This window comes from Urocitellus parryii, chromosome 5 (assembly GCF_045843805.1).
Source record: "Urocitellus parryii isolate mUroPar1 chromosome 5, mUroPar1.hap1, whole genome shotgun sequence".
Lineage (NCBI taxonomy): Eukaryota > Metazoa > Chordata > Mammalia > Rodentia > Sciuridae > Urocitellus > Urocitellus parryii.
The window spans coordinates 157,341,171-157,411,566 of record NC_135535.1 but is presented as its reverse complement, the minus strand read 5'-3'; the positions used below and the strand labels follow the sequence as shown (position 1 = coordinate 157,411,566).

At 54.2% G+C, this 70,396-nt stretch overlaps 1 protein-coding gene across 1 annotated transcript; it reads right to left on the bottom strand.

The window, feature by feature from the left end:
- Nucleotides 1-25,567: 25,567 nt before the first annotated feature.
- Tspan15 (tetraspanin 15) lies at nt 25,568-65,335 on the bottom strand. Its single transcript, XM_026394659.2, has 8 exons — nt 65,166-65,335; nt 41,035-41,220; nt 39,800-39,874; nt 31,796-31,891; nt 29,493-29,609; nt 27,811-27,858; nt 26,765-26,881; nt 25,568-26,262 (listed from the first exon to the last, which is right to left on the bottom strand). The coding sequence occupies exons 1-8, from the start codon at nt 65,259-65,261 to the stop codon at nt 26,113-26,115; spliced, it is 885 nt and encodes a 294-aa protein (XP_026250444.1). The 5' UTR covers nt 65,262-65,335; the 3' UTR covers nt 25,568-26,112.
- Nucleotides 65,336-70,396: the final 5,061 nt, after the last annotated feature.

The following is a 70,396-nucleotide window of genomic DNA, read 5'->3' as shown; positions in this document are numbered from 1 at the left end:
GAAGTGATCCTGTGAGGTGTCTAGTCAATAGTCAGGCCCGAGTGGGTGGAGACTGGTGGAGTGAGGTGCTGATACAAGAGATTCTGAGACAGAACAGCCTTGGTGACTTCGGGGTAGTCTGACCATGGGGTGGAGGAGGTTTGGGTCTGACATGGGGTGAGAGGTGGCAGGACACAGGTGAATCAGGAGGATGCAAAAGTTTCCACTTTGAGAGTCTGAGAAAGAAAATTTCACAGTGAGAAGGTTTGAAGGAAGCAGTGTTCAGTTGTGGCCTCTGTGGTTTTGAGCTGACATCCATGCGGATTTGTCCCACGGGCCATGGGAGTTGTCAGAGATGGACATAGACATTTGGGAGTCATCAAGGAAGGGGTGAGGTTAAAACAATAAGACTGGGTAGCAATGGAAAAGCCACGGTATGAACTCCAGACACCTTCAAGGGGTGGGAGCAGTGTGGGCAAAGAATCCCACTCTAGAAGAAACCTGTGTCTAGAGACGACACGGGCTCTTTCTGCACACACAGCCCTGAGAGCAGGCACCTGGCTGCAAACATAGGAAGGAGCTCATTGCAGACCCAGTAGCACTGGCCTGTAATCCCAGCTATTCTGGAGACTCGGGCAGGAGGATCACAAGTTCAAGACCAGCCTGGGCCACCTAGCAAGTCCCTTCCTCAAAGTAAAATACAAAGGGCTGGGGATTTACCGCAATGGTAGAGTGCCCCTCAGTTCAGGAAGGAGCATATAAAATGTAAAAGGAGAAGCCACGCAGAGTGATGTCAAGAAATCCAAGAAATCTGAGTCTCATCATGGGAGAGGTTTCATCAGAGTCAAAGGTCACAGTAGGTGGTGGGAAAGAAGAGGGACTAGACGTGGATAGCTAGGAAATGCAGGGTGAGCTCAGCAGCGACCTGCTGGCATTCCTGAACCCTGCCTCCTTGGCCTCCTGAAGCAGGAGGTGGGCCAAGGGAGTTAAGCCACAAGGGTTCCAGATGCCGACCCCTGCTTTTAGTACTTAGAGCTATTCTCTTCACCTTCTCCAAGATACCCGGACTGTTCCAGTGTAGATCACCCGCTTCTCCACATCCCCTTCCACCTCCCTCCCCAAGCCTCCTACCGTTGGCCCCCTAAGGGTTCCAGGGCACTTCCTTCCTCTCCTTTGCAGGGGTGCACAGGGCTGAGTGGGTGGGGCCTAACTGAGCCACGCCTCTAACACTCTGCCCCTCCCTCAGCCTTCCTGCTTTGTCTCAGTTTCCCAGGAGGTGGGAGCCAGGGCTGTCCCAACCGCGGAGCCTAAATGCCTTTGGGGCCCAAACTCCCTGAAAAGCCTCCATAGGACAGGAGAAGCGGACATCCCAATTTAAAGAAGACAGGACTGGGGCGTCCTACCAGCGCCCCCACTGCAAAGCCTCCAGGTCCCTGTGCCTGCGGAGACTGCCACTGACTTTCCTCTGGGCAAGAACGTGCAATTAGTCAGAGGAGGGGGCAGGGGACCGAGAGGGAGCTACAAAGGGGCGCGCTGTGTGGCCTCCAGGAGGCCGCCTTTTGAAGGCCGATTCGCTCTGGCTGGCGGAGGAAGCGCATGCTAATTTCCCCCTGGAGGGGGTCTGCAGCCCTTCCTCCGAGGCTCAAGGGGAGGGAGAGGGGGAGGCGACTTGTTAGTGGCCCTGAGAGTGCCTTCTTCACCCCCTTTCACACACACACCCGGGAGCCCCGTGACCACCCCATAAAGCCCAGAGTAGGTCTTGTAAGAGCACAGTAGGTCCTCCTTTCACCCTTATTTTCCTGGAGAGGAAAGGGGGTGCCAAGCGGTTGGGCAACCAAGGTTAAGGCCCAGCCTTGCTGGTGCCGCTGTTGGAACCGCTGGGGAGAGACGTGTTCCCTTTCCAACCCTCTTTGCCCTGGAGTCTGAAGCCAGGAGAAACCCGGACAGACACTTGCTAAGGCTCCCCGGACTGCCGGGGCCCAGGCTCCCAGCTCACCAGCCAGGCTGAACAATGTTGGGTTATTTGAATTCGACTTCTTTTTAGAATTAGCTTCTGAGATATAAACTTTTTGTTTGTTAGTTTGTTTTTAAAGAGCTGGAGAATGCGGCTGGGGATATAGCTGCTGGGGATATAGGGCTGGCCTCACATGCACAAGGCCCTGGGTTCAATCCCCAGCACCACAAAAATAAATAAAGAAAGAAAATAAAGAGCTGGGATTGAACCCAGCACCTCTTGCATGCTAGGCAAGTGCCCTACCACTGAGCTACTTCCTCAGCCCTAATATTTTTAAACACAAAACTTAAATAATACACTTTATTTGAATGTAAAGAGAAAGGATCGATCATTGAGGCGGATATGGCAGAGGCAAAAAGTGCAGAGCTGATACCTGATGGCCCAGCTGGGAAGCCCTGGTCTGATGGGGCCGAGACAGGGGACCTCACTCCAGCATCCCAGGCTCTCCTGACTGCGCAGGTGGCTTTGTAGGAAGGGGCCCTCCAGGACCTGCAACTCCCAGGCACACCTATCACCCCCTGTGATTAATTAAAAGCAACCCCCCACGCTTTTCCCCCTCTGCCTGCATGCAGACCCCCTGTCCACAGATCTCCATGTCCCAGAAGGCTGAAGGCTTTGTTGCCCTCCAGCCCCTGCCACACACACACACACACACACACACACACACACACACTGTGGTTGCCTTCTTTCCCTCTCCCCCTCTGTCCCTCCCCTTCTCTCTCCAGGCTGCTAGGCCCTGTCAGGAGCCCTTTTGTGAGGTAATTGGATTTCTCCCCTTGTTAGCTTGCAATGAAAATGTCTTCTATTCCAGGCCACCGCCAGGGAGGGGCAAAGCCCCATTCAGTGAGCAAGGACCAGAGCTGTGAAGCTATTCAGGCGTCCCTGGTCTCCACTTGGGCAGCTGGGGCCCATCCTCCTGACAATGTCCCCTCCCCTCCTGCCTGCACTGCCGGCCAGTGTGCCCAGCCTAGGAGTGGCCCTGACAGGACCCGAGATGGGTGGCTGGATTCTGAGGCTGCTGGCAGTCCATTTGGTTCATGATGTCACCACCCCCACCCTTAGCCGGTAGGCACTGGGGGAATTTGATTTTTAAAAGCATCCCCCCAAAATGTGGGCACCTGGGAGGGGAGGAGGAGCGGGGAGAAAGGGAACTTACCACCTCAGAAGCAAGTTCCCTGCAAGTTCCAAGACACTGGAGGCGCTTAAAAACTGGTTAAGAGAAACTGCAAAGGACCGATGGGTACCTGTCCCCTGTGGGAGATCAGTGTTGTATGGAGCCTACCAGATCAGCAGTCATGGAGTAGGGAAATGGGGGGAAATGGGACAGACGCCTAGGCGGTGCATCTCTGATCTTGAAAGGCCTCCCCCAAAGGAAGAGGTAAATCCCCCAGTCCCAGCCACAAAAGTTTCTAACCAAGAAAAGTTTCTAACCAAGGCCCGTCTCATTCCAAAGCTTTATATCTTCTTTTTTTTTATGGCTTTTATTGGTACATTATTATTCTACATATTAATGGGATGCATTGTGGCACATTCTTACCTGCACAGAACGTAATTTGGTCAGTCTCATTCCTCAGTACCTCCCCTTTTCCTCCCCTCCTCCCTCCCCCATTCCCTCTTCTGATCTTTCTTCTGTTATTTTTTAAATGATTGCATTATAATCACATATAAAAGTGGGACGGATTGTGCTATATTTATACATGGGCATAGCATAATTTGGTAGATTTCATTCCCTGGTACTTCCCCATGCCCTCTCTTCCTCCCTCCCTTTTGATCCTCTTCCTCCAATCTATTGGTTTCCTTCTATTTTCATGAGATCCCTTTATTATTTCTTTTATTTTCCTCTCCAGCTTCCAGGTATGAGATGAAACATGCAACCTATTATGATTTCATTGCTAGATTTACAGCTTAAAAACCAAATGCAGCCTGGCACGAGTGCTCGCCTGTAATTCCAGCTGCTTGAGATGCTGAGGCAGGAGCATGTCGAGTTCAAAGCCAGCCTCAGCAAAAGTAAGGCCCTCAGCAACTCAGTGAGACCCTGTCTCTAAATAAAACACAAAATAGGGCTGGGGATGTGGCTCAGTGGTTGAGTGCCCCTGAGTTCAATCCCTGGTACCCCCACACACAATTAAAAAAGCAAATGCAGGCCAGGTGCAGTGGTGCACACCTGTAATCCCAGCCACTTGGAAGACTGAAGCAGTAGGATCACGAGTTCAAGGTCAGTGTTAGTAACTTAGTGAGACTTTGTCTCAAAATAAAATAGAAGAAGAACTAGGCGTGTAGCACAGTGGTAAAGTGCCCCAGATTTGATTCTCAGTATTAAAAAAAAAAAAAAAGATGCAATTTTGGATACCAGTGCACAGGGGGTCTTCAGTTCCCTGAATTTCTAGGATTAGTGCAGGAAGTTACCAGGAGACAGGGGGAGACTCAGAACAAGAAAGAGGTTTCTGGGAAAGGATGGGTGTGGAGTGGGGACTGTGAGCGGAAGCTGCTCTCTATCTGCTGAGATGCAGTCATCCAAGGTGCCCTTTGGAATTTGGAAGCCAGCTATTCCCCCTCCTGGGCTTCCAGACCCTCTGGTGCCCCTAATGTACAGTCTGCCAGGGACGCTGGACCAGCCATGCCTGCGTAGCCTTTCCCAGCGAAGGTCACAGTGTGATCAACATCCTGATGACCCCTCACCAGTGAGGACAGAGGCACCTGCCATCCTGGGGAGCTTCAGCATCCTGTGGACACCTGGGGCCCCTGCTCCTCTTCCGGGGAACATTCCCCTTTGCTTCACACAGGCCCCCCACCCCCCAGAGCTAGGCACCACCATGACCACCCCGCTCTGAGGTTATAAATGCCAGAGTTGTCCTGCCAGCTCCAGTCCAGGCCTCAGGGACTCCTTTCTGAATTCAGGACACATCAGCGTCACCTTCCTTTCAACTTTACCCACGGCGGGCAGGCGTGCATCCCGGTGGAGCCCATGGTCATGGGGGAAGACGGAGGGTGGTCCAAGGTCCACCATGACCCTCTTCTCTTCCTCATTCTGAACACTATTATGGGTGAGTTAATCGGGCCCACCTGGGAGGCTGTGGAGCCCAGAGATTCAGCACGTGCACACACCTAGCCTTAAGCTCTCGACCTGTAGGAGTGTGAGGGGTTTAGGGGCTAGAGATAGAGGCCAGGGATAACGAGGGAGAGACGGGCTAGTAAAGGGAGGAAGAGCCACACCTTTTCTGGGAATAAATGACCTTCCAGGAACCTCTTTTTACCCCACCCCGTAGGTGTCTTTACCCATGAGACAGGGACAGGGAGGTCTAGGTCAAGTTTGCCTGTGTTATAGTTTGGGACGAAACACCTCTCAAGTGATCAACCCGTCCACACGCAGAGATGAGCAGAACCTGACCCGAAGGTTCAGGCCACAAAGGGGACAGTCACAATAGGAAGATGGAGATGCCAAGTCTGTTTTTCTTATCCCATGTGAAAGTCACCTGTCACCATCTTCACAAGGTCTGACATTGCCATTGGGTGCTTCATCTGTGCTGTCTGGGGCAGTCTATAGGATCCTCACCCTCCTGTGGCTTAGGTACTGTTACTTTCCTTAAGGCACAGAGAAGTTGAGGGACCTACTCAAGGTCACCACAGCCTGTAAGCAGAGGAGTCTGGCTCTGGAGCCTCAATGGACCTCAGAAAGGCCAGGTCCCCGGACTCTGAGTCCTTGGTCCTGAGGGTCAGGATCCTTGGTCCTGGGGTCAGAGTCCTTGTTCTGGGAGGGGTCAGGGTCCCTGGTCCTGGGGATCTGGGTCCCTGGTCCTGGGGGTCAGGGTCCTTGGTCTGGGTGGGGTCAGGTCCTTGGCCCGGGAAATAGGACCTTGCCTCTCTCCTCTCCCTGCAGCCTCCCTTCTGCCGCCCTCCCCCCGTGGAGCCCCTCCTCAGTACCCCCAGATCCCCTCCTATCGTGCACTGAACATTGTGTCTCTGCAGATTCCTCCGTTGAAGCTCTAGCCCTCAGTGGGGTGGTACTGGGGAGCAGGGGCTTCGGGAGGTGGCGAGGCTCAGATGGGGTCATAAAGGCCGGGCACTCGGAGGGGACGGGTGTCCTTATGAGCCTCGCTAGGCTTTCCTCCCCCAGGTGCAAGCATGCGGCCAGGAGGGGCGCCCTGGCTCCTGGCCTCGCTGATGTCCAGCCCCCAGGACTGTGAGCACAAGGCCTGCTCGTGGGGTCTTGGTGGGGCTTCCCGAGCTGACGAAGGCACCCTGTACCCTCTCTGTGTCTCGCTGTGAGATCCTCGAGGACGGGAACCATTCTTCATCCCGCTGTCTCTCGGTGTCTGGCACATAGTAGAAGGTGGCCCACAAAGATCATCTGAATGAATGGCCAATGACCACTGGTGACTCCCACGACACTGTGACGTCAGTCAGTGCTGGGCCAGAGCCTGTCGGTCCCAGGGAACCATTCATGTTCCCATGTCATTTCCTGTAGCCAAGGCCAGGAGCTTCCGGATGAGGTTGCAGATGTGTGTTGGGGTCAGGAAGAGAAGCGACCGTCAGTTCACCAAGTCCCTTGGCCCAGGGCTCAGTGATGGTGTGACAGATCCTTTTCTGTTCCAAGATGGCAGCTTCCTCAATCCTGCACTAGATTAGAAACAGGGGGTGCACTCAATGACCTCTGGCCTCCCCTCCTTCCAGGCAGGCCCGAGTTCTGAGGTGCTCTCTGGCAGCCATTTCTGAGTTCCCTCTGGTCTGGGCTTTACAGACAGGTCCTAAAGCACAAGAAGTAAATCAAGTAAATGGGAGGGTATCGAACTGAAAAGCTTCTTCACAGCAAAGGAAACAAACATGAAGAGAAGGAAGCTACAGAATGGGAGAAAATCCTTGCCACCTGCACCTCAGAGAGAGCACTAATCTCCAGGATATACAAAAGACTTAACCATTGCTGGTGGGACTGCAGATTGGTGCAACCACTCTGGAAAACAGTATGGAGATTCCTCAGAAAACTTGGAATGGAAACAACATTTGACCCAGCTATCCCACTCCTCAGTTTACACCCAAAGGACTTAAAATCAGAATTGTATAGTGATGCGGCCACATCAGTGTTTACAGCAGCTCAATTCACAATAGCCCAGCTATGAAACCAGCCTAGGTGCCCTTTGGCAGATGAATGGATAAATGAAAATGTGTTTATATACACAATGGAATATTACTCAGCCTTAAAGAAGAAGGCAATTACAGCAGTTATGTGCCACATAATGTTATAATGTTGTGTTGGTCGATGAAGGACTGATGCAATGGTGACCTCTAGATCATAATGGAATTGAGAAATTCCTACCACTAGTGATGTAGTAGTAGCTATTGTAACATTACGGTGAGATGCATTACTCACGTGTTTGCAGTGATACCGGTGTAAACAAACCTATTGTGCAGCCATCATATAAAAATATAGCACATACAATTATGGTTCATGATACTTAACTATGATAATAAATGGATATTGTTTGGCTTGAGTATTTACCAAAAAAATAAAGTTTGTTTTGCTAAATATAAAAGCCTTGGCTCCCTCTTTCCTTGTGTATCTTAAAAATGTCTTTCCATTTTCTTTTGGCATGAAGCATTACCATCTAAAAGTCTGATGATAGCTGGGCACAGTTGCACACACCTATTATCCCAGCGGCTCAGGAGGCTGAGGCAGGACGATCATGAGTTCAAAGCCAGCCCCAGCAAAAGCAAGGCGCTAAGCAACTCAGTGAGACCCTGTCTCTAAATAAAATACAAAATAGGGTTGGGATGTGGCTCAGTGGTTGAGTGCCCCAAAGTTCAATCCCTGGTAACAACAACAACAAAAAAAGTCTACATCACTTGAATTTTTTTCTTTGCTGAGATGACAAAAAATGTGCTTCTTTTTCTTCAAATCCCTTATGTTCTGGGTTGATATTCTCAGGTATGTGATATGCCCCTTCCAATTCACAGCTGCTATTCTCTTTTTTTCAAGAGAGTTTTCTCACATAATCCATGTCAGTATGGCTCTGAGTGCCCAGGGCTCCTCCTCAGGGACTCCATGGTGCACACATGGGGTCTCCTCTTTCCATCTTCAACTCCTCCTCTTCTCCTTCCCTTAGGCATGATCTATTCTGTCTGTGGGTTGTCGCCGTCTCCTGTTTTAGTCTTATGAAGAGAGGTTTTCCTTTTATTTCAAATTATTTCTGGGAGTTCTGCCATTGCATTTATGATTTTCCTAATCTTAATTTCCTAGTCTCTCATGTCTCCTTCAAACTCTTTCATGTATACTTTTTGCCACTTTGAGGTAATAGATTATGATTTTATACATTTTTTTATGTAGGTATGTTTTTCTGGCATGCTTTTAGTGTCAGTAGCAGTGTGATTCTGTGCCTCTTTTTTAATAGTAATTTTAAGGTTTAATCTCAGATCTTTCCTTTTTGGGGGCGGGGGTGCTGGGGATTGAACCCAGGGCCTTGCAAATGCTAAGCAAACTCTCTACCACTGAGTTATACACACCCATCAATGTTTCTTGACTATTTAATTTTTAATTTTTATGTTTTTTTATTTCTGGGGATCAAAACCAGAGATGCTTTACCATTGAGCTACACCCTCAGATCATTTATTTATTTATTTGTTTGTCTATTTATTTATTTTGGGGGGGGGCAGAGTCTCTCTAAATTGCTGAGGCTGTCCTCAAACTTGTGATCCTCCTGCCTTAGCCTCCTGAGTTGCTGGGATCACAGCCCTGTGCCACCACACCCAGCTGTTTATTTTTATGTGAAATTATTTTTCCTGAACTTGAAGAATGAAGCGTGATCTCAGGCATTTTTTTATTACTACATAAACCTCTCATCTGTTATTTTTTAAACTTAGTGTTAAAGGATAGGGCCTTGCTCATTTGGATTTCCCTGCTGGGCTTTCTCTTGCCCCATTTTGATTGAGGTCAGCTCTCCACCTCACCCTGTTCCTGCCCTGAGCGACCTGTATTCCCTCCCGCCTTCCTAGTGCCGGGCCCAGTCTCCAGATTCCTAGGTCAGAGTGGTTGTTGGGGCTCCCCTCGGCCCTTCCCCCACAGCATTTTTAGCACTGATTGAGAGAACTCTTGTGACCTCTACCTGCACATACGAGGACGGATTTCCCACTTTTAAACTGAATGTTACTCAGAATTTTTGCATTGGTCCATTGTGTGTTGGTTGGTTTGTTTTGTATCACATTCTTCAGGTTCTGTTCTTAGGTCGTGCTGGCTTTATGACTTGTCCTTCAATTCTTTCCAAACATCTGGAATAGTCTGAATTCAGCTCGCAGCTAGAAGTGGATACTCCTGGGTCCTCTCCAGGCCAGATCTCAGACTCCCTTGTCGTTAGGGTTCTTGCTCGTGGAATGGGGCAGAAGCAGAGCCTTCTGAGCAATAAAAACCTCTCATTTTCCACTCTCCTTGCAGTTTATTTTATTCTATTTTTTGCAAAGACCTTGGAAACTACCTGGTGAAGATGGTGGAGACCCAGGACGGAAGGAGCACAGCTTCTTGAATCCCCCATGGGGAGCATCTTCCTGCCATGGAGCACACCCGCTTTGCCCTCCATGAGCCAGAGATGAAATCCTCTTGGGTTAAGAGGTCCAAGGAGGGAAGGGTCAGCAGCTAGTGAACCGTGTCAGCTCTGTCAACTGTGACCAACTGCAAAATCATCTAATCTTCTGACAGCTTTATCGAGATAGATTTTATATTTCACATAAGCCACTCAGCAAAGTGACGCACACCGTGGTTTCTAACGTCTTCACAGGTAAGTGCAGTCATGGTCAGTCTACTGAGAACTCTCCACCTCCTCAGAAAGAAACCCCCCTCTCTCCAGCCAGCCCCTCCCTCCCTCCCTCCCTTGTCCTAAGCCACCACTAATCTATTTTCTATCCCTATGGATTTTCCTACTCTGGACACTTCATATAAATCAAATCACATAATTAGGTGGTCTCTTGAGAGACACTTACTTTATTTAGAATAATTTTTTTGATTTTTTTATATAGACATGACAGTAGAGTGCATTTTGACATATCCACACACATGGAGTGTGACTTCCCGTTCTGTGGCTGTCCATGGTGTGGAGTTTCACTGGTCGCACATTCATATAAAAACATAGGAGAGTTGTGTCCAACTCATTCGACTGCCTTTCCTATTCCCACTCTCCCTCCCTTCCCTTCATTCCCCTTTGTCTAATCCAGTGAACTTCCATTCTTCCCTCTGCCCCCTCTTATTGTGTGTCAGCATCCACATATCAGAGAGAACATTTGGCCTTTGGTTTTTTTGGAGATTGATTTATTTCACTTAGCATGATGGCTTCCAGGTCCATCCATTTACAGGCAAATGCCATAATTTCATTTTTCTTTATGGCTGAGTAATATTCCATTGTGTAGATGTACCATAGTTTCTTTACCCATTCATCTGTTGAAGGGCACCAAGGTTGGTTCCATAGCTTACCTATTGTGAATTCAGCTGCTATAAACATGGATAAGGCTGTGTCACTGTAGTTTGCAGTTTTTAAGTCCTTTGGGTATAAACGAAGGAGTGGGATGACTGGGTCAAATGGTGACTTCATTCCAAGTTTTCTGAGGACCCTCCATACGCTTTTCAGAGTGGTTGCACTAATTTTCAGTCCCACTAGCCATGTGTAAATGTACCTCTTCCCCACATCCTCACCAATATTTATCGTTACTTGTATACTTGATAATTGCCATTCTGACTGGAGTGAGATGGAATCTCAGTGTAGTTTTTTTTTTTTTTTTTTTTTTTTTTTTTTTTTGTAGATGGACACAGCACAATGCCTTTATTTTTATGTGGTGCTGAGAATCAAATCCGGGTCCTGCCCGTGCTAGGCGAGGGCTCTACCGCTGAGCCACAATCCCAGCCCCTCAGTGTAGTTTTAATTTGCATCTTTCTAATTGTTAGAGATGTGGAACATTTTTTCATATATTTGTTGATTGATCATATTTCTTCTTCTATAGCTCAGCATTTTAAAGGTTTATCCACATTGCAGCAAGTATGAGAAGCTCATTAGTTTTATGGCCAAATAACATTCCATTGGCCTGGATATAACACATTTGATTGGTGCATTCATTCATTGATGGACATTTGGGTTGTTTCTACTTTTGGGCTATCACAAATAATATTGTCATAAACAGTATGTACAAATATTCCTGTGGACATACATTTTCATTACTCTTGGGTGCACACATAGGTAGGAACAGAATGGCTGGGTCACATGATAACTGTATGCTTAGTCACTTGAGGAACTGCCACAAGGTTTCCAAAGTGACTTCGTCATTTTCCATGGCTACAGCAATGTAGGATGGTCTCAGTTTCTCTGTATTTTTGCCAACACTTATTATTATCTGATCTTTTATTCTTCACCCTAGTGAGTGTGAAGCATCATCTCCATCTTAGTTTTGATCCACATTTCATGGATGGCTAATGACATTACACAACTTTGCATGTGCCTATTAACCATTCATATATCTTCCTTGGAGAAATGTCTGTTAAGATTCTTTGTTGATTTTTGATTTTTGGTTGTCTTTTTATTATTGAGTTGTACCAAGTCAAAGCTTATTATTATTATTATTATTATTATTATTAGGATTGAAGGTTAAGAGGCGCTTAACCACTAAGCCACATCCCCATCCCTTTTTAGTTTTTATCTTGAGACAGGGTCTTGCTGAGTTGCTCAGGGACTCACTGCTGAGGCTGGCTTTTAGGTTGCAAGCCTCCTGCCTCAGCCTCCCAAGCCACTGGAATTACAGGCATGAACCACAACTAGCCAAGTCAAAGATTTTTAATCACGTGTTAATTTATAATTATGGGCCTATTCAAGTTTACTTTTTCTTTTTGAACTAGTTTTGTTAATTTATAAGGTTCTGGGTAATCAATCATTTCTCCAGTTCTTCAGAGTTACGCATCATATTTGTTTATAATTGTTTCATCTCTTTGATATCTGTGTTTATATCACGTTTCTTGTTCCCAATATTGTATATTTTAGCTCCTCCCCTATTCTCCTGATTGGGCTTCTTAGTAGTTAACACCTTTGCCTTTTATTTATTTATTTAAAAAATACCTTTATTTTATTTATTTATTTTTATGTGGTGCTGAGGATTGAACCCAGGGTCTCACAGGTGCTAGGTGAGCACTCTACCCCTGAGCCATGACCTCAGCCCAACCTTTGCCTTTTATAAAAGCTGAAGTTTAGCTGGGCTCACTGGTGAATGCCTACAGCAGCTCCGGGAGGTTGAGGCAGGAGGATCTCAAGTTCAAAGCCGGCCTCAGCAATTTATCGAGGCTCTGTCTCAAAATAATACATAAAAAGGGGCTGGGGATGTGGCTCAGTTGTTGAGTGTCTCTGGGTTCAATTTCCAGTACCAAAAAAGTAAAAAAAAAGAAAGCTGAAGTTTAATTTTATTAATCTTTTGAAGACGTTTTCACTATTTTTCATTCTCTGCTTATTCATTTCAACATTTACCAGTTTTGAAATTCCTTATCATGTTTTTTCTATTTTATTTTTTATTATTCTTTATCTGAAATATTCAGCAATTTGTTTTGCTTTCGATTCTAATAATAAAAATCTTTCAGTTCATATTTTTTTTCTTGTAAAGAATTTTAAATGTATCTTAGGAATTTTATACACTTTGTTCTTCTTTTGTTGTAATTCTCTACTTGAGTTTTGATTTCACCCTTTGATTCTATGGCGGTTTTGAAAGTGCTGCTTAGTTTTTCAATGAGTTCCAACATCTGCTTTTTGGAATTTATTGAAGTCATCTCTGGGATCAAGTATACAGTAAATTTTATGATTGTTTCACGATTTTATAGGAGACAGATAATAAAGTGTGAGATGCACATTATATGCTGCATCTATATGTGATTTATTTTATTTTTATAATTCAAATCCTCCATTTCCTGGCCTATCTTTTTGTCTACTGAATTGTCGAATTCTAAAAACCTTTTATTTACATCACCTGACTGTGTTTTTCTTTTTTCTTTTTTAAGTTTTTTTTTTTTTAAGTTTTGTTTCTAGATGTATTTTTGAAGTTTGTTTGACTGTTAGGGTAGTTTCTCACACAAAGCTTTAAGGCTGTTGCTCTAGTGTGGAACTTGAGTGTCCTACAAAAGCCCGTGTATGAGAGGCTTGATCCCCAGGGAAGCACCTTTGGGAGGTGAGGGAATCCTTAAGAGGAGGGTCCAGTGGGAGGAGCAGGCCCAATCGGGACTGTGGGACCTGCTATGTTGTGCTTGCTGAGCTCTAAATATGAGCTAATAAAAACCTTTTTTCTATATAAGATGATTATCCTGGCTATTTATTATAGTAACAGAAAGATGATTCATAACTATTTCATGTTCTTCATGAATAAAGAGTTTTCCTTCTAGGAGCTGATATGAGATTTGATCTATTGCCACAATATAACTGGAAATTTTAATACGGACACATCTCCTTTGAGACTGCCCTGATTTTATTAATTTGTGGCACTTAGAATACCCACCAGGATATATCTAATTGTGGATTTCCTTCTTAAAATTTGGCTTGCTGTAGAATGAGTCTTGAGTCTACACATCAACTCTATCCCCGTTGTTTTGACAGATCAAAAAGTATGCAAAAAGGGACCCCAGATAATCTGTACCATGTTGAAAAAAAAGAACAAGTTTTGAGAACTCACGCTTCCTGATTTCAAAGCTCACTACAGGCCCACAGTAATCAAAACGGTGTGGTGCCAGCCTAAAGAGGGACACGTAACCCCACGGAACAGATCCTCGCAGGGACGGTCAGTTGATTTTCCACATGGTGCCAAGGCCACTAAGGAGAAAAGAATATTTTTTTTCATCAAATGGTGCTGGGAAAGCTGGCTGTCCACATACAAAAATGGAGTTCAGCCCTTACTTCATGTCACAAACAAAAATAAACTCACAATGAATCAGAGACCCAGAAGGAAGAGCTTCTACTGTAGACTTGAGGGAGAAAACACAAAGAAAGGTCCACGACACTGGACTCGGCGATGGTTTCTGGGTCACGACAACAAAAGCCTAGGCAATAAAAGAAAAAAATGGAATTCCCCCAAATTTAAAACTTCTGTGTATCAAAGAACATGGCACACTGGAAGGGAGAACATATTTGCGTATCAAGTATCAGAGAAGGGACTAGTGTCCAGAAAACAGCACAACTCCCACAACTCGACAATCACAACAAAACAACCTGATCCAGGCGTGGCCAGAGGACTTGAACTGGCATTTTGCAAAGAGTATAAGCACATAAAAAGATGCTCAGACTCACTAATCATTAGGGAAATGCAAATCAAAACCATGCGAGTCCACTTTATACCTATTAGGATAGTTATTAGGTTATTCTTAAATTTTTCTTTTTAGTTGTATATGGACACAGACCTTTATTTCTTTTTCTGTGGTGCTGAGGATCGAACTCAGTGCCTCCCACGTGCGAGGCAAGCGCTCTACCGCTGGCCCCAGCCCTAGTTATTGGTTTTAAAGGAAAATCATCAGTGTCGGCGAGGATGTGCAGAAATGGGGACCCTGTACATGACTAGTGAAAACGTAAAATGGAGCGACACTGTGGAAGATAGGTCGCAGGTCTTCAGAAAGCTGAGCCTAGACTCACCACGGGACCCCGCAATTCCACTTCTGAGTTTATGGCCAGAGGAGTTGACAGAGGGGACTCACGTGGATAACTTGTGCCCCAAAGTTTCCAGTGATTGACAGTTACCCAAAGGTCAAAGCAAAACCAGACACGTTTCGGTAGAGGAAGGAACGGACACAACATGGTGCACACAGGCACACAGCCTTAAAGAGAAGGAAATGCTGATAGATGCTACAGCCTGGAGGAGCCTTGAAACATCACGCTAAGGGAGATGAACTATGCACAGAAGGACGAGGGTTGCACAATCGCATTCATTGGAGGTGCCCAGAGTGGGCGAGTTCATAGAGACAGGAAGAATCGTGGTTTCTAGGGCTGTGGGGGTAGAGAAGGAGGAAATGGGAGGTGACTTCTTTTTTAGTGAGTCCAGAGCTTCTGTTCGGGATGATGCAACATTCTAGAAATAGCGATGATAGTTGCATGACGTTGCAATTGTACTTAATGCTACTGGTTCATATTCTTAAAATGCTTAAAACGGTCACTGCTGTGTTACATGTGTGTTACCACAATAAAATGGCTCACTAAAACCAAAGGACGGAAAGGCACCAAAAGCTGCTGAGGACAACAGAAGCTCATTGATGGGCTCCCTGAATGGGCATTTAAATAGTCACAACTGGACATTTTTTGTTTCCAATCTTAAAAGAAAATAAATAAAGCTGTTCAGTAAAGGTCAAACCCCACTGGGCTCCCAGTCCCACCCGCTCTGTTCCCTCAGAGTCTTGTGAATTCTGTGTATTTCCTTCCATGCTGCAGATCTGGAATGTCCCCCAAAAGTTCATGTGTTGGAAATGCGATCCCCAGTGCAGTGAGGTCCACAGGTGGGGCTTTTAGGTGATGATTGGATCATCAGGAGTCTTATCTCATCGGTGGATTAATCCACTGATAGCTGGATGAACTTCTGGGAGGTGGGACTTGGGTGGAAGAAGTAGGTCGCTGGGGCCTGCCCTGGAGGGTTTATCTTCTCTTTGTCCCCTTCCCCCCTCTCTCTCTCCTTCCCAGTGCCATGAGCTGCTTTCCTCCATCACACCTTTCCACCATGATGTTCTGCCTCTTCTCAGCCTCAAAGAAACAGAGCGACTGACCGTGGACTCAAACCTCTGAAACCACCAGCCACAGTAAATCCTTCCTCTAGGTTGTTCTTGGGTACTTTGGTCACAGGAGTGAAAAGCTGAGGGACACACAGTCCTTGCTTTCCCCTTTCCTTCTTCTAGAAACTTGCAAAGGTGACATATCATTTCTGTATTTATGGCTATGACCTGCGTGTCACTTCGTACCCACCTACTCCTCCCCTCAACGTTGGGTCCTGAGCTTGGCCCTGAAGGCTTCGCTCCCTCACTTAGATATCCCCAGCAGGACACACCACCCAGCTGCCCGCAGCTCTTTCTGCCCTTGGGACGGCTCCCATTTGCCACTGTCATGAGGGGCACCGCCCTGGACACGCTCTTGGCCATCTTCCAGGGCCCCCCGCACCCCCCCCAGCCGTGAGTGGACCCTGAGAAGCCGAGATCTAAAGCCAATGCCCCGGGCCTGGGGTGTGGCTCCCTTTCCCCAGGGAACCCAGGGACATGTGGCTCTCTCCATGAGACTGAAGAAGGTGGGGGAACGGGGCATTGGGACTTTACTGGGTCTTTTTCTTTTCTCTGACAAAGACTCACTTCTGTGACAACTTAGATTCTCGCCTCTGACTCCTTTATTTGGTGGCGTGTGCCTGGCGGGGGACAGTGAGCACCGGTCACTCAGCCAGCCTCCTGTGGCCCTGTTCTTACCTGTTCCCAGGGATGCTCCGTCCTTTGTCCTGTTCCCTTGCATCCTGGGAACGTTCTCCATCGGGACCCGTGTTTTGCATTTCATGTTACATGCTCTAGTCTGCTATGTACTGTCCCTACACCAATTTTAATTCAACCACAGCCCTCATTTAATAGAAGCAGTGCACCTTTCATGGAGCCTGAAGTCCAAACAGTCCAACGTTGCCAGAAGGATCTATTGCTGAGGAAGGTTATGACCTGAGGCATGTATTCATTTGACAAATATTCATTGAGCTACTACTATGTGTCTTGCGAGGCATGAACAGAGGTGATTGATTGTAAGATGAGATTCAAGGTGGGGGTGGGGGGTGGCTCTTAGTTGATGCTTGGGAGACCTTCGGCACATGTTGGTTCTCCAGGGTGTGAGACCCATTCTAGTCTTCCAGGGAACAGGAATCAGGATGCTGTGGGTGACTCTACTCGTCTAAGCTGGGATCAGCCTTCCAAGTCAGCGCAGGGCAGCTTGGCCCAGCGGAAGACGCCGCTCCTCGCCACCAGCGCCTCAGTCTGGTCTTTGCCAAAAGCTGCCACAGATCTGCCCCAGCCCTGGCTTGGCCCTCTGAAGCCCATGAGGACGTTTCCCTGTTTGTGTGATCTCTCTGGGACCTTCACCAGACGCTCCGGCCAGGGCAACTGACTTTGGCAGATAAAGGGGAGGAGAGAGCAGCAGGGAGAGGAAGGAGACAGTGCAGCCACCAGCAGGGTCATGGTGGCATTAAAGGCCATCCTCACATCTGGCACAGCCACACTGTGAGCCAACACACCTGGAAACCCCAGATGCTCCTTCTTGTCTGCAGGAGACAGAGGCCCAGAGAGGAGCCAAGATCTGACCAGGATGACCGCCCTCAGGCAGGGCAGCACGTCCAGCGGGCCTCCAGGGCTTGGGGATGGGACTCAGTCCCTGGCCAGACAGATGCCACGCACCCCAGGCCAGTCCTAGCCCCTCAGCCGCCTGCTCACTGAGCACCGCCCTGCTCCTGGCCCGGGGAGACAGCAGTGCCCAGGGCAGATCAAAGCCCTGCCCAGCAGCAGGGACGTTTGCCCCGACACACGCAAAGCAAACAGTATGGAACAGACTCAGTGACCACCAGGCCCCTGCTGCTACCTAGCAGCACAGACTGCCCAGTGCACGCGGTGGTCAGAGACAGACCCGGGGAAGACTCTCATCCTCCTGTTAGAGTCGAGTGGCCATCCTCCAGAGCCAGGTGCCCTCACCTGTACTCTCTGGCATCCAAGCCCCAGCCATGCTCCCGGCCTCACCCAGCCCCTCCACGCTGTCTAGAGGACCCCTCTGCTGGTCCCATGATGCCTGGAGCTGAGCTGTGCTGGCTGAGGGGACTTCACGGGGGGGGGGGGGGGGGGGGTTCTGTTAGGGGTGGGGCAGGAAGGAAGCACTGGGCCAATAGGTGGCCTTGATCCTGCTGTCACTCAGATGCGGGCAAAGTGGTTCAGGGCCTGGGTCTTTGGATTGGTCTCCTAACTGTATGACCCTCCAACTACAAATGGAGGGTGGGAGGGGGCAGTGAAGCATCTGTCTCATTGCCCCAAAGACTAGAATGAGAATAAAGTGTGCTAGGCACGGTGTCTGGAACCTAGTGACCTAAAAGTAGCCAATAATGGTGTCCTGGGTTGCTACGACTATTGTCCGGGCTCACCTTCAGTTTCCTGGTCTATAAAATGGGTTTGGACAATTTTCATCCACGTCTACTTCACAGAACGTTCCTCCATTCATTCACCAGCATTTATTAAGCAGCTGCTGAATATATGCAGGTACCTATGATGCTTTTAGGCTCCCTCCCCCTGCAGTCTGCTCTTCTGGGTTAGGGGTGGGGCACACTTTCTCCCACCGCAGGGTTTAGGGGGGTGAAGAGGAGTCGCTGGGTGCTGGGCTCTGAGCAGCGGGTGGGCAGCGCCATCTAGTGGTACCATGCTGCCATGTCCACTCCATTCTTGTGCCTTCTGCCCTCCTGGGTCCTCAAGAAGGCAACGCAGGCTCCCTCAAGGGCCCCACCCAGAGCCAGCAGTCCCATGTTCTTTAGGGCCTCCAAAGCCCCATAAGAATACAGTCGAGGCAAAGGCTCTGAAGAATCCAGGATGGTGGCAGAGCCTATTGATACCACTTACTAAACTAGTCTGGCCTCCGTTTCCCTCCTCTGCATAATGGGTGAGTGTGAAATCAGTGCCTTCACGGGTATATTTGAAGCAAGACTCAGAGGGGATGGGGATGGGGACTGTGAAAGGGCCGGTGGCTGGATCTTTTCTGGTGACATGAACCATGTGAGCCAAGAATGAGCTGGGGACCTGCTGGCTGGAGCAGATGCCCAGGTGAGGCTGTGGACAGGTAAACGTGGGACAGCAAGGCCTTGGAATGAGACGTGTGTCCAAACCATGGTTGTATCACTTAGCAGAGGGGACCCTGGGCACAGCCCGCAGCCCTTCCGCTGCACAGACCCCTTTCCTAGACCACAGTGATTCTGGACCATTATGGGTGAAAATAGACGAATACAGAGCCCCTGAGCACACTAAGGGTGGGTGAGGCAGGTGTTACCTGATAGGCTGTGGGATGGTACAGAGAGGTCACCCCCAAAATCATGTTGTCCCAAAGATCGGGAGGACAGAGTTCGTGAGCATCCCAGGTCCCTGTACCACCCAGCACTACCTGGAATCCAGGCTGTGAGCACGGACCCGGGCCACCCCTCAGCCATCGGGAACAAATCGAGGGGCTGGCCCAGCGGTCAGGGGCTCCTTGGGGCTTATTTTCCCCACAGATGGTATCATCTTCATTCACTGTTTTCTGTCATTTAACTCTGTCACTGTCTGTCAGGCACTGGGCTAGGCGCAGGGACACGGCGGGGATGAGACACCCGTAGGCTTCGTTCTGAATCCTCTGAGCCTCGTGTCCTGTTCCATCCAGGGCTGCAGAGTCCAGCTCCTCCAGTGAGACCAGGACATCCTCGTCTCCAGGCCGTCCCACATCTCTCTCTTCCTGCTCTGGGGCTCCCCTAAGTGTGGTTCGAAATGCCACAGTAACCAGCTTGGGACTCACGAATGTGTGATCTCCAAGGCAGGGGAGTTCATGGCTGTGGGGTACCCCCTCCTGTCTTCAGGACACGGGTCTGGCTGTGTTGCCCAGGCTGGCCTCAACCTTCTGGGCTTAAGCTCTCCTCCTGCCTCAGCCTCCTGAGTAGCTGGGATGGCAGGTAGAGACCATGTGGACTGGCTAATGGCAACAGATGGAGAAATGTCTCCCTTCTTTCATGCTCTGGGTGGACGGTTCCTTCCCATCTCCTGATCCTTTTCAGGGGCCACCCGGGAATGAGCCACCCTGCTGCAGGGGCTGACCCCATAAGGCATTCTCAAATTAGCTGAGTGTCCTTCCTTCCTTCATTTCCCCTCGTCCTTCACTCCTGCTCCCTGGGATCCCATCCCCAGGAAATCACCTGCATGAAGCATTGGCCTCAGGTCAGCCTGAGGAGGACCCAGGCTCAGATGAGTAGCGAACAGAGTACACAAGGGTCCCCCCTCCACGGAGCTAGCACCCTAGGAGTGGAGACAGAAGATCAACACAAGTAAGGCCTACAGCAGGTGATGCAATGCCACAATAAAAATAAAGAGATGACCAATGTCACAGAGGGTGGCCAAGGATGGTCCCACCAAGAGATGACAACGGCCAGACAAAATCGAGAGCCAGCCCTGATGATATCTGAGAGCACAGGACTCTAGTCTGAGGCCAAGTGCAATGGTGCAGCTACTCAGGAGGCTGAGGCAGGAGGATCACAAGTGTGAGGCCAGCCCGGGCAACTTAGTGAAACACGTTCTCAAAAAAAAAAAAAAAAAAAAAATTAAAGGCTGGGAACGTAACTCAGTGGAAGAGTGTTTGCAGCACCAAAAAGGAAACCGCACGTGTCGAAGTCTGGAGCGTTCAGGGATGTTGGGAGGCCAGTGTGGCTGGAGCACGGAGAGCCAGGGATCTGAGGTGCCAGACACGACAAAGGCTTCAGCTTTCACCCTGAGGGAGGTGAGAAGCCACGGAGGGCTTCGAGGGAGAGGGAGGGAGGAGGCGCAGGCGCCCTGATCTGGCCTGGTGTTTTACTGGATCGCGGTGGCTGCTGGGTAGGAAACGGGCCATCAAGAGACCAGTCAGGAGCCCAGGAGTTTGACCCTGGTGAGAGCAGACGGTAACAGAGAGGTGATGGAATCCTACAGGTGACTCGAAGGTGGCGCTAACAGGGTTTGATTGACAGGCAGGATGGCCACGCCTCACTCCAAGGGTCCTGGCCTAAATAACTGGAAGTGAAGCTGGAGAAGTTGTCCCTGACTCAGGACAAGAGCTGCAGGGGGCCGTTGGGAGGGACCATCAGGAAGGAGTCCTGAACTCTCAGGTGTGGGATGCTCCACTGGACATCCCAGGGGAGGTGCCGAGTGGTCAGCCTGGTCTAAGGGACAGAGGTCACTGTGGGAGTCACAGGTTCCGAGACGGTTTTCAAAGGTGGGATGAGGTCACCAAGAAAAGGCAGAGGAGACCCTCAATGCAGAGAGGCTGGAGAGGAGGAGCCGACAGGTGAGACCCAGAAGGAGTGGGCGCCCGAGCAAGAAAGACCTGGCAGAGTCTTGAAAGACAGCGAGACCACGCTCTCAGAGAGGGGACCGTGACCAGCAGGCCAAGCTGCAAGTCCAGGAGGTCAGGATGCCACGTGGACACTGGGCTTAGCAAGGTGCATGTCACCTGTGATCGTCATAAAGGCAGTTTGGGTAGCAGTGTGGTGACAAGGGTCTAATCGGGAGGCTCAAGAGTGAATGAGGCTGGGTGTGGTGGCGCACGCCTGTGATCCCAGAGTCTGGGGAGGCTGAGGCAGGAGGATCGCAAATCAAAGCCAGCCTCAGCAATAGTGAGGCACTAAGCAACTCAGTGAGACCCTGTCTCTAAATAAGATATAAAAAAAGGGCTGGGATGTGGCTCAGAGGATATGCACCTCTGGGTTCAATCCCTGGTACCAAAAAAAAAAAAGTGAATGGGGTGGGCACTCTTTCAGAGTGTCCTCTGTGTGTGACAGGGAGTGGGGGTGGGGTAAGATCAGAGAGCGGTGCTTTGACGTTAGTTTCAAGATGGAGTAATCGTAGCTTGTCAATAGGGTCCAGCCTGTTCTTTGAGAAGATCCATACAATGAAAAACTCCTAACCAGACTCAGCAAGGAAAAGAGAGAAAATGACCAACGTCAGGAAAATGAGAAATGACATCACTGTAGATTCCAGGGTAAAAGGAAATGTTACCACCAATGCTGTGTCCCCCGAATGGGACCACTGGGATGAGTGGATGAATTCCTTGAAGGACTCAATGGGGCAGGCTCTCAGGAAGAGAGAAAGGACCTAAGTGCCTTGACTATGTCCACTAAAGAAACTGGCTTCAAAGTTAGGAAATCTTCCTTCAAAGAAAACTCCAGGCCCAGGTGGCTTCGTTGGTGAATTCCATCAAACTTCTAAGCAAGAAATAATTCCAGTTCAACACGAACTCTTTCAGAAAATCAAATAGGAAGGGGAATACTTTCTAAGGAATTCTATGAAGGCAGCCCAGCTCTGCAAAACCGAAGGAGATCCGGTGAGAGCCCGCCCTCCTGAACCAAGGTGCAGAGTTTCTATACAAAATTTTAGCAAATTAAATCTAACGATATATTGAAAGGGTGGTAGGTCCTCACTGAGCTACACTCGGGCCCATTCGAGGAATACAGGGTTGATTTAACATCAGAAGATCAATGGTAGAACCCACCAGATTAACACATTTTGAAAGGTGCAAAAAAGCATCTGACAAAATCCAACATCCAGTCTTGATAAGGATTCTCAATAAATGAGAAATACTAGAATACTGGGAATGGATAAATGCATCCGTGAATGGATAAATGCATCAGTGAAAAACCCATCTATGACATTAGGCCCGGCTGGAGCAATTGGATCTACACATACAAAATAAGTCAACTCTGACCCATACTCTGTACCATTCAAAACACAAACTCAAAATGAACCACTGACTTAAACATCATCATTTTATATACTGACATAACTCTAAACTGCTAAAAGAAAATGCAGGAGAAAACCTCCGTGACCTTGGGTTAGGCAAAGATTGCTGAGCTATCACACCAAAAACGAGATGCCCCCAAAAGAAAGATTGGTAAACTGGATTTCATCAAGTTAGAAACTTCTGCTTCTTTTGCTGCGTACAGTGGTGCACATCTGTGATCCAGACTTGAGAGGCTGAGGCAGGAGGATTGCAAATTCAAGGTCAACCTGGGCAACTGAGTGAAACCATGGAAGGCTAAAGCCAGAGGATCTCAAGTTCAAAGCCAGTCTCAGCAATTTATCGAGGCCCTAAGCAACTCAGACCCTGTCTCTAAATAAAATAAAAAAGGGGCTGGGGATGTGGCTCCGTGGTTCAATGCCCCTGGGTTCAATCCCTGGTACCAAGAAAAAAACAAAAAAAGAACTTGCAGACAGAATATAATATAAAAAAATCTCAAAACTCAATAATATGAAAACAAAATAATTTTTGAAAGGCTTTCAATAAATGCTTTACCAAAGAAATTATATGGATGGCAAATAAACCCATGAAAATATACTCAGCACAATTGTTAAGGAAATGCAATTCACCACCCCAGTGAAATATCACCATGGACCGATTATAATGATCCCAATTCAGGCTGACCATGCCAAGTGCTGTCAAGGTGTAGAGGAACTGGGACTCTGGGAGCTGCAGGTGGGGACATAAAATCATGCCACTCTGTTGGACAGAAGTTGGGAAGTTTCTTAAATAGACAGACACTTACCAGGCGATCCAGCCATTCCACTCTTCGGTGTTTATTAAAGAGAAATAAAAGCATGTTTTCATACAGACATGTACACAAATGTTCATGGCAACTGTTTTGTGTGTTTTTTAAATTTTTTTTTTTTAGGTGTAGATGTACACAATACCTTTATTTTATTTATTTATTTTGATGCGGTGCTGAGGATCGGACCCAGGGCCTCCCACGTGCTGGGCAAGCGCTTTACCGTTGAGCCACAACCCAGCCCAACTTTATTTGTCGTAATGGTAAAATTGTAAGCAACATAACTCTCCATCAATTGGTGAGGAGCTAAATTAACTCCATTCGATGGATGGGACAATTACATAGACAATGACACAAGAAGGAACTACTGATATATGCTACAAAATGAATGAATCTTAATTGTGTCAAATGAAGGAAGCAGAAAAAAAAAAGAGTGCATACTATACAAACCCACTTTTCCTCTTTTCTTTTCTTGGTACCAGGGATTGAAGGTAGGGGTGTTTATCCACTGAGCCACATCCCCAGCCCTTTTTTGTATTTTATATAGAGACAGGGTTTCACTGAGTTGCTTAGTGCCTCACTTTTACTGAGGCTGGCTTTGAACTCACGATCCTCCCGTCTCAGCCTCCAGCACCACTGGGATTACAGGCGTGCAGCGTCATGCCCGGCCATGTATAAACCCACTTTTATAAAATGATAGAAAATTTGAAGTAATTAATGGAGAAAGTAGATGCTGGCTGGAAAGGGCAATGCTGGGGAGGGTGATAAAGGATTCTGAAGGGACAGGAGGAGGTCTTCAAGGTGGTGGACATGCCGGTTATCTTGACTGCGTTGAAGGTTTCCTGGACACCTATGTTTGTCATTTTAAATATAGACAATTTATTTATGTGTACCTCAATTTAAAAAATCCAGTTGTCTTTGGAGTGTTTGTCCTGTGAGTTTTCCTTAATGCATTTTTTTCTCCTAACAACAACAACAAAAAAAAAATCCTAAAATTGAAACCCACCAATCTCCTCTGCTTTCACACATACGGTGGATGGCACAAACACTGGCATTCCCTCTGTGTGCTAGGGTTTGGAAAAAGCCCCCGTTTGGAGGGCCATTCCTCAGTGAGACAAGGTGGCAAGGTGATGACGGTGACCTTGGAGCACAAAAAGGGGCAGGAGCAGGGCGTCTCGCCACAGCACAGGAGTGGCCATTGGAAAGAGTGACCCTGGAAAGGGAAATACAAGGTGCCCTGGTCTCCAGCTTTCAGAGTAACACTATTATGATTACCTGCAGGGCCAGGTGGGAACCCAGGGCCTCACGCACTGGGTGGTCTCCACTGAGCCCGTCCTCAGCCCTAACCTGACTTGCACCAGCAGACTCCAGAGCAGCCCCAAGCCCTCCTCAGGGCCTCTGCCATCTTGCTGTCCCCAAAGGCACTCACCCTCTCTCTTATGGGCACTGAGAGAATTCCCAGAGTGCAGCTGGGGTCGTGAGGCCACCAGTCACCCAGAGCCTGCCCTGGCCCGGTGTCTGGGTCAACACGGGGACCAGAGGCCGAGCAGAGGCTGCAGCGGCCCCGTCATGGGAGGCAGGACATGGCAGCCCAGCCACACCTGGCCGTGCACGCCCAGAGGCAGGTGCACACAGAGCCGGGGAGGCAGCAGCGGCTGCACGGCCAGCCACAGGCCTTGGCAAGGGACGTCCCCACCCTGCTTCAGTTCCCCATCCACAAAACGGAGACAGCAAGAACTACCAGCGAGGAGGCCGTGTTTAGAAAACGTCCAGACAAGCTCCTGGCACCCGGTGAGGTCTGCTTGCCGTTTTATTTCCATGGCCCTGGTTACCAAGAACCTCCCCTGGGGAGGAGAGTGGTGGACTGGGGTGTGCAATCCCTGGCTTCTCCAGCAGGGGGCGATCGGCACCAAGCTTTCCTTGGCACCAGCCGCAGAGTCGGAGAAACATACTTGCACTTTTACAGTTTGTAAAGGCCCAGGTGGGTTTGAAGGCGCTGCTCCTCCCCAGACCCTTGACTGTCCTGCTTCCTCATCGTGGGACTGCATGCTATGCATCACCCAATCTCAGTTTCCCAATCTGTAAAATGGGTGTAGTCGTCTTCTCTGCCTCCCCCTCTGAGATGTTCCCTGGTCTCCGAGTTCCAAACTACCAAATCTTCACCCCTAGGTGGTCCTCCTCCTATCCTTGCCCTCACGAGGGGCTTCCAAGTCCAGGCTGAGCCCACCTTCTCCTCCCCTCCCCACCAAAGCAACAGCAATGAAAGACAAAAAAAAAAAAAATCTTGTCTTTATTGTTTGATTAATGAACTGACTTGGAGCCAAAGCGGGAAAATGCCCGGCTCTGCACAGTCAGAAAGTCCTGTGAACTCTGCACAGAACATGAATGTTACAAAACTCACATAGAAAACAGGTCAGCAAAACAGCTGCCCCTGCAGAGGGCTGAAGGCACCTACGGAGGCTGAGAAACGGCCCGACCTGATCTGGGGCATGGGAGGGCTACCCCCTGCCCCTCCTGCCACTGTCTCCCCAGACTGGCAAATCACAGCAGAACTGCCCTTGAAGGGGCCTACTGACCGCAATCCCAGGGCACCGCCGGAAATAAAGTGGGCCCCGAGCTGAGCCCCGAGTTCCTCTTTCCCTCATGACCCAGATCCGGAGCAGGGACGCCACTCTCTCTCTCCTGGCAGGGTGGGCACGGAACCCAGAGTGTGTGGCCTGGAGAAGCCGCCCACAGGGGCACTCCACCCGGGCACAGGGCCGTGGTGCAGTCCTGTCCAGCCACTAAGTGGACTGAGAGGTGCCACCCAGCCAGGTCCTGCTGGAGTGGGTGTCCAGGCCCTGGCCCTAATTGGGGTAGCACAAGCAGCAGCCTGTGCCCGCTGTGTCCGCGCTGGGCTTGGCGTCCGGGCCCAGAAGTCCGTCAGTGACAGAATGCTCCATGATGATGTCCTCCACGCGGGTGATGTACAGGAGCGTCAGCAGCACCCCCAAGAACTGAGGAGGAGGAGCAGGTTGGGGAGAGCCTCTTGGCCCCCAGGCGGCCCTCCCTGGCAGGTCCCAGCTCCAGAAACACGAGCAGCCAGTGCGGAGCTCTCCCGGGAGCTCCTCCCTGCACCCCACGACCCAGCAGCCCCAGCCTGGGCCTCCCCGGGCCCCCCAGAAACCTCAGAGGCCTCCTGGGTCCCACCAGCCAGGGCCCCTGCAGACTGGGAACCTGCTCCCCACCCAGCTCTGCCGTGGCCCATCTAGCAGGGCTCAGGCACGTCACTTCACCTCACCAAGCCTCAGTTTCCTTCTCTGTAAAATGGGAATGATCATCCCACTCCCTCACAGAGAGCCGGAGGAGAAGGTGCCTGTGAAGCACCTCAGAGAGCTCAAGACCCCACGCTCCAGCCTCCCGGCCTCTCCTCCAGCCCTCCCAGAGCCCCCCCACCCCCTCCTTTCCCGCACTACTCCTGCAATCACCCGGCTGCACAGGGGACCCTGGGGTTCCCACCTGGGGGAGCAGGATGCCCAGCAGGAGGCCCGCCATGATGGTGTAGTTATCCATGAACCAGATGAGCACAGCGTTGGTGCAGCCCCGCACGTAGATGACGTCCTGCACGCTGAGGCGCTGCAGGGGGGAGGCTGGTCAGCCCGACAGCACGTCCCCTCTGCCACTCACCAGAGGTCCAGGTCAATCCTTTGGCCACTCTGGGCCTCCGCTTCTCCCATACAATGTGGGAAGACGGCCGCAGACCACTGATTCTCTAGTACCACTCCCCTAGAGAGCACTGGGGACACGGTGGCACCTTGGTGTCCAAATGATTGGGGCTGGGCACTGAAGGACTGCAGAGCTCAGGGTGACCCTAGTCCACAAACACTCGCCCGTGTGCACGCCTCTCAGAAGGACCCCTGGCCTGCCCACGGCCACCTGAGCCAAAAGCCTAACTCCAGGTATGTAAGAGGGAGAAAAAAGGGGGTTTGGGGGCATGGCTTTAATAGACAAGGAATCTTCTAGAACGACTACTATGTAAATCAAATAATGATTATAAAGGTTGAGCATCCCCAATCCAAACCCCCACATCTGAAATGCTCCCAAATGATGCGCTTTCTCATGTGTTCCCCCAGGGCCGCTGCTGCAGGGACCCCCACTGCTCAGGAAGCTGACCCCGGGGTACCCCCAGGGCTCACTGTCCTCCTGGGTCTCAGGCAGAGGTGAGCTGTCTGCAAACTGGCAACTCCAAGGGCAGAAGCAGGCTGGGAGGGGGCAGAGCCAGGGACACAGTGTTCAGGGGGTGCCTGCAAGGGCCACCGTCTCTCATGCACAAGACTGAACTAGGTGCTCAGCAAACCCTGGCAGGAGGCCTCCCCCAGACCCAGGGACGCGAGGACTCCTGGCTCCCTGAGCCCTTCTGGGTCTGGCAGGCCTGTCCCCGGCTCACAGCCAGGAGTGTGGGGAGTCACTACAGCAGGAACCCCACCTCTGGAAACCCCTCTGTCACCCTGGGGGAGGGACAGGAAGAGCCAAATTCTGGGACAAAGGAAGTTCAAAGACGTTACCTCCTTGTCGATGGTTTTGTAGCCGCACATGGTGTTGACAACGTCTGTCTGAAACAGAAAGGTGTGACCGGTAACCCTCCAGGGCGCACACTAAGACCCTTAATCACCCATTTTACAGCTGGAAGGACTGAGGCCCAGAGAGTTGCGCCGTCTAGGAGGGAGCCGAGGGTCTGCCCAAGTGGCCCGGCTTTAGTCTGTGCCTAAACTGTCCCCTCCACCCGCAGAAGCCAGGCGGTGCTGTCCCAGGATCCCCAGCTGTTCCAAGAGCCACTATGGTCAGACACCTCTAAGAGGCTGGGGCCGGGCTCTTCCTGCTCCACTGGTTCCCATGAAGGGAAACCTCAGACCACAGCTGGGACCCTGCCGCGGGGTCCACCCTTCCCTGGGCCACTGGCCACACGTCCCTGCCACAACGGCCTCAGCAGCGAGAGCACTGTAAGAGCTGGCCCCAGGGCTCCCGGCTGCTGGTCGACTCAGGCACAGAGACAGCTGTGACCAGGCCCTGTCCCATCCCTTCCAGACAGGCGCCAGGGCACAGGCTGCAGGGGAACTTTTCGTCACCACCTGTGCCCTGCCTGATGCCATCTCCACTCACAAGGGGAGAGAGGTGGCCCCCAGGCCCAGCCCGTCCACGTGTCCCTCTATGTCTAAGTGAATGCCGGGGGCCATGTGTGTCACTGTCACAGAAGAGGCCACTGTGGCCTCCGGCATCACCCTCAATGGATCCAGCTCCTTCTCTGCCACTTTAGAGCCCTGGACGAACCTCTCAGGTCTCTGAAAACCCCGGCTCTCCCGCTGCCCAGAGATCTACCCTAAAATGGCAGCTGGACGTGCCATGCCGGCTCCCCTCCTGGCCTGGCCTTTTTTAGGGTGATGCACTGTCCCTGGCTCCGGCTCAGGGCGAGGCCCCCGCCCGCCGCTGCTCCGTTTACAGAACCCGCGGGCACAGAGCGGAGGTGTCAGCGGGGAATTTTCCATGACTCTTGGTGGCTTGAGTAATTGCCACGCCGTCCGCTCCATTCCGATCCAGAAACCAGGCAGCTCTGCGCACACTGGCTCCACCCGAGGACTGACAGGCAGTGACTGCATAGGACAGCAGCCCAGGGGACTCAGGAGGTGACAGCTGAGGGGGGTGTGCTGGGAGGGAGAGGCAGAAGCGGGCATTCACACCCCCAGACCCACTTCTCCCAGTGCTCTGCTGCTGCGACTCCCAGAACCTCTAGCCCAAGGTCACGGGAGACACCCCCTGCCAGGGCCCACTCCTCCTGCCGCTAACAGCTAGCACCGTGGAGCAGCTGCCCGGCCTGGAAGCTGCCCCTGCCCCATCCCTGCCCTCAGCTCTCCAGGGCACAGCTGCGGGCATTCTACCCGATAGCCCTGCCAAGTCTGGACAAGACGCCCAACCTTCCAGTGCCTCAGTTTCCCCATCTGTAAAGTGGGGACAATCCCAGGGCCTGCTCACAGGCTGATAAGTGGAAAGTAAATTCACCCCACCAAAGGGCTCGTGCCCAACAGAGGCCAACTGACCTGGCTCACGAGGCGGCACCCTCCCCGGCTGCCCCTGCAGGAGCCCTGGGAGCTCAGGAAAGCTCGGCTCTGGCTACCACCTCCGGCCCCCATCACCCCACCACCCGGACCCGGGATCTGAGCACGGGGTGCTCCCCGGGACCCCCAGCAGCTACCGTGTTTCTGAAGCAGCAGGTGTAGGGCACCCCGCAGGCCAGCGGCCCGGGGGCGCTGCAGTCGTGGTACTGGTTCTTGCTCCAGTCTCGGTAGTCCTCCCCGCCACAGCACTTGAACTGAGGAGGACACAATGGGACAGGGAGCCATCACTGCCAAGGAGGCCGGGTGGCAGGAAGGGGCCAGGGGACAGCGGTCTGCCGCGGGGGTCGCCCTGAGGCAGGGAGCCCTAGAGGGCATCGGCTGTGCGCTGTGGGGTCAGAGCTGTCCCCGAGCGGCTCAGCCATCGGGGGGCAGTGAGTGCCCCCGGGTCAGGGCAGTGCCTGAGCACCCGAAGGAAAATCCCCCTTTGACAACTTCGCCATCCCTGTGTCCCCGTGTCCCCGTGTCCCTGTGCAGGCGCTGGGCTGGAGGAGGACCTTCACGGCACCAGAGACCATGAATCTGTGGAAGTCCCTGTCCACTGACCTTGGGGCGCGTGCAGCTGCCCCGGCTCTCCCTCAGGTCAGCCCCCACGCCCTCCCCTGCACCTGTGTCAGCCCCGTGGGCAGCAGGCGCAGCTCTGAGGAGTGCAGGGCAGAGCCAGATTCTGTTCGGGGCTCTGGGCAGAAAGGGGTGAGCAAAAGTACCGAGGGGGACAGAGTAGGTGCTAAGTGAAAAGATCAGGTGGGGTTCTGTGCACCCTGGACACAAGAGACAGGTAGGGGGGGGAGCAGGGCGGGGGGCTACAGGTTGGGAGGTCCAGAAAGGCCACTCTGAGAAGGGGACATTTCATCTGAAAAGTAAATAAGGATAAGCCCATTGACATGTGCAAAGGCCCTGTGCAGAAACGAGCCTGTACTTCAGCAGTGGGCACAAAAGCCAGTGAGTCTGGAACAGAGTGAGTGGCAGGTCATGAGAAGGAGCCAGAGCAAGCGGGGAGCTGGGATTAGGTCCAGGAGCAGAGAGCATCCCTGGGGAGAGCTTCAGTAGGAGGTCCTGGTAGAAACAGAAACCAGACACCCTTCCAGAGCCCCCATAGTGCCTCTTAGGCCATCAGCTTTCTGGATCTGTAAGTGCCTCTGTGCAGTTCAAGGGACATCTGCTTTGCCCGAATTCAAATCCTCATACTGCCACTCCCAGCTGTGTGACTACAGGTAAGTCAATCAGCCGCTCTGGGCTCAAATTCTCCTCTATAGAGCAGGAAGAGCAACAGCAGCTTTGCAGAGCTAAGCTGTGATCACCAGAGAGGCTGGGCACAGCAGGGGCCCAGTGAGCTTTGGTCAGCCCTGCCCCACCCAGGAGATGGAGTCCCCGTGCCAGCAAGAGGCTGGTTCCAATAAAAACATCTTGCTCTCCCTGGAGTCTGACTTGACGCTCCAGCGGGCGTTGGCAGGCACGGCCTGGCAGCAAGGGCTCCCAGAGCTGCACCTGCTCTGACCACAGAGAAGCTCTGAGCCAAGGGCCCTGGGTGTGCCGAGAGGCTGGTCCTCAAGGGCCAGCCCAACCCCCAAGGTCACGTCCCAGGACAGGCCACCAGGGCCGAGTGGGCCTGCAGCCTCCAAACCCTGCCGGCCTCAACCAGGAGAGTGTGAGGACGGCCTCGCCGCTGGCACGCGCCGAGGCCTCCATTTGTGCCTGGCTCCATCCCTGAGAGAAGTCGGGTGACCCTCAGGGCAGCGCCCAGGGGATGAGGACCATGAGCCGGGACCAAAGGAGACAAGTGCAGGAGCGCCTGGGGACACTGGGGACACTGGCGGCCCTGCAACTGCTTCCATGGCACCAACAGAGCTGGGTGGGCCTGGGAGGACGGGGACCCAGACGGCACAGTCTCATCACACTGGAGGACGCATGGTGAGGGGCGGGGGTGGCTCTGTGCCCGACCTGGAGGAACGAGCCAGGGCAGAGGCTGGCCATCGGGTGTCCCGACCTGAGCAGGTGAGCTCCCTGGAGCCAGGGGACTCGGCCGAGGAGGCTGGGGCTGGGGAGGCCACTCGTCCCGCAGAGGAGGGTCACCCAGGACCCTGCAAGGTGGCCCGCAGCTCCGCCTGGCCTTGCTGTGGGGGTGATTATTTGGGGGTGGGAGGGGACAGGCGAGGGTCCATGTAACCAGAGCGGGTAGGATACAGTCATCTGGGCCAGGACTCGGGGGCAAGCTGGGCCCTGCTTCCTTGGTGGCCACGCCTCCCAACTGGGCCAGCTTTGGGAATGGAGACGTCACCTGACCCCTGACACCTCTCCCTTCTGGAGCAGGGGCCCCTACTGAGGTGGGAGTCAGGGGGACGAAGGACCTCGAGGTACCCCGACCCCCAGCCCCGGGGCTCACCTGCTTCTGAACAAAGTCCATGATGTTCTTGAAGTCGAGGTCGTCGTAGTAGTTCTCGATCCCTCGTCGGATGTTGTCGTTCAGAAAGTCGATGGTCTATGAGAAGAGGGGGCACAGGGAAGGCCTCAGGCCAGGTCCACCCCGAGGTCTTGGGAGGAAGATCGGTACCGACACCTTCCGCTCCCTGCGCCCAAGGCCCAGTGGGCGCCTGATCCCCGGCCAGGTCCCCGCAGGGCAATGTCCCCAGCTCCTTTGCAGAGCCGCCGGCCCAGGCCTGAGAGGCTGGGCCCAGCTTGGAGGCACTCAAGGGCAAGCTGGGCCCGGGGCACACTGGCCCCCAGCCCCATGCTGATGGCCCAGGGACAGACCTGAGCTGGAACCTTCCTCGGCCTTCCAAACCCCTCCCCTAGGCCCCCATCCTCCTCACAGAGGAGGACACTAAGGGACCAGCAGGGAGCACAGGGTGGGCAGGGAGTCACAGGGTCGCTGACCAGGGCTGGCCACCCTGGAATCCCCCCGCCTGGGCCTCCGTCCCTCTCTGTGGTGCCCACGGCCAGCGGGGCAGGGACAGTCCTCCCGGGAAGTGTGCTGGCATGCCCCCCTCCCGGTCACGCTAGATCAACAGCCGGTTGTGCCGAGATCCAGGACACAAAGGGCCCACAGCAGGCAGGGGCGGGGGTGGCAGTGTGGGCAGCCCGGCTCCAGGGCTCCAGGGACAATCAGAGCTTTCACAGCACTGAGGCGAGGGCCGGCAGAGGCCGGGGACAAAGGGGCATTCTTGGCTCTAGTGCCAGAGAGAGGAGCCAGATGATTCCCGGGGCAGGGGCCACAGGGTACAGAGGGACAGGAGGGCCACGGGGTACAGGGGGACAGCGGGGCCAGGTTCCAGGCCCATCCCAGCTCACGTCCCCTCTCTGAGCCTCAGTCTCCCACGTGTAAGCCAACCTGTAGGCTGCCCTCAAGGAACCTTCCAGATCTGAAGATCGAAGTCCAGGGCCTTGACCGTCCAGCCTCCTGGTCCAGGGGACAGCCCCGGCCACCCCACGGCAGGCACAGTGACTTGCAAGCCTTCATTTCCTCACCTCCAAAATCTAGAGGCCAACCTCTGGCTTATAAAGAGGCCATGAGATCAACTAAAGCTCTGGACGCGTCTAGCAGGACACGCACGCGGCTCACTACTGTTTCCAGGAGACAGACGCCTCGTGAGTCACTCCACACCGTGGTCACAGCAGGGCAACGGAGGCCCCGACTCTCATCCAAAAGACCCACTGTAACGGGCAGCCTCTGGGGCCGAGTCCCAGGGTCATCCTCGCAGGCATCCTGGGGCCCACAGAGAGATGCAACCTGCCCAGCAGCTCAAATCCTCCTACCCCCACTCCCTGCTCTGTGACTGCAGGCAAGTCAGTCAGCCTCTCTGGGCCTCCAATTCCTCCTCTATAAAGCAGGAAGAGCAACGGCAGCTTTGTTGTCCTACTGGACCCGGGCGAAGATGCTGACGCCAGGGGGTCAAACTCCCCGCTTGACACTTTAAGGTACCAAGTGAAGAACGCAAGATTCAGATTTGAGGTCATCTCTCCAAGATGGCCACCTCCTGCTCAAAGCCACGGTGATGCAGGAGCCTGGCTCTGGGAAGCAAGGGCTGTGCCCTCTGCTGCTGATCAGCTCCTCGCCCCAGGAGGGAAGGCAGAGCCTTGTGGGCGAGGCTCTGAACTCACCGCCTGCTTGGCCCCTTGGGTCTGGCCGTGGACCCCGGGGCAGGGGCGGCTGGACCAGCTGCCTGCTCACCACTCAGCCCAGGCGGAGCGAGGACCGGCCTGGCCACAGGCCCACCCTCCCCAGAGGCCCCCAAGTGACGAAGCCTTTCCAACGTCCATCTGGGTGTGAAGGGCCAGGCCAACTGGCCGGGGCCTGGCAGGGGATGGCGACGTAACGGGACACCAGGGTGGTCAGTCTGTCACCCCAGGTGGGGCCGGGGAATGAGCTCACAGCACCGAGTGACTTGTGCCAGGGGCACTTGGCTGAGCTGCGTGCCTGGTGACACCAGGTCAGGTACATGCCTGGGGCCACAGGGTGGGGATGTGGTGTGTGGCTTCCTTCCACCCTCAGGGCACTAGGGACACCCTCCTGGGCCACTGGGCTGTTTGGACCCCTGAGAACTGGCAACAGGTGGACAAGCCAGGAGGCCAGGGCAGGAGGAAGACAGCGCAGAGGGAGGCTGGTGGCCCCAAGGGAAGGTCCTTCCTGGCTCTCTGGGCTCCCTCCCCGGCCTCTCCCCACCCTGTCACTGAGTGCCTTCCCAGGGCACTGACCCCAAGGGAGGCCTCTGTGGAAATCCACATGGAAACTGAGCTGCCCTGCGGGAAAGGAGCCCTGCTGGAGGCCTCTGGGGACCTGGGAGTCGTGGGAGGGACAGATGGTCCTGCCCATGGGCAGCAGCTGCCCAGCTCCCAGGAGGGAGCTCTCTGGGTCAGGCTGGCTCTAGTGAGCGTGCACTGCTTCTGGCACTGTGAGTGCACGTGTGTACGTGTGTGTTTGCACATGAGCACACTGGGGACTTACGCAGGACACTGGAGGGGTAGCTGGGGGGGGTGAGGGAGGAAGTCCCGGGCGGGGGCAGGCTGTGCCTTTCTGAACTGTACAGCGCTCACTGATGTCACCAGCACCCGGCATGCTCCAAGGGACTCGAGCCAGTCGGAGGACGTGCCCTGGGAGTGTGGCAGCCAGAGAGAACTCGGCTTTCTGCAGCCACACCCAGAGGCCACCCGAGCCCGGCTCCGAGCCCGGTCACACCAGGGGAAAGCCACCTTTCCCGAGCACCACCGGCTCAGGAGGTCCGGGCTAGGTTATGTCAGGGGTAAGTGAAGGCCGGAGGCCGAGGGGCTTCCAGAGCACATTGTTGCTGCCACCAGATAAAGACAAAGAACTGTCCTTTCTAGATCTTTCTTTGCGATGGAGTTTTCAAGCTGTAGAACCTCTGCATCACCCTCCCTGGAGAGAGGAAAGTACAGGGATCGAACCCAGAGACACTCAACCCCTGAGCCCCAACCCCAGCCCCTTTTCATATTTTATTTAGAGACGGGGTCTCACTGAGTAACTCGGGGCCTCACCAAGTTGCTGAGGCTGGCTTTGAACTCTCGATCCTCCTGTCTCAGCCTCCCAAGTCACTGGGATTGCAGGCGTGTGCCACCTGCCTGGCTGGAAGGTTTTTAAATGATGAGGAATCACAGAGGTTGCAGCTCCCTGGCAGCAGGGAAGAGCAAAGAGCCTAGCAGGAGCCTGCCCTGCGGGGACAGAGCCGTCCTGGGCCCTGCAGGTTGCCCAAGGCTTCCTGCACTTCCTTATTAGCCTTGAGACCAAAGGCTGGGGAGGCCTGGTCTTGACAGCCCAGCTGCACACCTGGGCCTCAGCTCCTGGAGGAGGGGCAGCCTGGCCTGGGCTTCCATCCTCCCTTAGCGCCTATGCAGTCACCTCTGAATGTCCCCCAGTCCCCCTAGAAGGTGGGGACTCATCCTCATTGCCCCAGACCCCAGTCTCTGCCCAGTCCTGACAGAGGCCCAGTCTGACAACCCAGGACAGAAGAGAATCCCGGGGTCAGAGCTGAGAGGCTCTCGGGGAACATTGGCCCGAGGCTCCCTGGGGTCCGTCTGGGAGTCACAGGCTGGTCCCTGGGTAGGGGGGAGAGGTTATGCTTCAGTGTCCCAGGGACTTGGGGCTCCAGCCCTCACTCCCCAGCGGCCCCACAGTAGGTCCACCCGTGGGGGAGTCTGGCCAGGCCAGTTCAGAGCCTCTCCCACCCGGAGCCCAGCAGCTTGGCTCTGGGGAAGGGTCCCTGTGCTGACGGGCTCAGCCAAGGGAGCCGTGGCGCGGTCTAGTCCTCCTGCCCGACCTCGGGGTGTGTCCACAGCCAGCGCAGGTACCAGGCGGACAGGCAGGCCGCAGCTCCAAACGGTTCACTGGCCCTGCGCTGGGCAAGCCCTCCTTCAACGGAGAGGAAGAGAGAGGCCACTGCCCTCACTGGGCAGAGGCAGAGGGAAGGAGGCCTGGCACGGGGACAGACATTCCAGCCATAGCCCAGGGCGCTCCAGGTGCCCCACCACCGACATCCTTCAGCGGAAGGCAGCAAGTGTCCAGAGGGGCAAGACCTGGACGGTGGGGGGTCACAGGGTCCTCCTCCCACCCGCCTGGTCAAGGTGCCACAGCCACTTGGGCTTCTGAAACCTGCGTTGTCCCTGCCCCTGTGCCTGGCTGCTCCCCTCCATCCCCCACAAGCTCGGGGCCAGCGGCAGAGGCCTTGCCCGGCTCCCGCTGAGGAGTCCCTGCCTTTCACCAAGAGCTGATTTTTGGCCACTGTCTGAGCCCCTCCCTGAGAACCCACGTGGCATCCTCAGCCTGATCATTTGTTCTCACTTGTCACCACACATGTCTTCTTGTTATATGGTGGCTCAGAGAAATCTCTTGAAGGGAAACATGGAACCGGGAACCCACCTCCTCTTGGAAGCTGGCCTGGATTGCTCCTCGCTGATCTTTCCGCCTTCCTACCATCAACAGGCAAGCCCTCCTGCCGTGTCCCCAACACTGGCCCATCTCTTGCCTTACAAAGTCATGTTGCATTAAGGGTTGTAAAGCACAGTGGTTTTGGGGGGATGGAGGGAGGGACTGGGGATTGAACTCAGGGGCACTCGACCACTGAGCCACACCTCCAGCCCTATTTTCTATTTTATTTAGAGACAGGGTCTCACTGCCTTGTTTAGCACCTTGCTGTTGCTGAGGCTGGCTTTGAACTCACCATCCTCGTTTCTAAGCCTCCCGAGCCGCTGGGATACAGGCGTGTGCCACTGCGCTCGATGGAACAGTGTTTTTTTTGTTTGTTTGTTTGTTTGTTAATGTGGTGTTTTTCCCTTTAACTTTAAAAAACAAAAAAGAAAATCTGAGAACTAGGGAAAAAATAGAGGGGCATCCCACCCTTCAAGGGCTGTATTAATATGTTCCTAGTTCTGTTCCCTTCAGTCTTTTCCAGACCTATTTTTTTTTTATTGTGAAGATTTTTTATTGCATTTGTGATTTTGAATCCTGCTTTAATATTTTTATTTATCCCCATTGCTGTTATTATTATTATTATCATCATCATCATCATTTATTTATTTATTTATTTATTTATTGGGTACCAGGGATGGACTCCAGGAACACTTTACCACTGAGCTACATCCCCAATCCTTTTTTAGTTTTTATTTTAAAATAAATACTACTGGGGCTGGGGATGTGGCTCAGCGGTAGCGCGCTCGCCTGGCATGCGTGCGGCCCGGGTTCGATCCTCAGCACCACATACCAACAAAGATGTTGTGTCTGCCGAGAACTTAAAAAAATAAAATTAAAAATAAAAATTAAAAAAATAAATAAATAAATAAAGACTACTTAAAATCGCCCAGGTGGCCTAGAACTTGCGCTCCTCCCGCCCCGGCTTCCCCTGGTCTCTGGGTCGTGGGCGTGCACCTCCGACCTGGCTGCCTTGAACACTTTCTAAGCTGCCTTCCAGCTCTCTGATACCAGGAGACTGTTGTACTTTTACTTGTATGTGGATATTTAGTATTCCCTCCCCGCGGGAGGTCAGCGGAGCTGGGATTTCTGAGTCGGGCGTGGCCGTGGGCACTGATGATCTCAGCTACGCCAGAGGCTTGAGGCAGAAGGGTCTCAAGTTCAAGGCCAGCCTCAGCAACTCAGTGAGACCCTGTCTCAAAATGCAATAAGAAGGGCAGGGGGTGAAGCTCAGTGGTAGAGCACCCGTGGGTTCCACCCCAGTGCAACACACACACACACACACACACACACACACACAACGAGAACTCCTTCTCCTTGACGCAGGCCATAGGAACTCGAATCTTCCCCCATCTTTCGAGGACACAAAGACACCTCCAACCTACCCAGGTGTGACGCAGGTCACCACACCCTCCTCATTCCAGGGGTCTTGCCCACTCCCCTGAGGGAGCCACGCTGGAAGTCGGAACGCACAGGCCTCGCTGGGTGCCCACCCGCCACTCTCCACGGTGCCCACGCACCAGCGTCTCCGTGAGCCCCAAAGGACAGGTTCAGAGGCCTCCAGAGAGCGGGGCACAGCGAGGCCCTGCGGGGGGACCCGAGAGGGCTAGGGCTCTGCGCCCTTTCCCCCAGACCTCGCCTGTGCACGTCCCTCCTTCCTACTGTCCCCTAAGCCAGCACCCACGCCCCCGGAGCCCCGCGAGCTTCCCCAGCAACCTGCTGGCCTGCAGGGGGGGCTGTGGGACCCCGATGGGGAGCTGGTTGGTCAGAAGCACACGCAGAACCACCTGGGACTTGTGACTGGCATCTGAGGGGAGGGGACAGTCTTGGGCACGGAGCCCTCAGCCTGTGGAGTCCCCTGCTACCTCCAGGTAGACGGCTCAACACTGAACTGTGCTATGGGACACCCCGCTGGGGTCCACAACCAACCGATGGAGGGGGGGCATGGAGGGGGGGGACCCTCACACCGGGGTCATAGGGGGGACCTGGGCCTCCAGGACACACGAGGAGAAACTGATTTTGGTTTTGAGCTGATTCTCTCCATGCCCCTCCCCACCTCCACGCAGCACAGCCCCTGCCCACCAAGGCCCCAGGGGACACCCAATCAAAGGAGAAGGACACGCTCCACAGGCCGTGGCTCCTGCCAGGCTTGGGGACCGCTGGAAATTCTCCCAGTGACCTCAGGCCTGTGCTTCCCGAGCAGAGGGCGGGAGGCCCCAGGAGGCCCCAGGGCCCTTAGTGGGCTCGGCTCCCTCACTTGAAAGGAGGCCACAGCATGGCCTTGTCGACCTCCCGGACACTGGGAAATGACAAAGCCAGCTGCCTGGCCAAGCATGCCGGAACTAAGACCGCTGCTCACTGAGGAGGGGACTGGTTATTAAGGTGGCAGAGGCTGCTGGCCAGGAGCTGGACTGGGCTCTGGCCTGGAAAACACTGACCCGTAACCCCGAGAAGATCCCGAGCCAGCCAGGGGCCCTGCGGCCTGCACAGATGGAATGACCATGGCTCTCCCAGTGTCCTGGGTCTGCCAGCTCAGAGCAGATGATCCGGAAATTACCAAAGAAGCAAGGGGAGGAGCAGGTGGCAAGACTGAACTCATGTAGCCCTGAGCCGCCTCTGTCCGCTATGTGCTCTTGAAAGAATTTCTTAACCTCTCTGTGCACTGATGATGCCCTGTCCTGAGGCTCACCCAACAGAATGCAGACCCTTGGTTCCCAGGGTGTAGACCTGCCTGGAGACTAACACGAGGGAATCGGAGACCAAGAGCCATGAACCTCCCTAGCTTGGCTGGGCCCTTGCTCTGCAAACCCACGGGGCCAGGACGTCAGGCACCACCCCTCAAACGGCCTCGCTTTTATACCCATCACAACAGCCCTGTCGGGGCCGCCTCCAAAGCGCACACCAAACCCCACCATTTCAGTCCAGGCTTCCCGCCCACCAGCCACCAGCCCCTCTGCCCTGGCCACCAAAGCCCCTAGCTGGTCTCCTCCAGCAGCCCTGCCTGTCCCCCACCATCCTCTACCTGGAGCCCAGAGTCAAATCAAATCAGGCCTCATCCATCCCCGAGACTCTCCAAAGGCTCCCAGCGGCTTTTAAAAACATTTTGAGCTCCCAACCTGCAGCCTCTGAGGGCCCCTGTGGTCCCCAGACAGGCCTCCCAGCCCCCACTTCTGTCCCCCTCCCCATCCCCCATCCAATCAGCCAAGCAGTCTCCATGAGGCTCTGCAAACCTGAGAGCTCATTTCTGCTCAGCCCCCTCTGCCCGGGCCATGCCTGGCTCCTCTCCTTCTGTGGCCCTGTCCTCCCCCACGCCACCCCTGGGTCTCTCAGGTCACCTGTTTCCTCGTCCCCAGCAGAGTGGAAGCCCCGTGAGGATGGTCTGCCCTGTTTGCTGCAGCCCCCGCTGACAGCCCGGGGCACACAGTAGGTGCACAGCACACAGGTAGCTGGTAAGTAAATCCCCAGGCCCACCTGGTTCCGGAAGATCAAGGCCACCACGCCACCGATGAGCTCCATGATGAGGCAGATGCCAAGGATGTACATGAACTGGAAGACAAAATTCAGAGACTCACCTGGGGCGGGCGGGGACGTGCCTGGGGCTCAGCTTCTTCTGCTCCGAGAGCAAGCTCATCAACAGGGAGTGTCACCTGTGGCAGCTCCGGGGCTCCCTGGCCTCGGCCTTTCCTCCAGGGAGAACTCGGGATCCGCTCAGCTGTGCCCGGGAGGCCCGCCTCTGGGGCCAGGAGGCAGGAAGACTGACTCAGCTGCCCCAAGCAGGCTGTCACCCCCTTTGGTCCCACGGTCCTCATTGGGGTCTCGGTGGTCTAGGTCCCCACTCTAACAAGAGGACAGCTGGGCTCACTCCAGCTCGGCCACAGGGGACAGCCCTGGCTCCATGGGCGGGCTTCCCAATCCACCCAGAGTGGCCAGGGGTCACCTGATGCCACCCCTTCAGCGGAGAACAGGCCACCTCCAGCTGATGCCAGCACCTCCAGCCTCGGGCCGGCCCAGCCCCTGTGTGTGGGACGGACGGGAAGCCTCCCAGCGGAGGCGGACACTCGAGGGTGCAGTGGTGGATCTGCTAGGATCTGCTACCTGGATGGTCCCCACCCTCGATACAGGGATTCAGGTGGGGCTGACGCCACCCCCTGCCCCTCCCCATGTGACATGACCCAAGCCAGGCCACCAGAGCCTGAGAGTCAGCCAGGAGAGATGCCTGGGATCCAGCACTCTAAGGACTCTGTGGCCCGAGGCTGCAGTGACCCCGACACAGAGAGCCAGAGGACAGCGCTAGGCAGGAGCCGTCCCCTGAGAGGTGGCCAGAGAGACGGCCCAGCCCTACCCAGGGGCACCACTAAACCCCCCCAGCGTGGTCCGCGGGTCGCATGAGCTGATGCTCCTGTCTGGCTTTGCCCGTTGTCCCCTGAGTGTGGCTTCTCCTATTGCAACTGAGGTCAAGGGGAACAGTTCAAGGAGCAAGAGCAGCATTCAGGCCAGCTTTGATAAGCACACGGGGTGGCCCGGGCTCTCCTGGCCACCACGTCCTGTGGGCTAGCCCAGGGGGTCCTCGGGAGAAGCCGCTTGGTGGTGTGGACGGAGGAAACCAAGCTGCACCAGGACCCGGGGTTGGGGGTGTCTCCTGGGCTTTCCTGGAGACCCCAGGGACCCCCCAGCACCACCTCCCGGCAGAGGCCAGGCTCACTCACCGCCTGGAGGAGGTACAGGTTGTCCCGCAGGGAGGCCAGCACGCCCACGAAGGAGACCAGGAACATGACGACGCCCAGGAGGATGAGGATGATGGCGGGCGCCAGGAAGGCGCTCTCCAGGGTCTTGTACTTCTGCCGCTCGACCTCGGCGTAGATCCCCACAGACAGCACCAGGGCCCCGATGAGCTGGAGCAGGAGGCAGGGAGTGAGCTGGCCCCGGGGTCACGCCTGCGACCCCAGAGGCTCAGGGGGCTGAGGCAGGAGGGTCTCAAGTTCAGAGCCAGCCTCAGCAACTCAGGGAGGCCCTGGGCAACTTTAGAGACCCTGTCTCTAAATTAGATTTTTTAAAAATAAATATGATGTGTGTGAGTGTGTGGGTGTGGGTGTGGGTATGTGGGTGTGGGTGTGGGTGTGTGTGGGGGGCTGGGGTGTGGCTCAGTAGTTCAGCGCCCCTGGATTCAATCCCCAGGACCAAAAACAAAAAAAGAAGTCAGGGAGGGAGCCAGGTGCAGTGGCGCAGGCCTGTCATCCCAGCGGCTCGGGAGGCTGAGGCAGGAGGATCGCAGGTTCAAAGCCAGCATCAGCAAAAACGAGGTGCTAAGCAGCTCAGCGAGACCCTGTCTCTAAATAAATACAGAAGAGGGCGGGGGAGGGGGCTCAGTGGTCCAGGGCCCCCGAGTTCAATCCCCAGGACCCGTCCCCCACCCCAAAAAAGAAAGTCAGGGAGGGAGGGAGGGAGGGAGGGAGGAGAGGGGAGAGGGGCTGACCTCCCCATGAAGAGCCCGTCCAGGGCTGTGGTACCTGCCCCTGGGGGCTGCCCCTGGGGGACACCATTATGGGCTGAACTGGGACCCCCAGATCCCTCTGCTGAAGAGCTGTAGACTGTGACTGGAGATGTGCCTTTAAAGTGGTGACTAAGTCACAGCGAGGTCATGGGGTGGCCCCCTCCAACACGCCCGTGTCCTTCTACGCAGAGGTTGTGGCACAGACCCACAGACCACGGGGAGACACGGGAAGAGTCGCTACACGTCTCAGGGAGGACCCCAAGGAAGCCAGCCCTGTCCACACCTTGACCTGGGACTTCCGACCTCCAGATGGCTGGGAAACCCAGTCTGAGGGACTTAATGGTGGTCCCTGGATGCTACGGCAGCCCTGGAGGTGAGGGTGAGGGTATCGAAGGGGAAACAGAGGAATTTACTTTCAGGATGACCAGAAGGAAGGCTGAAGGTTGAAACGAGGAATTTTGAGGGGATTTTAAAATAAGTCCCTTGTTCTCAAGTTTTCTGACAACGGAGAGATGATCCACGCTGTTACTACGCACACTGTCATTCACCATCAGGAAAACCCAAGCTCCTCGCTGCTGCCAAACACACCTTATGTGCTCACCCCAGGGCCTTTGCACAGGTAGTTCCCACTACCTGAAATGCGCTTTCTCCTGACACCCACGTGGCTCAAGCCCCATGTCCTTCCATCTTTGCTCAACGGTCACCGGCTCACTGAGGCCTTCTGGACACCTTATTTAGAAGTGGAAAGTCCCTTTTTTCCGGTTTCATTTCCCTCCTTTGTATTTATCAGTATTTAACATACAACATTATTTCCTTTATTTTTATTTACTTATTTATTTTTGTCCTCTCCACCAGAACATAAGCTCCATGCCAAGGAGGATTTCTTTTTATTGTTCCAGCACCCTGACATTCCTGACACTGGCAAACTACAACAGATATTTATCATCAAGGACTTGTATGAACCAGAGCTGGGCTTTCCCACCCACTCTCGGGTTTGAGTCAGACCCTATTTACCCAATCTCCTTCCTGTCCAAGGATCCTGACTTTCCAGAGGATGGGGGAAATCAGATGACGGAATTCTCCACTGAGCTCAAGGCCTCATGGGAGAGTAACCAGAAGCCTTGGTGTTATCAGTGAAGGTCTGAGTATAGGAGGTGAGGGACACACACAGGCGGCATTGACAAGATGTGCCAAGGCCATAGCTTTCCCAGTGTCACCATCCGGCCACTGAGAGGCTGCCTGAGCTGACTTACAGGGGTAGATGTAACAGGCCCCCTGCTGAGCGTCACATCCCCTTGGCCTCCTTCTGCACAGGCCAAGGCTATCCTGACTGGAAGGGCCTGCTTCCTCCCAGGTTTTGACAAGCCACGGGGACGCCAGAGTCACACAAAGAGGGCTTCCCACGGAGACACGCCACTGAGGGTCACCAGGAAACCCCCTCCTGGGCCCAGCACCCTGCTGTAGTTCATGGCCAGGTGCTGCCTGTTGACTCTCGAGGCCTCTCTCCAGGGCACGGTCCCTCATGCTCCAAAACCCAGAACATGCCGGGTGCGGGGGGTGCACGCCTGCAATCCCAGCAGCTCAGGAGGCTGAGGCAGGAGGATGGAGAGTTCAAAGCCAGCCTCAGCAGCTTATTGAGGCCCCAAGCAACTCAGCGAGACCCTGTCTCTAAATAAAATCTAAAAAGGGCTGGGGACATGGCTCAGCAGTTGAGTGTCCCTGGGTTCAATCCCTGGTGCCAAAAAAAAAAACCCAGAACGTGGTAAAAACCGTGGCTCAAGGCCGGCCTGGGCCCCCCAGGTCCTCCGAGAATGACAGCAAGCAGACTTCAAAAGGCCAGATCCCTGGTTCCAAGTGACCCTCGTGACGAGGAGTCACTCCCTAAACCCTAACCTGAGTACACAAAGGGCCCAGGGACCGGCCACCAAGGACCCCAGGTCCCCACGGAACACCCCACGGAGCCTGAAGCCCCCCGAGCCCAGGCGTGGAGCCAGGCAGACATCTAAAGGCCCTGCCGAGGGGGGTCCCTCCATCTGGATGGAAAGCGGGACTGTCCCCTGCCCCTGCACCCCACAAGGCTTCCATCCTATCACCTCCAGATCGACCCCTTCCCCGGGACCTGGTTCCTGTTGCAGAAAGGGTCCCTCTTCCCCAGCAGGACGAGGACATCTGGTGTCTCCCCCACGCCCCCATCGGCCCCTTCCTGCCCGGCCCTGTCCCTGCCGTGAGGTGCCCAGCGCTGGAAACCAGGAGGGCATCGGGGGCCCTTCTGATCCTGCAGGCTCCCCAGGGCCGGCCCCTCCAGACGGCTCTGCGGGCAGGAAGCGAAGCCCACCCCTGGTCTGATCCCACCCATCAGGGAGCACCGCGTTTCCCTGCTGGTTCGCCTGGTGACACTTCCAGACCACGGAAGCCACCGGACAGGCTCCCAGGGCCCATGCGAAGACCCCCCCTCCGTGCACGGAGCTGTCACCAGCCCGCTCCTCCTGTCCTGCAGGCAAACCCCGCGTGGCTCCCTCACAGCAGGGTCCACCGGGGATCCTGGTCCACACAGGGCTTCGGGGACAGAGGGGTGGACAGGGGCCCGCAGAACCTTCCCAGGAACTTCAAAGTTTCCAGATGATATTTACGTCTCCAGTGACACCACTTTATCCATCAGAGCACAGAATGGCTGGCCCCAGGCAGCAGGATCCCTGCTCCTGCTAATTATAGCCCTTCCCCAGGACCAGCCCAGCCCAGCCAGGAAGCAGAGGGCCCAGCTGTCAATCAGGATGGTCTCGGCTAAACAAGGCTGTGGTGGGGCCAGGAAGGGTGCCCTGCACAGGCCAGGGGCCCGGCCCAGAGCTGAGGCTGGCCACCTCGCAGCATCTCCAGCAGGCGGCAGGGGAGCCCGCCATCCAGCCACCCAGATCCAGAGTTCCCCCCCCGAGTCCAGGAGCTCAGCCGCCTCCTCTGCAGGGAGAGGCCGAACCCCAGGCAGCCGCTGGGAAGCAGGAGGCCCCAGGATGCATCCCGGCACCTGGTGTCCTTCAGGAAACATCTGGTCACCGTCCGGCTGGCTCAGCCCCAGCTGGAGCAAGTCAACACTTAGAGGAGAACCGGTGGGTCCATTTTTACTCCTAAAGGGATAAATCAGGCTGTGTATGAGGCTCCATGGGGTTACACCGTGTCAGACAGAGGCCAGACTGAGGCCAGACAGAGGCCAGGACAGCGGCAGCTGGAGACATGCTGGGGTGGAGGCAAGGAGGCCTGGACAGGGGTCAGAAAAGCCAGGAGTGGGGCTGCACGCTGTCATCCCAGCAGCCCGGGAGGCTGAGGCAGGAGGACTGAGAGTTCAAGGCCAGCCTCAGCAACAGTGAGGCACTAAGCAACTCAGTGAGGCCCTGTCTCCAAATAAAATACAAAACAGCGCTGGGGTATGGCTCAGGGGTCAGAGCCCCTGGTTCAACCCCCGGCACCGAAAAACAAAGTCAGTAAATAAAGGAGCTAAAGAAAAACGAACCTCTGCCACAGCCTGGATCTTAGGTGTCCCACCAAGGCCCACGGCACGGGCTGCTCCCCACATGGCCCTACGGGGGTGGTGGGGCCCAGGGAGAGGTCTTCAGGTCACTAGGGACCTCCCTTGAAGGGAGTGATGGGCACTGGCCCTTCTTTTCCGTCTTTTTTTGCTTCCCTGACCACAGGGTGAGAGGTTCTGCTCCGTCACACGCTGCCCCCACCATGTGCCGCCTCACCACAGGCCCCAAAGCAACCGGCACAGTAGGTCATGGACGAGAACCTCCAAAAATGTGAATTGGCATAAACCTTTCCTCTTTATAAGTTGGTGACCTTAACTGTCTGTTACAGTAACAGAAAAATGGCTAACGGGACCTCTGACGGCAACGTTCCTTTCTATGTGAATGCAGGCCACCAGTGGAGGTCGTTAACAGACCTGCCACGGTCACCAGTAGCCATCACATTGCTGTCCTTACAAGTACTTTAAAACATTGTCAGGTGCGGTGGCGCACGCCTGTCATCCCAGTGGCTCGGGAGGCTGAGACAAGAGGATCGTGAGTTCAAAGCCAGCCTCCGCCACTTAGTGAGGCACTAAGCAACTCAGTGAGACCCTGTCTCTAAATAAAATATTTTAAAAGGGCTGGGGATGTGGCTCAAAAGTTAAACGCCCTGGGTTCAATCCCCAGTACTACATATCAGTCATGTGTGTACATACACATTTATATCATGTATATTAATTCAAAATCGCAGCAGTATTAGACTCACTGCTAAATCTCATGATTGAATGCATTGGTAAAGGAGCATAATGCTACTCTATCACAAATTTGGTTTTATAAAATTTTAATGATTTTATCACCGTGTGATTGGTTTCTTTGTGACACTGTGCATTTTGTTATATGCCTATAAATATGCTGTTCTGGGGCTTCCCTAGGCTTCCCCAGTTCCAAAAGTGAAGTCCCCTGGTCTGTGGGAAGCCCAGCAAGTCCCACTGTGGAGGCGCAGAGGGCCCCGGGGACTGACATGGAGAGTGGGAAGAGGGAGACGTCAGAACCCCCGGCTTTCCTCCTAGGAAGCCCCGAGAACTCACTCTAGAACCTTCTCAGGAAGCACCAGAGGCCCCCAAGCCATGTGGAGCCCAAGCAAAACACTTTTCAGAGTCCCAGCTTGCAAGGGGTGGGGAACTCAGAGCTGGCTCCGCAGCCGGAGAGAGTGTGAAGAACCTGGGGCCAGCAGGTGCCCTGCCTCTGGCCCAGAGAAACCAGCCCCTCCATCCGCCCTTCTGCCGCGAGGCCAGCTCTGCCTGGCCCTGGGCCAAGCCCACTCTGCAGACAGCCACCCACGGGCTCCGCCCCTTGTGTCCTCTCTCCCTGCCAGAGGTCAGGGTGCAGGAAGGGACAGTTCCGGACAAAGTGAGAGGCCGGAGCGGCCCTGGACCTGGGTTTACTGACTCAGTCCCCACGGCCTGGGCACGCTCTCGTGGCCTCTCTTCCACCTGTGAAGCCGGAAGGCCTGCTGCCGTCACCGGGCAGTGACATCATCGTGCATCACCCTGCCAGGCCGCACCTCCTCCTCACACCCAGGGAACCCGATGTCACTTCCCAGAGCAGAGACTGTGCAACCCGGAGCCCGTGAGAGCCAGGTCCAGGATTCCAGAACCCGACCCGTCTTCTGGCCTGTCACTAAAGTCCCCAGATGGAGAGACCTGGGGTGAAACAGCTTTGCAAAATGCAAAGATGCCAACAGAAATGTCTGTGACCGTGGCGATGCCTAACATGGTAGCCGCCAGCCGCTGGTGCCTGGCGAGCTCCTGGCATGTGGCTCAGGTGCCTGAGGAGATGAGTCTGTCATTTTTTTTTTTTCTTTAAGAGATGAGGCCATGCCTTGTTGCCCAGGCTCACCCCAAACTTCTGCGCTCACGAGATCCTCCTGCCTCAGCCTCCCAAGTAGCTGGGAGTACGGCACCCGCCACTGCCCTCCAGCCTGGATTTGTCATTTTCTTTCATCTTCATCCCATTTCAGTTTGGTCACTTGTAGCTGGTGGCCACTACTGGGTGGCTTACCTAGAGTATCTGCCCTGGAGGTTGAGCCTCGCCACTCCCACGTGGCTCCTTTGGGAAAGCAGAGAAGGATCACGTGCCCAGTCAGCCTTCTGTACCTGATGGGACAGCATGTACCCGCTTCCTGCAGGAGGAGACCCTCTCTTCTCCCCTTTCCCAACAGAGCTCTGTCCCCAGGGAGAGCAAGACAACCAGATCCAGGGGATCAGGGCAGTGCCCCAACCCAAACTGAGCCAGGGCCACTCTGTTGCCCCGAGAAGGTACCTGTCCACCTTCAGGACCACCAGAGAGTATCCTAAGCTCTACAGACTGGACCTCGGGCCTCCTGAGCAGGTTCCAGCCCTACTCCAAGCAGCCTGTGCTTAAGGGCCTGGCTCCTCTCCAGCGCCAACCCACAGCCAGTCCTGGAGAGAGCAGCAGAGGCTACCTCCCCATGCCGGGCCCCTAGACTTTGTCACTGGTACTTTGCTGCCGACTGTCTTGAGCCTGGACAGGAAGAACTTCCCCCCTTTATAAAAACGGGACATCAAACTTGGTGCCTATCATGATGTCTGTCATCTCAGCGACTCAGGAGGCCGAGTCAGGAGGATCTCAAGTTCAAGGCCAGCCTCAGCAACTTGGCAAGATCCTGTCTCAAAATAAAAAGTAAAAATGGCTGGGGATGTGGCTCAGCCATAAAGCACCCCTGGGTTCCACCCCCAGTACCAAAAAATAAATAAAAGCTGGACTGGGGGCACGGAGAACTTGATGCTTCCCGGACACATCCTCTGGCACAGGTGGCTTCTGTGTTACTTTTAGTCATGTCTGGGACCCTTTATTAGCCAGCCTTCCTGTCCCCACTGATCTGCTGCGACCCACTGCCATTCCCTAAGTCACCTCACCTGCCTGGTCTACTCTCTGCCTCTCCCACTGGTCATTCTGCTGTTCTTACACAAAACTCCCTGCTGTGACTGTAGCTTTATAATCTTGGCATCTCGGAGGCAGAGTCCCCCACTTCCTGACTTTTTCCTGGATATTCTTGGATCTGGACTCTTTCATCATATCAACCTCTGTGAATAAAAGAAGGGGGCGTTGGACACTGTGATACATGCCTGCAATCCCACAGACTCGGGAGGCTGAGGCAGGAGGATCGCAAGTTCAAAGCCAGCCTCAGCAACGGCAAGGCACTAAGCAACTGAGTGAGACCCTGTCTCTAAATAAAATACAGAATAGGGCTGGGGAGGGGGTTCAGTGGTCGAGGGCCCCTGAGTTCAATCCCCAGCACCAGAAAAAAAAAACAAGTGGGAGGGGGCACTGACTGGGACTACACTGAATCTATAGATCCCGTTGGGGAGAAGCGACATTTTGGATCCTCTCAGGCCTTCTGGCCCACGAGCAAGGCCTATGGCTCCTCATGCATGTCCTCTTTGTGTCCGGCTTCAGTAATACGGCCCACCTACCTCCCCGCTCGCCCCCGCTGTCTGGCAGAGCTGGACAAGGCCTTGCAGGGTCCGCCTGGCCCGCCTGTGAGCCAGCCCCTGGGGAACCCTGTCCTCGGAACACAGGCCCATCCAGGAAGCCGAGTGGGCACCGCAGCCGCTGTGCTGACCCTCCCGTCAGCAGAAACTTGACTTAAAAGACTCCTCCGCACGCAGCACATTCCAGGCTGGGACGGAGCTAGCTGGAAGCTCTGCCGGCCCTGGTTATGCATCCAGCCGGGGCAGAGTGGGCTTTCCAATCAAGGACAGCCACAGCCACCAAGCACAGGCCCTGAGCTGGCCCAGCCCGGCCCCTTCTTGGGCAGCAGAGCTGGGGGCAGGTGGGTGGGCATGGCCTAAGAAGTAACTGACCAGGACTCTGAGGCCAGATGCAAGGAAATCACGTCCCCTGGGGATATCAGAGGAGGCCCTGGGGTGAGAGTGGGGCGCACCAAGTCTGTTTCACGCTCCTCGGCCTGCTGTGGGCCCAGGGACTGGCCCGTGTTGCTGCGGGACGAATAAACGTGAGAAATGATATTGCTGCAGCCGCCTCTAAGCCCAAAGAAGGAGCTCGTGGTGACTCTCCTGGAACACGGCCCTGGGAGCTGAGGGCTGAGGGTGACTCATGTTGAGTCTGAAAACCGTGGAGACAGCCGCAGAAAAGAGGGGAGTCAGGAACAAGGCCCCTCCACCTACACCTCCTCCCGGGTTCCTCTCCTCCCCAGACCTGTCTGTCTTGCCACCCCTGAGTCTGACCGTGAGACCCAGAGCCTGCCTCGGGGGGCTGTGTCCCCACCGTCCACAGCTAATGGGGTCCGCAGAGGATCTGTCCTGGCTCAGGCCCGCAGTGGACTCACCGGCCAGAGGCCACCCAGCGCAGAAGACAGTGCTCTAGGTGCACCCTCGATGTCTGACCACGGGACAGGACCCCCAGCTCAGGCCACCTCCAGCAGCACCCCAGGCAGAGAGGTGGAGCTCTGAGGACAGGGACGGGAATGGAGTCCTAGAAAAATGGGCTTGGGGACCCCGGGATGCAGAGCTATGTGGGGAGAGGGCTGCTCCCGGCTGGGGTCAGCACTGGGGTACGCCCCTCTGCCACCCCACTGCGGGCCAGCCCTCCCCCGTCTTCCTGGGGCCCAGGCTGCCTTCCCCTGCAGACCCCGGCGCCCACGCCCAGGCCCAGTGCTCACTGCTGCAGCTTCCAGCACAAGTGGACAAGACCGTCCCCACGGGCCCTTTAATAGGAGATAAGGCACACTGAGGTCACAGAATGACATCTGTCCTGTACAGTGCCCTCCAGTTCAGGTCCCCGCAGCCTTTCAGAGCCCGCACTTGGCCACCAGGGACCGGCCCAGGCTCCCCTTCTCCTCCCAGAGCAGGACTGTGTATGCTGTCAGGAGAGACCCGGCTGAGCTGGCCACACATAAATCAGGGGCTGTCTCCACACAATTTTGGCACGATGGCAGGGCTTGCGGAGATGCCCTATCATTGCCGAAATCACGGCTCCTGTTCTGAATGCAAGATGCAGGCTTTTTTTGTTTGGTTTGGTTTTGTTTTTAAATATCTTTACTTACTTATTTTTATGTGGTGCTGAGGATCGAACCCAGGGCCTTGCACATGCTCAGCGAGCGCTTTAACACTGAGCCCCAGCCCCAGCCCCAGATGCAGTTTTATATGTAAGAAAAGAACGAGCCAATGGCTTTACATGTACGGGGGACCTTGGCCCTTCTTCCCCTCTTGGCTCAGAATGCCACACCTCTGCCCCTTTGTTCTTGGAGCTGGAAGGGACAATGGGATCGCGGGTGAGGACCTCACAGAGTGCGCACTCCCAGGGCTGATCCCCAAGGCCACAGGGGAAAAGCAGGCAGCGTCGCTGGTCTGGACGGATCCCTGGGCTGGACCGTGAGGGTGCCTGACTCTGCCACCTGGACAAGCCCCTTCCCCGGCCGCTGGGTCGGGGAGTCGCGCACATCAGCTGGCTGAGGCGGCGCAGTCCTGATTTCCATCTGGCCCAGGGATGTTGCAGTTCTGCATGAACGAAGAACCCCCAAAGGGGACAGAGACGCCCCCGCTCCCCCAGCCTCGATCATCAGGCACACACTGTCAGCACTTTGTCCCACAACAGCCCCAGAAGAAAGACCACTGTCATACAGCCAAAGGGGGCTCAACCATCCTCCAAAGCTCAACTCAAAGTCCTCCTCCCCCAGGAAGACTTCCTGGGTCACCCCTGTGATAAGGGCCTCCCTCCACTTCTTTATACTTAAGAAACCAACCAGGGGAAGCACTCACCGGGGTGATATTTAAGGGGTTAACCAGGCCTGCGGAACAGCTCATTCAGATGTCTATTACCTACTGCCTGCAGGGCGTGGCGTGGCAGCAGGACCCAGCACACACAGGCAAATCTGACCTCGACAGCTAACACAGGAGGCTGTCCCGGAAGCTTGAGGGAAGTTTGGCAACTTACCACCCAGACCACACTGCTGCCACAGAAGCCACAGGGAAACGGATGAGCTAAGCCAGGTCACGATGGCTCAGTGAACCAAGACGCCCCTGAAGCCAGATGTCACACCAGAGCTCCTAGGACCCCTCGGGAGCTCCTTGTTTCTCTCCCCCCCCCCCCCCGTAAGACCCAACCAGACACCAGAAACCGTTCCCCTTTAGAGCCCTTTTGGTCCACACCTCACTCAAGGTGGACCTGTTCTGAATTCCAAGCCACCCTCACTGACTCAACTGACATCAAGCACCTACGAGAGACCAGGCCCTGGAAACGGACTGGTGAGACCTAGTTCCTGTCCTCAAGGAGCCCAGCCCGGCAAGAGACAGCAGCACACCAAGAAACGTGGCAGATGCCAAAAAGGGTGTCGAAGGGACAGAGGAGGAGATGCTAAGTCAGACGGGCAGGATCTGGGAAGGCTTCCTGGAGGAGGAGGAGGTACTTGAACTGACTCCATTTAATGGACAAGCAGGAATTGCTCGAGTGCACAAGAGATAAGGAGCCCCAGGTGCACATGAAGGTGCCGCGGGGACAGATCGCAGGACTGGGGCCAAGGACAGACAGGAGGAGAGAGAGGAGGGGGCCCGGGAGGCTCTCAGAAGCCACCGGAGCCCGGTTTCATGGGTTAAGCCAAGAAGTGAGTTCATTCTTTCAACATCTACTCATGGAGCACTTATTAGGCACCAGCCTTCTTGGAAGCCAGGGGTTCTCAAAGTTAGTGGTCTCAGAATTCCTTTCCGCCCCTCAAAAATCTTGAGGCCTCCAGAGCTCTCCTCCTCCGTGGACAACATTCACAATGATTCACCATGACGTCAGTTAAAACTGAGAGTGTTTTAGATATTTATTAACTTATTTAAAATGATGATAGATCGACCTGTGAACATACACGGCATATTTTTTAGAAATATTTTTTCCAGAAAAAAAAATGAAGGAGGAGAGTCGCAGGGACTTTGTATTTTTGCAGATATTAACGTGTGGCCAAGGGGACAACAGATTCTCATAGCTGCTCCTGGTTCCGTCTATCGTCACATCAGCCGAGTGCCCTGAAACGGCCCACCCGGCGCCCCGAGGGGAGGAGCAGGGGGCTTCTTAGTATTCCCATGAAGGTGGTTTGACCTCATGGGCCCCTGAAAGGGACCCCAGAGCTTCTTGGACCCACTGTGAGGACACACCAAGGCACAGCCCAAGCAAACCCCCCACTTGCTTTCCTTCCCCTTCTCCATAAGTTTGAATTTGCTTTTCAATAAAAAGAGAAGAACACAAGCGGCATCCAAGGCCCGCGCTGCCCAAGAGGAGGCCTGTGCCAGGCCTGAGCTGTCCTCTGGCTGCTGCTCCAGGCCCCGAAGGCAGGCGACAGGAAAACCTCGGTGCCACAGCCAGGGCCTGAGGGTCTTCCAGAGTCGATGCCTCCCCGGGTATTTACTAACTGCTAACTGGCGCTAAACACAGGCTAGAACCAGAACCCAACTATTACATATAAGTGAACCTACTAAAAAACAGGACGCCCAGGGCTTCGGAACACACCCTTTGTGCAAGAGACCTGGAGGGGAAGCGGACGGCTTGGCGCCTTAGATCCTTCTTCTCCTGCTTTAGAAAATCAGGACCAGAGAAGATAAACACCACAAAGCCACCTGACAGGGAAACCCCAGTGCTGAGAGGAGGGAAGGTCACAGTGCGCCCTCCCTGAGGGGGGCTGGTGTGACCCAATGAGAAGTACTCACTAGCTAAGGCACTCGCCCCTCAGGAGCTGTGTGACGCTGGATATCCTATATCCCTCTCTGAGCACGGTTTCTCTCTATTATAAAACAGGAATAGAATGCAGGCTGTGTTGGGACTGAACACATCACAGTACTGAAGTCCCCGGAAAAGAGCGAGGAGCAGCCACCTGGGATCTTCATGCCTCCAAAGCTCCGGCCCTTCTCTTACCACGTTGCTCAGCCTCTGGTCAGCACAGGGGGATTTCCTGGCTGAGAAGTCAAGTTCAATGCCATCGACTTGAGATTTTTCTTTAAACCAACCGTCTTTTCCTCTGAGAATAAATTGGTTCCTGACCTGACCGCATCAGCACCTGTGCTGTCACAGATCTGAGGTACTAACTGCTGCCTTCAGAGACGTCACACTGAATACAGACACGCTGGACATTTCTAACACTGCCCCATGGACCACCGAATGTCCATGGACCCCCAGGAGTACGCAGATGGATCCTGACCTGGCCCAACCCTCAATTGTTCAGATGGGAATCTGAAGCCCAGAGAGAGACTGTCACTCCCACGAGGTCACACAGCAAATTAGCCGTGGGTCAGCAGCTGTGACCCAGTTCTTCCGGCTCCCAGGCCAGTGCTCGTTCCTCTGCAAGCTGCCCCCCCGCCCCCCAATCAGGAGCAAAAGTTCTCACGCCCTGGCACATCCTCTCCAAAAAAAGAAAAAGAAAAAATTTTTCTGAAGGACAGAGAAGCCAGCTCCGTTTCTGCCTCCCTGCAGCTCTGGAGGGCCTGAGGAGACCAGGGCCCAGAGCCTTCGACCCTAGAGGTCTGAGTGCTCCCTCCCCCTGCCGCCCCCCACACACAGGGTGCCCATCAGCCCTCTTCCTGGGGGAGCCCCGAGGACCAGGCTTCACTCCCGCGCCCTTGCTCCTCCAGCAGAGCCTCTGGGAGAACTGGAGGCACCCAGATGTCAGAAACGTGTGACCAGCGACTGAACAACGAGCAAAACCCCAATCCTGCCTTGAAGAGAGACAAGTTCCCACCAAGCACAGGTGGTGGCGCACACCTGTCATCCCAGAGGCTCGGGAGGCTGAGGCGGGAGGATCGCGAGTTCAAAGCCAGCCTCGGCATCTTGGTGAGGCTCTAAGCAGCTCAGCGAGACCCTGCCTCTAAATAAATTTTTTTAAAAAGGGGCTGGGGGTGTGTCTCCATGGCTAAGCGCCCCTGGTTTCAATCCCGGGTACTTAAAAGAGAAAAGTTCTCCTGCAGAAGAACAGACGCCGTCTCCAGCACGCACTGGCCAGTCCCTGCACTCTCCGAGCCTCCTTGCTCAGTAGCAGGACAGGGACAAGCTGCTCCCAGGCCAGAGCATCCCTAGAAGGATGTCCACAGAGGAACCCAGCCCGAGCCGCGCACAGGAAGGGCCCACGTGAGCTCAGAAAGACAGAGGAAGAGGATGTGGGGGGCAGGCCCCGGGCAGAGAGAGGGCAGCACAGGGGGATTTCCTGGCCGAGAAGTCAAGTTCAAGTCCACGTGAGGCCAGCAGCAGAGGAGAGCTCCGTGGAGAAGGAAGACAGCAGGACACAGACCAGAAGCAGGCCCCGGCCCACCCTGACGACTCCAGCCCTCATTTCGTTTCTGCTCTGACCACAAACCCCTCCCCTGCCCCTTGGGGATGTAAAGAGTTATGTGGCCATGGCTGTCCCTGGGGGAGCCCCGAGCCCAGCTCTGACCCAGTGTCCCCACCAGGGCCACCTGGGAGCTGCTGGCCCGACCCACCCAACATGGCCAGATCACCTAAGTCTGCAGGTTCACCGCTCAGACTCAGCCAGCTTCTCAAGGGACAGGGACAAATCCGGCTCGTCTGTCCCCACAGCCACCATCACAGGGCCCGGCAAACAGCGACCCCCGGGGTCAGAGGCTGAGCAGAACCGAGCAGGGGATGAGCTGGGTCCTGCTGCCTGGGCTCCGGCCCCGCAGTGAGCACTCTCCCTCTCTCTGAGAGTCCCACGTCAGGCATCTGTCCCCAGGCACGGCAGCAGTCCCCTTTGCAGAGTGGACACCCACATCCTGGCTGGAGAGGACAAAACCAGGGGCCCGGGGCACTGCGGAGTACCCACGGGGCCTCAGCCTACATTCTAGAAACTGGGGCACTGCCGTGTGGCCTAGGCTCAGTGTCCTCCTTTCTGTGAGAAAGGGGTAGACCAGATGCCAGGTACGGCCCCTGGACACTCAGCCCAACTGGAAGTCCAGCGTACACGCTGACCCCCACCCCACCCCACTTCCCCCCCAGAAGGTTACATGGGAATCCCAAATACTGAACAGCCCTGTAAGCAAGCAGCTGAACTGCTTCCAGAACCAGGAAGTCCTTCCTGAGGAGAGTCGGCCCACATTCCCTGTCCCGGTTCTGACGCTCCGTCTCCCGTGTTCCTTCAGAGGGGACACCAGGAAACTGCTGCACGCACAACTCCCTGACCTGGGTGAGGGCCTGTGCAGGGCGCTGCAGCCCCTCCCCTGCCACCCCCTGCTGTCCCCAACACCCCCCCTCCGCCCTCTCCTTCCCTGGGTGTCAGTCCAGGAGGGGGGAGGTCCAGGGCCTGCTCAGTTGGGCCCCTCTCTAGGGGGGCCACCTGCTGAAGCAGAAAGAGCTTGGGACAGGCTCCCTGGCCCACCTGGGGGACCTAGAACAACAGATTTTTTCCTCCCTCAACTCGGGGGTCCGAGGAGCAGCAGCCTCTTTGAGCTCCTGGGGGCTCCTGGCAATCCCAGCTTGTGTGCCCCTGCCCACGGGTGGCCATCCCCAGCGTGGGTCTGCGTCTCTGCTGTCCCTCTCAAATAGCCCCCTGTCCTTCTCTCACAAAGGCACTTGTCACTGGGTTGGGGCATGCCCAGGAAAGCCATGATAAAATCTCAGTGCCCTGAACTTCATTGTGTGTGCAAAGACCCCCCCTTTTTATTTTTTTTTTAGTTGTTTATAGTTGACATTTGTTTTATTTATTCTATTTATGTGCTGCTGAGGATCGAACCCAGTGCCTCACACATACTAGGCAAGGGCTCTGCCACTGAGCCACAGCTCCAGCCCTGCAAAGACCCTTTTTCCAAATGAGGTCACATTCACAGATTCAGTGACATTGGCAGGTCACCCTTCAAACCACTACCGAGCTCAGGAGTCAGAAAGCAAGTCCTCGTCCTTGCTAGAACCCAAGGAAGGTCCTCACGCTCGCCGGGCACCTCCACATCTGGAAAAGGAGGCGGGGCCCCGCAGCACCTCTCCTGGGTGGTCGGAACAGCAGCTGGTGGACACTTGTGAGATCAGGTGGGCTTCCCCGTGGGACGCCCTTGAATCAGTAGCTGTCCAATGGGAGACCTGATTTAAGGGGGGAAATGAGCTCAGATCACCCCCAGAGTCTGTGACTGGAATCTGATGCTCTAGAACCGTCTCCAAGTTACAAACTGCAGAGAAACGTTTCCTTTAGAGCACATAATAGGTTGTCCCAAAGGGAACCAAAAGGAATGCCAACTGCGAGAGGTCACAGCCCCCCCCTTCCGTCCCCAGGACCTATCCAGGTTCCCTGGGGGAGACGCCCCATCGCCCAGAGCCTCCCACTTCCCTGGGCTGGGGGTCCCCACACTTTAGTGCCCACCTTCCTCACCCAGACCGAGCCCATCAGCCCCTACTCCCCCGTCACCCCCTCTCCACCCCAGCTAGAATGTTCTTTCCCCTTCTGGGCCTCTACCAACCACACACACCAACTCTCCCTGCACAGAGAGACTGTCCACACCCCGCTCCAGAGAAAGCCAGTCCCACCAGAACCCCCTCCTGGACGCCACAGTGGGCTGTGAGGGCCACACCAGCCACACGTCAGAACCACCTGGGGAAGCTGCGCGATTACAGGTGTGTGGGCCTCGCCACAGACCACTGAATTGGAGCTCTGAGGGCCAGGAGTGGACTCGTGGCCTTGTGGAACCCTCCCTCCCATCCTAGGAGACCTCCAGGTGTGGAGCTCACCCCGCTGGCCGACCAGGTCCCATCTTCTGAGCTCAGGAAGAGACCCAGCCTCAGAACCGGTACCAGCCTCAGATGGCCTGCACCCACCCACTGCACCCAGGGGACTGTCCCAGTCTGCAACAGCAGGGGTTGGCCGCAGCCAATGGGCAGCCACAGTTCCCCCCTGCACAGAAATGCCCCCGACCACAGCCACCTCCAGGGGCTCCCCACGCTGTGCCTGACACAGCAGGAGAAGCTGGGTGCAGCCAACCCGCTGACAGGGGACAGGGAAACTGCCCAAGGAGCTGTGTGACCATCCGGAGAAGGACTTGCAGCTGCCCTGGGAGGTGGCAGTTCTCCCTCCCAGGCAGGAGGCAGGAGGGCTCCAAACACGGGAAACAAGCCGCAGCGGCCAAAGCTGTTCCCTTCCACGCTCCAGGCAAATATCTGTCTCCCTGCGAGCCAAGATGCAAGGGCCTTCCCTGGTGAGAAAGCTCCTTTTGGGGAAAAAAAAATTAAACAAAACTCAGGCACCATTTTCAGGGTGAAAGAGCTCACACCTCACAGACCCAGGCAGATGGTGGCCTCCAACAAGTCACTTCCCCTCTGGGAGCCTCAGTCTCCACATCTGTAAGATGGGACAAGACTTCCGGTCCTGCCCAGCTCAGGGGATTGTTTTGAGGATCCAAAGAGGTAAAGCAAAGCCTCGTGACAACAGGTGCCGGGGGGGTGGCTGCTCCCAGTATCTGTGAGACCGATGGCCAAGGACTCTCGAGGCCCTGCCCATCCACGCCTCGCCCCTGGGGAAGCACCATGTTATCCCCTTCCAACAGAAAAGGAAACTGAGGCAAGAGAGTTGTCCTCACCTGTCCCTGGTCACAGAGCCAACGGACTCTGCTCATCCACCAAGAAGTGCCCCTTCTCCCAACCGGGGGTCTAACAGAGCGGGCCTCCTGGCCTGGCCTGCCTCCGCCTGCACCCCAGCTCCCGCTCGGGCTCACCCCCCACCAGCTCCTTCAAGAACTCCACGTCCTCCGGCAGCCACGTGGAGCAGCCAGCTCAGCCTCTGCTGCTGACACCCACTTCCCCTCCTCTCTGTGGGGAGACCACACCTGAGACTGCTCCCGCTCACCTCTTCTGGCCCCAGAGGCCTTGCCTGAGCCAAACAGACGCACCACATCCACGGCCACCTGACGGCACCCCTTGCGCAGCACAGACCCTGGCCCCAGGCTCCGACAAGGGCTTCTTGCAGCCCACTGCTCTGGGTGCTGGGACCAGCTCTCACGGCCTTGCCTGGACCCGGCTGCCTGGCCCACAACCAGTCCAGGGCGGAAAGGGCAGGAACAGACCAACCCCTGGGAAAGCCATGTGCACCAGGGGCCAGAGCTCAGCTTACAGACCCACCACCACCATCTGCTCTAGGCAGACCAGCAACCCCAGGAGGAGGCAGCCTCCTCTGGCAGAACTGACTCCAGAGTCCCCAGCCCCCTAAGCCATGCCAGGCACCCCAGGAAAGTCTCCATCCTCCCGGGGCATGGGGCCTGGTACCTTCGCTCTCATAGGAGTCTCCCCCTAACCTGCTGGGATGTCCACAGATGAGGGGCTATCAAGCACAGAGAGATGATCCTTTACCCAGGGTCACACAGAAGAGCTGACACTGGGTCTCGGTCTCCAGATGATAACTAAACCTCTACTTTCAGTTGCTTAGACTCCAACTCCTCATACGTATGATTGGGTCTCAGCCACGCTCTCCACCCACATCTTGGTCCCTCTTAGGGCTCCCCTTCTGTTTCAGGTTTGCTCGCCTATGTGCCTCAGGGCCTTTGCACTTACTGTCCCCTCTGCCTGGGATGTGCTCTACAAGCCTTTTACCATGGCTGGCTCCTTCTCATTCTTTGAGCCTCAGCTGAGATGTCAGCTCCTCATTAAGGCCTTCCTTGACCATATCATCTACAGCAGGAATCCCCAGCCCTCCCCACTGACACCCTGATTCCCTCCTCAGCAAGGATGTTTGTTTTCTGCTTTGTCGGCAGCCTCTCTGGTTCACAGTATTTTCCTGCACCTACCACAGTGCATACAACAGGTGTCATGTAACTATTTGTCGACTGAATGAATAAGCAACTGAACTGTCCCCACCCACCCAGAAAGAATGGCTGCCTTAGACTAGACCCTCCTGTCTCCTAGCAAGATATCAGTCCAACCCCACTCACACCCGTTCACATGTCTGGGAATGGCCCTCTGTCCCGGTTCACCCAGATGACATTGTTCCCTGCCAGTGGAGCCGACTGGTACAGACATCTCACTATCAGGCCCTTATCTGCTTGCCTCGGAGCCCCACCCAGGGTGGCACTGTGAGTCACGTAGAGGGAAAAGTCGGGGTAGGCAGGCAGCTGGTTATACCTGCTTCTCCAGGAACCAAAAGCCAAAGGTCCAGGGTCCAGTCCTGCAGGTTGAAGCAGTGTCCCCCCAGGAGGGGCCACCCACAGAACCTAGACTGAGTGGGGGGATTCTCTTGGGGTCATGCTTTGCCCTTCTGTGAGAGGAGGGCACCGGGGGGCTTTCCAACACGCCCTGTAGGAAGACAGGGCTGCTCTGTGCTCAGGTCCAAGGTCAGCCCCAGGCTGTGAGGCCATCCCCATCCCACAGCCCACTGGGCAGGCTGACTACTCTCCAAAGTGAGCGCTGCCCCACTTCCGACAGCAGCTTCCTGATTTCCCCTTTGAAGTACCTGCCTGGCACAGAGGACGCCTTGCCCAAGAACCGAAAAACAACGTCAGGAGATAAAACCTCTACCTAGACGCACAGAGAGACCCGGGTGGGTGTCCACTAACAAATCACCGCAGCTCCCTGGGGGGTAGAACTGGAGGGGACTTCTAGGGTCCCCACGGTGCTTTGCCAAGTGGCTGGAACTCGGTTTTTAACCAGGTGCCCGTATTATTTTTCACCAAAACAACAAAGCTCTTTTTCCAAGAGCTGGAAACGGAATCCACATTCTTTTCTGTCTGTCGTCACCTGGTCCCACACAGGGGGAGGCCAGGGACCTGGTTCCTCTCCAAAGGCCACCTCTGACCCTCTCCTGCTCCCTAGAAGATGAGCTGGGGGCCCAGAAAGGTCACTTTTGCATCTGAATCCATTTAACCTTCTGGCAGGTTCTAACATCCACAGGTAAAGGAGGCCCAGGGAGTGAGGGCCTCATCCATTTGACCTGTGCTTGCCAGTTAGGATGTGGGACCCGGGCAGCCTGGGACAGAGGCCACCCTCTAACCCCGGCACCACAGGGAAGTACAGAACTCATGGGCCAAGCTCCGCTGAACCCCTCCATCCCCGGAAGGAGGCCAGAGAGAGCTCAGGTTGCCTCTGGCACTCATTTCCGCTGCCACCTGTCCAGCGCACTTCCTCCCCACTCCCCGGCCCCCCTGGGCTCTTTTCTCCCTCATCAGGCAACACTCCAGCCCTGACTCCCTTACCCAGCTGGAAACCCTGCCCCACTGTCACGGCCACGGGGCTTGGCGCATCCTAGAGAGCCAGTGGCTGCACGGTCTGCCCAGCCCACTCTGCTCACCCGACTACCAGGGCTGCCGGGCAAGCCAGCCTCTGCCCCAGGCCCCACGCCTGCCCTGTAGCACAGCTGGGACTCAACGGCCCTCGTGCAACAAGCATTCCCTGAGCACCTACTGTGTGCCCAGCCCAAGCCCAGCATTCAGAGGAAGACTCAAAGGAGCCACACCCCTGACCTCCAGGAGCCCACAGTCCAGCAAGGAAAAGCAGCCATGTAAGCAGATCCCTCGAATACCCCGGGCAGTGCTAAAATTAGAGGCGTGTCCCCAGTGGTCTGAGGGTGCGTGTGTCAGAGTGATTCACCCTGGACAGCGGGAAGAGCCTGCTCCGAGCATCTCTGGGAGAGCCCATTTCTGATGGAACCATTTCAGCCACATTCTGGAAAGAGCTGGGAGAACTGGCCTGCAGAGGAAAAGACACCTGGGGGGCTCAGGCCAGCTGCCCTAGAGACCCGAAACACACTGGGTCTCTCAGCCCCCTCTGCAAACAAGAGGGGCCCCCCCCCCGCCCCGTGCAAAACCAGAGATCACTGTAGGTGGCTCTGGGTCTCATTCATATTGACTCAAAGGCCTGAACTTCTCTTTGGAGTCAATTCCCTTCTGACCCCTCCAATCACATGAGCCTCAGTCTAAAGTTCAAGCTGCTAAATTACCTGCCAACCTGCCTGTTGTAAAGAGAGGGGGACCCAGCACCCACAACACGTAGCTAGTATTTCATAAAGTTGTGGCATTATCCCTGTATTTTAACCATGATCTGCTATCTATGTTGAGGGGGACAGGTTTTCCGTTAGTAGAAAAGATACAGCACCCCCTTTTAAATTTGAAGTCAGTTTCAAGAAATAGATGAAGTAAATATTACAATTGGTATCACCTCTCTTTAGGGAAATTTAACAACATCAAAATCAAGGGCTGGGCTGGGCGCAGTGGCACACGTCTGTCATCCCAGTGGCTTGAGAGGCTGAGGCAGGAGGATTGCAAGTTCAAAGCCAGCCTCAGCAACTTAGAGAGGCCCTAAGCAACTCAGCAAGACACTCTGTTTCTAAATAAAATATTAAAAAGGCTGGGGATGTGGCTCTGTGGTTAAGCATCCCTAGGTTCAATCTTTAATAATAAAAAAAAAAAATCAAGGGCTGGGGTGTGACTCAGTGGTAGAGCGCTTGCCTAGAATGCTCAAGGTCCTGGGTTCCATCCCCAGCCTTGCAAAATAGAAAAGAAAAATGTAAATACCCACGCAAAACCAGGCAACCCTATTCTGCCACGCCAGAGGTTCCCGTGTGACTGACTGTCCCTGCAGGGAACGGGAGGGAAAAGACTGAAGGGAGCAGGAGGGACCCTCCGTTTTCCTCTGTTCCATAGGTTGGCACTGGAGTTGACGTACGGTGCCCAGCTCTCACTTTTCAAGAACTCATCCAGCCGCATGTGGCTGTGTGAGCTGAACTCACATCCTCATTAGCCAACAACTCCACTTCTAGAAATCGCCCTGCAGACAGGCGCGCACACACACACACACACACACACAAAAAAAAAAAAAAAAAACCCCACAGTATCACCTGCCTGCTCCCACAAAAGATTAGAACAACCTCAGAATTCCGTAGCGGGGCCTGTTCAAATAAATTCTGGCATAGCCTGGAGTGACATCCATGTAGCCATGGAGAATGAGGCAGCCCCTGGCAGGTCTCCAAACTTTCCAAGGATTTAAGTGAAAAAGTAAGGGGCCATACATGGTTCTGGGTACGGTGTTGCCTTATGTGGGAAAAAAAAAAATATATATATATATATATATATATATAAAATATACACATACTATATATATTATTTTGTATATACTATTTATATTATTTTGTAGGCAAGGATGTTTGTGCCTACAACATCCTTTGCCTAGGACACCTCAGTCAATGATATCACAAGAACCTGTGGCGAGGGGCCCTCTGGACGGGGTAAGCTAGGAGAGAAGAAGGGAGGTTGTTACTGATGCTTTTCTGCTTTCAAATTTTGCACAAAGCGCATGCACTTCCTGTCAAAAATAATTTTTAAGGGGAGTCTTACAGAAGGTGCATGGCTATACGGTAAATTTTAGGGTCCCAACCCCAGGCCTAAAGACAGAAAGCGTTAGCACTCTGGGCTTATAAAGCAAATAACCCTTGCCCCACCCTCCTCTCGCAGAGGGATGGAACCAAGATAATGGGCTTTCCTGCAAATGGTTTCCAATTAACAGCAGACTCGTCCAGGACAAATTACTTAACTCAGATCCTGAGTCTCTGCCCTGCAGTCAAACTCTGGCACCTGGAGCTGCCCGGGCAGAGCCAGCAGGTGTCTGAGTTCTTGGCAACGGTGGTAAGATTATTAAGCAGAAATACTTCCAGGGACAGCAGTAAAGCAACCTCAGGTGGCCAGAAGTAGGCTTCCAAGTTCTGAGTTCTGCCTGGCCTCAAGCAAAGCAAAGCAAGGGCCAAGGGGTGGCCTTCTCTGGGGGCTGCAAAGGACAATGACAGAACAAGTCCTTGAAATTTGCGATTGCATAATTTGCCCTTGTATAGTACTTTTCTCTCACTACATTATTAATCCAGTGGGGTGCAAGGCAGGGGATCACTTATCCATTCCACAGATGAGAAAACAGAGGCATGGGGAGGTGAAGAGACGGCCAGGAGAAGGAGTAAATCCTCTCCATCAGCCTTGGCCTTTGCTTTCAACTGCAGAAAGAAAGAAGATTTCTAAGTTAGACAAGGGTGGGCAAAGAATCCCTGGGGACTTACAGGACACATAAGACCATCTAATGCAGCAGTTTTGTATGTGTGTTTTACATTTTAGTTGTAGATAGACACAATACCTTTATTTTATTTGCTCATTTATTTTTATGCGGTGCTGGGAATCGAAACCAGTGCCTCCCACATGATAGGCAAGTGCTCTACCACTGAGCCACAACCCCAGCCCCTAATGCAGCAGTTTTTAATCTGGACTGCCTACTAAAATTACCGGGAGCCTAAGTAAATTTAAATAAACACCTTTGCCAGGGCTCAGGAATCTGTAGTGTTTTTAAAAATGCCTTAGTTGAGAGCTGGGGGTGCTGCTCAGTGGTAGAGCACTTGCCTAGCATGTGCACAGCCCTGGGTTCTGTCCCACACTGCAAAAACAAACTCTGGTTGGTTCTGATGCAACATTGGCTGAGAGCCACTGAATTACAGCTCAAATCACCCATCCCAACCCCACAACTGCTTCTCTGTAGCCTCTGCCCTGGTCCTTGCCCTATCCTTTAGCCCCAAAACATACTATGCATCTCTCTGTCACTGTACCTAGAGCCAGGAAATTGGACTGGAAGCTGGCCTGAGGCTAGAATTTTCTACATGGAAAAATTAATGAACAGTTTTGAGACCCAAAACAGAGGAGGGATTTGCCTAAGATATCCCAGTAGGTCAGTTATAGAGTAGGACTAGAATCATGATGTGGGTTCCCACCCACAAAGGAGTCCCATCAAAAGTCCTGATAGCAAATTCAACAGCGTCTGTCAGCAGAAAAGGTTCAGTGAGAGGCTGGGGGTGAAACCAGGAGAGAGTGTTTCAGAGGGGCACAGGGTGTCTGCCCTTGTGGCAGAGCAGAGTCAGGGGAGCTATTCTAGAGGGGCAGGGGTAGGGCCAGCCTGTAGAAAAGTATCCTGATTTCTTCACTAAGGCCCAGGTCGTCTGAAAATGCCCTTATAAAAACCAGGCTCTTAGGGAGCTTACCCCACTGTATGTCCAGATTCCCTGCCCAGAATAATGGCTCCTGCTTCTTGAACTCTGCACTGATCTCCATGCTAAGTACTGACATCTCATTTAATCTCCACCTGCATCCTAAAAGGTGAAAATAATTACTGCCTCCATCTGCAGATGAGGAAACTGTGGCCCAGAGTAACTTCCCCAAGATCACTCAGCTAGAAAGTGATAGCGACAAGATTCAAAGCCTAGTTCGTGTCCAACTACTGCCATTCTGCTCCTCATTTCCCTCCTCAGCAGAGGAGGGAAAGCCCAGTGACAGTGGAAACAGTAACTGAGCATGTGGGAGCCAAAGAGACCTCGTCCACTGTAATCCTCCACTCCGGGCGGAAGCACGTGCATCCTCCTTCCACCCAAGAAGCCACCAAGATGCAGAGGGGGAAGTGCCTTGACCTGGGGTACAGGCAAGTAATTGCGGGGACCAGACCCGGAATCCAAGTGACTCCAATCACAAAGACTAACCACTTCTTCACCCGCTGATCGGGAGGCAAACTCTAACACCCTACAGGCGTGGTGGGCGCGGCCAACAACGTAACCACCGCCTACCAGCCTGCCAGCTGATGCGCAGAGGGCTCGGGTGGCAGACTCAGCCACCATTCAGGTAACAGTTGCTCTTGGTCGGCAAACTGGCTCTAATATTCCAGTTGAAGCAGCTGAAATTAGGGCTGAACTGGAGCGGGCAGAATTTCCCGGTTCCAGGGAGAGTCTGGCGAGAAGCCAGAAGGCGCTCCCCGCGCTCTCCTGGGAGCAGCTGAATCTGGAAACAACTCCCGGCCCCGCGTGGGAGCTGTCGAGGGAGTGCGGACCCCCACCCCGCTCCGCCCGGACCCCACTGGGAGCACTCACCCAGAACACCGTCGAGTAGATGGTGAGCGAGAACTTGAGCCAGAGATAGGAGAAGCGCGCGCAGTAGCGCACCTGCTCCGAGTCCCCGCGGGGCATCCTGGCGGGTCCCCGTGCAGGGCTTCGGGGATTCGGAGCTTCGGGGACTCAGGGTTCGGGCTCCGTTCCTTGGCCACTGCTCCAGGCTCCACCTGCGGCTACCCGGCGGCCCGCCCAGTTACCAGCGCTCTCTTCCGGACTGACAGGGGCGCGCCGCAATCACTGCCCCCGCCGGGGAGCCAGCGGCCCCGGCGGCCAATGGGAGAGAGGCGGCGGCCCAGCCTCTGGGAGGTGACGGGCCGGGGGCGGGGCTGCGGCTCGAGATTGGGGTAGACCGAGCAAGAGGAGGGGGCCGGGTTTGCAATTGAGCGGGCATTCAGCTCTGGCAGTGCCTATTTTCCAAGCGTAGAATGGGGCGTGGGAGAGAGTGAACTAGAAGCGCGCTAGAGAGAGCGCGAGCTTGCTTCACCCGGGGCTTGGAAAACACGCATTCGGAGGCGGGGTGCATAGCTTTGTGTGCAGCCGAAGGCTGGGAGTTTGATCTCTAACCCCCCCCAACACACACACACACACACACACACACACACACACACACGCACGGGGATGGGGGGTTGGGGAGAAGTGAATTGAAAGGGCAGGAATTACTTTCCAAGGTGCTAAACGTGCAAATAGGCCAGGCTCAGTGGCACACGCTTGTAATACCAACTAGGGAGGCTGAGGCAGGAAGATCACAAATTCAAGGCCAGTCTGAGCAATTTCATGAGACCCTGTCTCAAAATAAAAAGGACGGGCGCGGGGGTGTAGCTCAGTGGTACAGCACCCCTGGATTCAATCCCAGTATGGATGGGGGGAGAGAGAGGGAGTGCAAATGCTTGTCCTAGAGGTGAATGGAGTAAGGAAGGGGAGCAGTCCAGGATGGGGCTCAGGGACCCCCGTAGAGCTGCAGTCTCCTGGAACAGATCTGCTCCTGGCCTTTCCCCAACTGACCATGGAAATTCCCCTTTTGGGCGCCTGGTGATGTCCCAGCCCTGCCCCCAAGGCTTCTTCCTTCTGGAAACCCTCCTCTAGGCAGACCCAGGCTCAAGGCTGTGGGGTGGGTGGGGAGGCAGCTCTCTCATTGCACTCTCAGCCTGTTCTGACCCTGCCTCCCCCACTAGGCCTTTTCTCCCCCAGGGATCAGAAGTGCCATTGAGTCTGTCTTCCACGCAGGATGGCCCCAGCTTTACTCAACTGCTGTTTTCCTGACTGCCAGGCCCAGCTCAGCCTAGGGCTTGGGAGCCAGGCCATCTGTGGTTGTGGCATTCAGTAATTAAACGCTGGCCCAAAGGTCATGAGCTCCAGCAGGGCTGGGTGGGGTCCCTAGTGGTGGTTCTAGGAATGGCACCCTCTCCAAGGGCCCTGTTCTGGTTCTCCCACACCCTCTGCGCACACCCACCAACAGAACTGAACACAGAGGCCAGGCTGGTCCTAGCCCTCAGTCTCTGTCCTAGCAGGAAGAAAGTCAGGGTGGGGGTGTGAAGCAGGCAATGTCCTTCCTGGAAGGGTGAAAAGAAACCAGCTTCCTGGTAGGAAAGGGGCCCTGCCAGGGTGTTTGCTGGGGCAGAGAAGTGGAGCCAGGGGCCCATGCCAGTTACCTTAAAATGAACAGCCAAGAGCCAGAAAGATTGTTTCTCTCCAGGGGCTACAGCCTCCCTGGCCCTGCAGAGTTAGACACTGTTGAGGCACTGGTCTCTGTCCCTGCCCCTAGAAGTTTGTAGCCTTCTCCATCCCATAGACGGCTAGCTTAGCACCTGGCCTCCTAGAGGCCAGCCTCCTGACCTCCTTCCCCAGGCCTGGGATGAAGCTGCAGCCCCAGCTACCCCTGCTCCTCTCTGCTCTGAATTTTCCTTCCTTTTGTCTTTCAAATATTGCCCGGTGACACACAGCTTCTGATGAGGCCCTTTCAGCTCTCCCTCCCCATGAGATGCCCCGAGGAATGAGGGTGAGATGTCCCTGGAGAGGGAACCTGGGGCTCTCTGAACGGGCACAGGGCTGCTTTGTTGTCCCTGTCCACTCCAAACCTGCAATGCCAGACGCTAGGTCTTCTCTGACCCATTTGCCAACAGCCCTCAGAAGAAATGGCGAACTCTTTTCCACTCCTCCCTCCTTTGCCCAGAAGCCCTGGGTTGAGGGGCCGGCCAGCAGGCCCATGCTCATCCTGGTTTGGCTATTACCTTTCTGTGGCACTGTCAGAATGTGTGGCATAGTGTGACATACAGGCATGAATGCCACCCTGGCTGCAGATTAAAATCATCTGGTGAACTTAAATGTCCCCTGATATCCAAAACTTTCATCCCAGTCAAGTTAGAACCTCACCAATGGGGACCTGGGAATCAGTATTAATCTAGAGCTCCCCAGGTAATTTCTAACCTACAGCCAAGATTGACTGGTTATAGCAGTAGTTAGTTGTGAGGGGGAGGAGGTCAGCTAACATTTTATCAGAAAGCCACAATCCAGAGGTCACTTAGCTGTCCTCTGGTACCCTGGAAAATGTTTAAGAGCTAACTGGGGGCGGGGGGAGGCAGTTATTAATTTCCATAGTGTAAAGATTTCTACCACGTCTAACTTCAAGTTACCAACTTGAAGTCAATGAATCTGAGAGTTAAGAAGAGAGGGGCAGCTGGGCTGGTGGCGCACACCTGTAATCCCAGCAGCTCGGGAGGCTGAGGCAGGAGGACCATGAGTTTAAAGCCAGCCTCAGCAATTTAGTGAGACCCTATCTCTAAACAAAATACAAAAAAAAAAAAAAAAAAAGTCTGGAGGTGTTGTTCAGTGATTAAGTGCCCTGAGTTCAATCCCCAGTGCGGGGTGGGGTGGGGGGACAATTTTCCATATCTCAATCCACCCCAAGGCTTCACTTATTAGCATCGTGGATGCATTGATGAAATTCTCTATTTATTAATAAAACCCGTCAGGTGTTAGAAATGATTTTCTGGCAAAAGTAATAGTATTCAAGATAAATAAACTGGCTAAACTGACTGAGACTCCACTTGTTTATTGTTCAAAGAGAGTTAAAGACTCTCAAGTAATGGCTGATTTTCACTTAGAGATGGTGCAAATCGCCTTGATGCCCGAGTTAGTGGATCCGTCCTGCCTGTTGAAGGTTATATTTTCCTGAGCAGAACCTTCCTGCGAGGTAATAGATCTCCTAAAGGACACAGAACTGGGCCTGCACGGATATTACAGAAGAAGTTATATGAACTGGTTTTGTGCTAATAAAGATGTTTTATAGATGGGCAGCAAAATGTGTTCTGAGATCTGTGTTCAAGATAACTTGGCAGGGAGATTCAGAAGCAAATAACCCTTGCCTTTGTGGTTGTGACAGTTGACAGGGGCGCAGAAAGGGGCCAGGCTAAGTATCACGCACGGCTGACCTGCTTGGGTAAATCCGCATCAGTGCAGCTGGGCACGTGACCCTGTGCCTGTTTTTCCCATCTGTGAAACAATGAGGTCGGGCGGTTTCTATTCCAGCTTTGACAATCTTGGATTATAGAATCCTCACACTTTGCAGATGTAGATCAGATATGGATCCGTTGAAAAATATATCCTAAGATGCTACTAGGAATCAAGAAAAAATCAAGTCCTGCCCAGGATCTGGGGAGATGCTTCAAATAACATCCACAAGAATTTCTGTCCTATTCCCTTGGGAAGTGGGGGTTGTGGGAAGATGCCACACAGGAAAACACACGTGAAAAGAGTAACGGATGCATCAGATGCGGTGCCTGCTGCAGATCTGGGAGGAGAGCTTCCACATGGAAGAATCAGCAGGTGCAGAGTCCCTGAGACAGGACACCCTGGAGTGAGCCTGGGGCTGCCTGGAGAGAAGGAGGCGGGGTCAGAGATAGGAAGATGCTTGTAGGCTCTGTGAATGGGCTAGAGGCATTTCCAGTTTAATACTGCCAGAGGGGGAAGAGGGGGAGGGGGAGGGGGAGGAGGGGGAGGTTGTTTAGCCAGTGAGCTTGGGGTGCTTAGGGAAGTTGAATGAGAAGTAAAACAGGCTGTGGTGTCACGGGGTCTCCCTCCACACACCAAGGCTTGTACTGTGTCCTCAGAGGTCAAGTGCGGGAAGAACAAAGAATAAATCATTGGCTTTGACAGATGGGGAGTCATCCGTGACCTTCATAAGACCTTTTTTTTTTTTAATAAAATGTGAAATATTTTTATGGCAAATGGGAAATCTGTTTTATTTTTCAAGTTATTGGTTTGCTCTCTTCATACAGATTATTTTTAACTACAGGAGTTGTTAGTAAGGATGAAGCTTGTCAGGCACAGAAGCACAGCCTGTAATCCCAGCGGCTTGGCAGACTGAGGCAGGAGGATCATGAGTTCAAAGCCAGCCTTAGCAACAGCAAGGCGCTAAGCAACTCGGTGAGACCCTGTCTCTAAATAAAATACAAAATAGGGCTGGGGGTGTGGCTCAGTGGCCGAGTGCCCCTGAGTGCCCCAGTACCCCTCAAAAAAGAAAAAAAGAATGAAGCAATTAGTGAATATGGATTTAGCTGCATGACTCTCAGGGTCCTCTTGGGGTGAAGAGGGAATCGCCATCATTGAGTTGTTTCACTCACACATTTCAAGAATATCTTTGCTTGGGGAGTTGAATCTTTCATTTCCTGGAGGTAGTGACACAGTTCAGGTTTGTTGATCCAAATGTGGAAGAAGAATCACCAACAGAGTCAGCAGTTTGCTTCCCCTTAGGGAAAAGGAGCTAAAAAGGAAAAGTGAAGGGAAAGGAGGTGCTCTGGAGCAGACAACTGGTGGCCTCCAGGGTGACATGGAAACAGCTGTGACTCTGCAAGTCTCTTATGCTCTCCTCCGATTTTCTTTCACCTTCACCAACAGGACCCTTTGGGACCGTCAGCACTTCTGTGGACCTAATGTAAAATACTTGAACTCATTGAAAGTTCACTGAATGAACACAATGGTGGCACGTGGCCCCCAATTCAGGGGGACTTCTGAATGACTTTGTGTTCATTAATCTCGTTGAATGACATCTCTGCGTGTTTACCTCATGGTGGGACATGTGTGTGTGTGTGATAGATTAGTTTGTTCTGGAAATGGATAATGTTGGATATGCATCTGGATTTCAGGACACTTGTACAACCCCTGGATCCCCAGGGCTCTTGAGCCATCAGCTGGGAGCTATCGAAACTTTTCTA

What these genes read in the sequence shown, in the direction of transcription:
- Tspan15 (XM_026394659.2), bottom strand. Translation starts at nt 65,261, where the DNA reads ATGCCCCGCGGGGACTCGGAGCAGGTGCGCTACTGCGCGCGCTTCTCC. An exon ending in CCTGCTGCTTCAGAAACACG is followed by an intron (nt 27,859 to 29,492) that starts GTAGCTGCTGGG and finishes TTTCTGTTTCAG; the next exon opens with ACAGACGTTGTCAACACCAT. An exon ending in TGGGCATCCTGCTCCCCCAG is followed by an intron (nt 26,263 to 26,764) that starts GTGGGAACCCCA and finishes CCTCCTCCTCAG; the next exon opens with TTCTTGGGGGTGCTGCTGAC.